This window comes from Balaenoptera borealis, assembly GCF_965194805.1.
Source record: "Balaenoptera borealis genome assembly, chromosome: 10".
Classification (NCBI taxonomy): Eukaryota; Metazoa; Chordata; class Mammalia; order Artiodactyla; family Balaenopteridae; genus Balaenoptera; species Balaenoptera borealis.
The window spans coordinates 18,302,773-18,374,861 of NC_138874.1; positions in this window are offsets into that span (position 1 = coordinate 18,302,773).

The window sequence follows — 72,089 nt, forward strand, 5'->3', positions numbered from 1 at the left end:
CTGTCACCGTGACCACTGTCATCGTGAGCACTATCACCCTGAGCACTGTCACCATGAGCACTGTCACCGTCGGTACTGTCACCATGAGCACTGTCACCATGGGCACAGTCACCATGGGAACTGTCACCATGAGCACTATCACCATCAGCACTATCACCATGGGCAGTGTCACCATGAGCAATATCACCATGGGCACTGTCAACATGAGCACTATTACCACGGGCAATATCACCATGAGCTCTATCACCGTGAGCACTGTCACCATGGGCACTGTCACCGTGTGCACTGTCCCCATGAGCACTGTCACCATGAGCACTATCACCAAGGGCACTGTCACCGTGAGCACTGTCACCATGAGCACTATCACAATGGGCACTGTCACCATAGGCACTGTCACCATGGACACTGTCACCATGAGCACTATCATAATGGGCAGTGCTACCATGAGGAATTTCACCATCGGAACTCCAACCAGGTACACTGCCAGCATGAGCACATTCACCATGGGCAGTGCCACCATAAGCACTGTCACCATGGGCACTTTCAACATGGGCCCTGTCACCATGCGAACTGTCACCATGAGCACTATCACCGTGAGCACTATCACCATGAGCATTGTCACCGTGGGCACTGTCACCAGGAGCACTGTCACCATGGGCACTGTAACCATGGGAACTGTCACCATGAGCACTATCACCGTGAGCACTATCACCATGGGAAGTGTACCGTGAACAATATCACCATGGGTACTGTCAACGTGAGCACTATTACCATGGGCACTATCACCATGGGCATTGTTACTGTGAGCACTGCCACCATGAGCACTGTCACTGTGGGCACTGTCAACATGAGCACTGTCACCATGGGCAATGTCACCATGGGAACTGTCACCATGAGCACTGTCATCATTAGCACTATCATCATGGGCACTGTCACCATGGGAACGGTCACCATGGGCATTGTCAAGATGAGCACTATCACCATGGGAACTCTCACCATGAGCACTGTCACCGTGGGCACTGTCAACATGAGCACTGTCACCATGGAAACGGTCACCTTGGGTGCTGTCACCATGGGCACTCTCACCATAGGCCCTGTCACCATGGGCACTGTCACCATGGACACTGTCACCATGAGCACTATCATCATGGGCAGTGCCACCATAACAGTTGTACCATGGGAACTCCAACCATGTACACCTCCAGCATGAGCACTGTCACCATGGGCAGGGTCAACATGAGCACTGTCACCATGGGCACTTTCAACAGGGGCAGAGTCACCATGCAAACTGCCACCATGAGCACTATCACGATGAGCACTATCACCAAGGGCACTGTCACCGTGAGCACTATCACCGTGAGCATTATCACCATGAGCACTGTCACCATGAGCACTGTCACCGTGGGCATTGTCACCATGGGCACTGTCACGGTGGGCACTGTAACCATGGGAACTGTCACCATGAGTACAATCACCATGAGCACTATCACCATGGGCAGTGTCACCATGAGAAATATCACCATGGGCACTGTCACATTGAGCACTGTTACCATGGGTACTATCACCAAGGGCACTGTCACCGTGAGCACTGTTACCATGAGCACTTTCACCGTGGGCACAGTCAACATGAACACTGTCATCATGGGCACTGTCGGCCTGGGAACTCTCACCATGAGCACTGTCACCATGGGAAATGTCACCATGGGCACTATCACTATGGGCACTGTCACCATGGGCAGTGTCACTACGAGCACTGTCACCATGGGCAGTGTCACCATGGGAACTGTCACGATGAGCATTATCACCCTGAGCACTATCACCATGGGCAGTGTCACCGTGATCATTATCAACATGGGCAGTGTCACCATCAGCACTATTACCATGGGCACTATCACGTCGAGAACTATCACCGTGAACACTGTCACCGTGGGCACAGTCACCATGGGCACTGTCAACATGAGCACAGTCAGCATAGGAACTCTCACCATGAGCACTGTCACCATGGGAAATGTCACCATGGGCACTGTCACCATGAGCACTATCATCATGGGCAGTGCCACCATGAGGAATTTCACCATGGGAACTCCAACCATATGCACCGCCAGCTTTAGCACAGTCACCATGGGCTGTGTCACCATGAGCACTGTCACCATGGGCACTGTCACCATGCGTACTCTCACCATGAGTACTGTCACCGTGGGTAATGTCACCATGAGCACTTTCACTGTGGGCACTGTCACCATGGTAACTGTCACCATGGGCACTGTCACCGTGAGCACTATTACCATGGGCACTATCACCAAGGGCACTGTCACTGTGAGCACTGTCACCATGAGCACTGTCACCATGGGCACTGTCGCCATGGGTACTGTCACCATGGGTAATGTCATCATGGGAATTCTTAGCAAGAGCATAGTCACCATGGGCACGGTCACCATGGACAATGTCAACATGAGCACTCTCACCATGGAAAATGTCACCATGAGCACTATCACCGTGGGCAGTGTCACCGTGATCAATATCACCATGGGCATTGTCACCATGAGCACTATCACCATAGACACTGTCACCATGGGCACTCTCACCATGGGCATTTTCATCATGGACACTCTCACCATGAACACTTTCAACATGGGAAGTGTCACCATGGTCACTGTCACCATGGGCACTTTCAACATGGGCACTGTCACCTTGCGAAATGTCACCATGGGCAGTGTCACCATGAGCACTGTCACCATTGGCACTGTCAACATGGACACTGTCACCATCAACACTATCATCATGAGGAATTTCAACATGGGAACACCAACCCTGTACACCGCCAGCATGAGCAAAGTCACCATGGGCATTATCACCATGAACACTGTCACCATGGGAACTTTCAACATGGGCACTGTCAGCATGCGAACTGTCACCATGGGCAGTGTCACCATGAGAATTGTCACCAAAGGCACTGTCAATGTGAACACTATCACCATGAGCACTATTACCATGGGCAGTGTCACCATGAGCAATATCACCATGGGCAGTGTCACCATGGGCACTATCACCGTGAGCACTATCACCAAGGGAACTGTCACCGTGACCACTGTCATCGTGAGCACTATCACCCTGAGCACTGTCACCATGAGCACTGTCACCGTCGGTACTGTCACCATGAGCACTGTCACCATGGGCACAGTCACCATGGGAACTGTCACCATGAGCACTATCACCGTCAGCACTATCACCATGGGCAGTGTCACCATGAGCAATATCACCATGGGCACTGTCAACATGAGCACTATTACCATGGGCAATATCACCATGAGCTCTATCACCGTGAGCACTGTCACCGTGGGCACTGTCACCGTGTGCACTGTCCCCATGAGCACTGTCACCATGAGCACTATCACCAAGGGCACTGTCACCATGAGCACTGTCACCATGAGCACTATCACAATGGGCACTGTCACCATAGGCACTGTCACCATGGACACTGTCACCATGAGCACTATCATAATGGGCAGTGCTACCATGAGGAATTTCACCATCGGAACTCCAACCAGGTACACTGCCAGCATGAGCACATTCACCATGGGCAGTGCCACCATAAGCACTGTCACCATGGGCACTTTCAACATGGGCCCTGTCACCATGCGAACTGTCACCATGAGCACTATCACCGTGAGCACTATCACCATGAGCATTGTCACCGTGGGCACTGTCACCAGGAGCACTGTCACCATGGGCACTGTAACCATGGGAACTGTCACCATGAGCACTATCACCGTGAGCACTATCACCATGGGAAGTGTACCGTGAACAATATCACCATGGGTACTGTCAACGTGAGCACTATTACCATGGGCACTATCACCATGGGCATTGTTACTGTGAGCACTGCCACCATGAGCACTGTCACTGTGGGCACTGTCAACATGAGCACTGTCACCATGGGCAATGTCACCATGGGAACTGTCACCATGAGCACTGTCATCATTAGCACTATCATCATGGGCACTGTCACCATGGGAACGGTCACCATGGGCATTGTCAAGATGAGCACTATCACCATGGGAACTCTCACCATGAGCACTGTCACCGTGGGCACTGTCAACATGAGCACTGTCACCATGGAAACGGTCACCTTGGGTGCTGTCACCATGGGCACTCTCATCATAGGCCCTGTCACCATGGGCACTGTCACCATGGACACTGTCACCATGAGCACTATCATCATGGGCAGTGCCACCATAACAGTTGTACCATGGGAACTCCAACCATGTACACCTCCAGCATGAGCACTGTCACCATGGGCAGGGTCAACATGAGCACTGTCACCATGGGCACTTTCAACAGGGGCAGAGTCACCATGCAAACTGCCACCATGAGCACTATCACGATGAGCACTATCACCAAGGGCACTGTCACCGTGAGCACTATCACCATGAGCATTATCACCATGAGCACTGTCACCATGAGCACTGTCACCGTGGGCATTGTCACCATGGGCACTGTCACGGTGGGCACTGTAACCATGGGAACTGTCACCATGAGTACAATCACCATGAGCACTATCACCATGGGCAGTGTCACCGTGAGAAATATCACCATGGGCACTGTCACATTGAGCACTGTTACCATGGGTACTATCACCAAGGGCACTGTCACCGTGAGCACTGTTACCATGAGCACTTTCACCGTGGGCACAGTCAACATGAACACTGTCATCATGGGCACTGTCGGCCTGGGAACTCTCACCATGAGCACTGTCACCATGGGAAATGTCACCATGGGCACTATCACTATGGGCACTGTCACCATGGGCAGTGTCACTACGAGCACTGTCACCATGGGCAGTGTCACCATGGGAACTGTCACGATGAGCATTATCACCCTGAGCACTATCACCATGGGCAGTGTCACCGTGATCATTATCAACATGGGCAGTGTCACCATCAGCACTATTACCATGGGCACTATCACGTCGAGAACTATCACCGTGAACACTGTCACCGTGGGCACAGTCACCATGGGCACTGTCAACATGAGCACAGTCAGCATAGGAACTCTCACCATGAGCACTGTCACCATGGGAAATGTCACCATGGGCACTGTCACCATGAGCACTATCATCATGGGCAGTGCCACCATGAGGAATTTCACCATGGGAACTCCAACCATATGCACCGCCAGCTTTAGCACAGTCACCATGGGCTGTGTCACCATGAGCACTGTCACCATGGGCACTGTCACCATGCGTACTCTCACCATGAGTACTGTCACCGTGGGTAATGTCACCATGAGCACTTTCACTGTGGGCACTGTCACCATGGTAACTGTCACCATGGGCACTGTCACCGTGAGCACTATTACCATGGGCACTATCACCAAGGGCACTGTCACTGTGAGCACTGTCACCATGAGCACTGTCACCATGGGCACTGTCGCCATGGGTACTGTCACCATGGGTAATGTCATCATGGGAATTCTTAGCAAGAGCATAGTCACCATGGGCACGGTCACCATGGACAATGTCAACATGAGCACTCTCACCATGGAAAATGTCACCATGAGCACTATCACCGTGGGCAGTGTCACCGTGATCAATATCACCATGGGCATTGTCACCATGAGCACTATCACCATAGACACTGTCACCATGGGCACTCTCACCATGGGCATTTTCATCATGGACACTCTCACCATGAACACTTTCAACATGGGAAGTGTCACCATGGTCACTGTCACCATGGGCACTTTCAACATGGGCACTGTCACCTTGCGAAATGTCACCATGGGCAGTGTCACCATGAGCACTGTCACCATTGGCACTGTCAACATGGACACTGTCACCATCAACACTATCATCATGAGGAATTTCAACATGGGAACACCAACCCTGTACACCGCCAGCATGAGCAAAGTCACCATGGGCATTATCACCATGAACACTGTCACCATGGGAACTTTCAACATGGGCACTGTCAGCATGCGAACTGTCACCATGGGCAGTGTCACCATGAGAATTGTCACCAAAGGCACTGTCAATGTGAACACTATCACCATGAGCACTATTACCATGGGCAGTGTCACCATGAGCAATATCACCATGGGCAGTGTCACCATGGGCACTATCACCGTGAGCACTATCACCAAGGGAACTGTCACCGTGACCACTGTCATCGTGAGCGCTATCACCCTGAGCACTGTCACCATGAGCACTGTCACCGTCGGTACTGTCACCATGAGCACTGTCACCATGGGCACAGTCACCATGGGAACTGTCACCATGAGCACTATCACCGTCAGCACTATCACCATGAGCAGTGTCACCATGAGCAATATCACCATGGGCACTGTCAACATGAGCACTATTACCATGGGCAATATCACCATGAGCTCTATCACCGTGAGCACTGTCACCGTGGGCACTGTCACCGTGTGCACTGTCCCCATGAGCACTGTCACCATGAGCACTATCACCAAGGGCACTGTCACCGTGAGCACTGTCACCATGAGCACTATCACAATGGGCACTGTCACCATAGGCACTGTCACCATGGACACTGTCACCATGAGCACTATCATAATGGGCAGTGCTACCATGAAGAATTTCACCATCGGAACTCCAACCAGGTACACTGCCAGCATGAGCACATTCACCATGGGCAGTGCCACCATAAGCACTGTCACCATGGGCACTTTCAACATGGGCCCTGTCACCATGCGAACTGTCACCATGAGCACTATCACCGTGAGCACTATCACCATGAGCATTGTCACCGTGGGCACTGTCACCAGGAGCACTGTCACCATGGGCACTGTAACCATGGGAACTGTCACCATGAGCACTATCACCGTGAGCACTATCACCATGGGAAGTGTACCGTGAACAATATCACCATGGGTACTGTCAACGTGAGCACTATTACCATGGGCACTATCACCATGGGCATTGTTACTGTGAGCACTGCCACCATGAGCACTGTCACTGTGGGCACTGTCAACATGAGCACTGTCACCATGGGCAATGTCACCATGGGAACTGTCACCATGAGCACTGTCATCATTAGCACTATCATCATGGGCACTGTCACCATGGGAACGGTCACCATGGGCATTGTCAAGATGAGCACTATCACCATGGGAACTCTCACCATGAGCACTGTCACCGTGGGCACTGTCAACATGAGCACTGTCACCATGGAAACGGTCACCTTGGGTGCTGTCACCATGGGCACTCTCATCATAGGCCCTGTCACCATGGGCACTGTCACCATGGACACTGTCACCATGAGCACTATCATCATGGGCAGTGCCACCATAACAGTTGTACCATGGGAACTCCAACCATGTACACCTCCAGCATGAGCACTGTCACCATGGGCAGGGTCAACATGAGCACTGTCACCATGGGCACTTTCAACAGGGGCAGAGTCACCATGCAAACTGCCACCATGAGCACTATCACGATGAGCACTATCACCAAGGGCACTGTCACCGTGAGCACTATCACCATGAGCATTATCACCATGAGCACTGTCACCATGAGCACTGTCACCGTGGGCATTGTCACCATGGGCACTGTCACGGTGGGCACTGTAACCATGGGAACTGTCACCATGAGTACAATCACCATGAGCACTATCACCATGGGCAGTGTCACCGTGAGAAATATCACCATGGGCACTGTCACATTGAGCACTGTTACCATGGGTACTATCACCAAGGGCACTGTCACCGTGAGCACTGTTACCATGAGCACTTTCACCGTGGGCACAGTCAACATGAACACTGTCATCATGGGCACTGTCGGCCTGGGAACTCTCACCATGAGCACTGTCACCATGGGAAATGTCACCATGGGCACTATCACTATGGGCACTGTCACCATGGGCAGTGTCACTACGAGCACTGTCACCATGGGCAGTGTCACCATGGGAACTGTCACGATGAGCATTATCACCCTGAGCACTATCACCATGGGCAGTGTCACCGTGATCATTATCAACATGGGCAGTGTCACCATCAGCACTATTACCATGGGCACTATCACGTCGAGAACTATCACCGTGAACACTGTCACCGTGGGCACAGTCACCATGGGCACTGTCAACATGAGCACAGTCAGCATAGGAACTCTCACCATGAGCACTGTCACCATGGGAAATGTCACCATGGGCACTGTCACCATGAGCACTATCATCATGGGCAGTGCCACCATGAGGAATTTCACCATGGGAACTCCAACCATATGCACCGCCAGCTTTAGCACAGTCACCATGGGCTGTGTCACCATGAGCACTGTCACCATGGGCACTGTCACCATGCGTACTCTCACCATGAGTACTGTCACCGTGGGTAATGTCACCATGAGCACTTTCACTGTGGGCACTGTCACCATGGTAACTGTCACCATGGGCACTGTCACCGTGAGCACTATTACCATGGGCACTATCACCAAGGGCACTGTCACTGTGAGCACTGTCACCATGAGCACTGTCACCATGGGCACTGTCGCCATGGGTACTGTCACCATGGGTAATGTCATCATGGGAATTCTTAGCAAGAGCATAGTCACCATGGGCACGGTCACCATGGACAATGTCAACATGAGCACTCTCACCATGGAAAATGTCACCATGAGCACTATCACCGTGGGCAGTGTCACCGTGATCAATATCACCATGGGCATTGTCACCATGAGCACTATCACCATAGACACTGTCACCATGGGCACTCTCACCATGGGCATTTTCATCATGGACACTCTCACCATGAACACTTTCAACATGGGAAGTGTCACCATGGTCACTGTCACCATGGGCACTTTCAACATGGGCACTGTCACCTTGCGAAATGTCACCATGGGCAGTGTCACCATGAGCACTGTCACCATTGGCACTGTCACCATCAACACTATCATCATGAGGAATTTCAACATGGGAACACCAACCCTGTACACCGCCAGCATGAGCAAAGTCACCATGGGCATTATCACCATGAACACTGTCACCATGGGAACTTTCAACATGGGCACTGTCAGCATGCGAACTGTCACCATGGGCAGTGTCACCATGAGAATTGTCACCAAAGGCACTGTCAATGTGAACACTATCACCATGAGCACTATTACCATGGGCAGTGTCACCATGAGCAATATCACCATGGGCAGTGTCACCATGGGCACTATCACCGTGAGCACTATCACCAAGGGAACTGTCACCGTGACCACTGTCATCGTGAGCGCTATCACCCTGAGCACTGTCACCATGAGCACTGTCACCGTCGGTACTGTCACCATGAGCACTGTCACCATGGGCACAGTCACCATGGGAACTGTCACCATGAGCACTATCACCGTCAGCACTATCACCATGAGCAGTGTCACCATGAGCAATATCACCATGGGCACTGTCAACATGAGCACTATTACCATGGGCAATATCACCATGAGCTCTATCACTGTGAGCACTGTCACCGTGGGCACTGTCACCGTGTGCACTGTCCCCATGAGCACTGTCACCATGAGCACTATCACCAAGGGCACTGTCACCGTGAGCACTGTCACCATGAGCACTATCACAATGGGCACTGTCACCATAGGCACTGTCACCATGGACACTGTCACCATGAGCACTATCATAATGGGCAGTGCTACCATGAGGAATTTCACCATCGGAACTCCAACCAGGTACACTGCCAGCATGAGCACATTCACCATGGGCAGTGCCACCATAAGCACTGTCACCATGGGCACTTTCAACATGGGCCCTGTCACCATGCGAACTGTCACCATGAGCACTATCACCGTGAGCACTATCACCATGAGCATTGTCACCGTGGGCACTGTCACCAGGAGCACTGTCACCATGGGCACTGTAACCATGGGAACTGTCACCATGAGCACTATCACCGTGAGCACTATCACCATGGGAAGTGTACCGTGAACAATATCACCATGGGTACTGTCAACGTGAGCACTATTACCATGGGCACTATCACCATGGGCATTGTTACTGTGAGCACTGCCACCATGAGCACTGTCACTGTGGGCACTGTCAACATGAGCACTGTCACCATGGGCAATGTCACCATGGGAACTGTCACCATGAGCACTGTCATCATTAGCACTATCATCATGGGCACTGTCACCATGGGAACGGTCACCATGGGCATTGTCAAGATGAGCACTATCACCATGGGAACTCTCACCATGAGCACTGTCACCGTGGGCACTGTCAACATGAGCACTGTCACCATGGAAACGGTCACCTTGGGTGCTGTCACCATGGGCACTCTCACCATAGGCCCTGTCACCATGGGCACTGTCACCATGGACACTGTCACCATGAGCACTATCATCATGGGCAGTGCCACCATAACAGTTGTACCATGGGAACTCCAACCATGTACACCTCCAGCATGAGCACTGTCACCATGGGCAGGGTCAACATGAGCACTGTCACCATGGGCACTTTCAACAGGGGCAGAGTCACCATGCAAACTGCCACCATGAGCACTATCACGATGAGCACTATCACCAAGGGCACTGTCACTGTGAGCACTATCACCGTGAGCATTATCACCATGAGCACTGTCACCATGAGCACTTTCACCGTGGGCATTGTCACCATGGGCACTGTCACGGTGGGCACTGTAACCATGGGAACTGTCACCATGAGTACAATCACCATGAGCACTATCACCATGGGCAGTGTCACCGTGAGAAATATCACCATGGGCACTGTCACATTGAGCACTGTTACCATGGGTACTATCACCAAGGGCACTGTCACCGTGAGCACTGTTACCATGAGCACTTTCACCGTGGGCACAGTCAACATGAACACTGTCATCATGGGCACTGTCGGCCTGGGAACTCTCACCATGAGCACTGTCACCATGGGAAATGTCACCATGGGCACTATCACTATGGGCACTGTCACCATGGGCAGTGTCACTACGAGCACTGTCACCATGGGCAGTGTCACCATGGGAACTGTCACGATGAGCATTATCACCCTGAGCACTATCACCATGGGCAGTGTCACCGTGATCAATATCAACATGGGCAGTGTCACCATCAGCACTATTACCATGGGCACTATCACGTCGAGAACTATCACCGTGAACACTGTCACCGTGGGCACAGTCACCATGGGCACTGTCAACATGAGCACAGTCAGCATAGGAACTCTCACCATGAGCACTGTCACCATGGGAAATGTCACCATGGGCACTGTCACCATGAGCACTATCATCATGGGCAGTGCCACCATGAGGAATTTCACCATGGGAACTCCAACCATATGCACCGCCAGCTTTAGCACAGTCACCATGGGCTGTGTCACCATGCGCACTGTCACCATGGGCACTGTCACCATGCGTACTCTCACCATGAGTACTGTCACCGTGGGTAATGTCACCATGAGCACTTTCACTGTGGGCACTGTCACCATGGTAACTGTCACCATGGGCACTGTCACCGTGAGCACTATTACCATGGGCACTATCACCAAGGGCACTGTCACTGTGAGCACTGTCACCATGAGCACTGTCACCATGGGCACTGTCGCCATGGGTACTGTCACCATGGGTAATGTCATCATGGGAATTCTTAGCAAGAGCATAGTCACCATGGGCACGGTCACCATGGACAATGTCAACATGAGCACTGTCACCATGGAAAATGTCACCATGAGCACTATCACCGTGGGCAGTGTCACCGTGATCAATATCACCATGGGCATTGTCACCATGAGCACTATCACCATAGACACTGTCACCATGGGCACTCTCACCATGGGCATTTTCATCATGGACACTCTCACCATGAACACTTTCAACATGGGAAGTGTCACCATGGTCACTGTCACCATGGGCACTTTCAACATGGGCACTGTCACCTTGCGAAATGTCACCTTGGGCAGTGTCACCATGAGCACTGTCACCATTGGCACTGTCAACATGGACACTGTCACCATCAACACTATCATCATGAGGAATTTCAACATGGGAACACCAACCCTGTACACCGCCAGCATGAGCAAAGTCACCATGGGCATTATCACCATGAACACTGTCACCATGGGAACTTTCAACATGGGCACTGTCAGCATGCGAACTGTCACCATGGGCAGTGTCACCATGAGAATTGTCACCAAAGGCACTGTCAATGTGAACACTATCACCATGAGCACTATTACCATGGGCAGTGTCACCATGAGCAATATCACCATGGGCAGTGTCACCATGGGCACTATCACCATGAGCACTATCACCAAGGGAACTGTCACCGTGACCACTGTCATCGTGAGCACTATCACCCTGAGCACTGTCACCATGAGCACTGTCACCGTCGGTACTGTCACCATGAGCACTGTCACCATGGGCACAGTCACCATGGGAACTGTCACCATGAGCACTATCACCATCAGCACTATCACCATGGGCAGTGTCACCATGAGCAATATCACCATGGGCACTGTCAACATGAGCACTATTACCACGGGCAATATCACCATGAGCTCTATCACCGTGAGCACTGTCACCATGGGCACTGTCACCGTGTGCACTGTCCCCATGAGCACTGTCACCATGAGCACTATCACCAAGGGCACTGTCACCGTGAGCACTGTCACCATGAGCACTATCACAATGGGCACTGTCACCATAGGCACTGTCACCATGGACACTGTCACCATGAGCACTATCATAATGGGCAGTGCTACCATGAGGAATTTCACCATCGGAACTCCAACCAGGTACACTGCCAGCATGAGCACATTCACCATGGGCAGTGCCACCATAAGCACTGTCACCATGGGCACTTTCAACATGGGCCCTGTCACCATGCGAACTGTCACCATGAGCACTATCACCGTGAGCACTATCACCATGAGCATTGTCACCGTGGGCACTGTCACCAGGAGCACTGTCACCATGGGCACTGTAACCATGGGAACTGTCACCATGAGCACTATCACCGTGAGCACTATCACCATGGGAAGTGTACCGTGAACAATATCACCATGGGTACTGTCAACGTGAGCACTATTACCATGGGCACTATCACCATGGGCATTGTTACTGTGAGCACTGCCACCATGAGCACTGTCACTGTGGGCACTGTCAACATGAGCACTGTCACCATGGGCAATGTCACCATGGGAACTGTCACCATGAGCACTGTCATCATTAGCACTATCATCATGGGCACTGTCACCATGGGAACGGTCACCATGGGCATTGTCAAGATGAGCACTATCACCATGGGAACTCTCACCATGAGCACTGTCACCGTGGGCACTGTCAACATGAGCACTGTCACCATGGAAACGGTCACCTTGGGTGCTGTCACCATGGGCACTCTCACCATAGGCCCTGTCACCATGGGCACTGTCACCATGGACACTGTCACCATGAGCACTATCATCATGGGCAGTGCCACCATAACAGTTGTACCATGGGAACTCCAACCATGTACACCTCCAGCATGAGCACTGTCACCATGGGCAGGGTCAACATGAGCACTGTCACCATGGGCACTTTCAACAGGGGCAGAGTCACCATGCAAACTGCCACCATGAGCACTATCACGATGAGCACTATCACCAAGGGCACTGTCACCGTGAGCACTATCACCGTGAGCATTATCACCATGAGCACTGTCACCATGAGCACTGTCACCGTGGGCATTGTCACCATGGGCACTGTCACGGTGGGCACTGTAACCATGGGAACTGTCACCATGAGTACAATCACCATGAGCACTATCACCATGGGCAGTGTCACCGTGAGAAATATCACCATGGGCACTGTCACATTGAGCACTGTTACCATGGGTACTATCACCAAGGGCACTGTCACCGTGAGCACTGTTACCATGAGCACTTTCACCGTGGGCACAGTCAACATGAACACTGTCATCATGGGCACTGTCGGCCTGGGAACTCTCACCATGAGCACTGTCACCATGGGAAATGTCACCATGGGCACTATCACTATGGGCACTGTCACCATGGGCAGTGTCACTACGAGCACTGTCACCATGGGCAGTGTCACCATGGGAACTGTCACGATGAGCATTATCACCCTGAGCACTATCACCATGGGCAGTGTCACCGTGATCATTATCAACATGGGCAGTGTCACCATCAGCACTATTACCATGGGCACTATCACGTCGAGAACTATCACCGTGAACACTGTCACCGTGGGCACAGTCACCATGGGCACTGTCAACATGAGCACAGTCAGCATAGGAACTCTCACCATGAGCACTGTCACCATGGGAAATGTCACCATGGGCACTGTCACCATGAGCACTATCATCATGGGCAGTGCCACCATGAGGAATTTCACCATGGGAACTCCAACCATATGCACCGCCAGCTTTAGCACAGTCACCATGGGCTGTGTCACCATGAGCACTGTCACCATGGGCACTGTCACCATGCGTACTCTCACCATGAGTACTGTCACCGTGGGTAATGTCACCATGAGCACTTTCACTGTGGGCACTGTCACCATGGTAACTGTCACCATGGGCACTGTCACCGTGAGCACTATTACCATGGGCACTATCACCAAGGGCACTGTCACTGTGAGCACTGTCACCATGAGCACTGTCACCATGGGCACTGTCGCCATGGGTACTGTCACCATGGGTAATGTCATCATGGGAATTCTTAGCAAGAGCATAGTCACCATGGGCACGGTCACCATGGACAATGTCAACATGAGCACTCTCACCATGGAAAATGTCACCATGAGCACTATCACCGTGGGCAGTGTCACCGTGATCAATATCACCATGGGCATTGTCACCATGAGCACTATCACCATAGACACTGTCACCATGGGCACTCTCACCATGGGCATTTTCATCAGGGACACTCTCACCATGAACACTTTCAACATGGGAAGTGTCACCATGGTCACTGTCACCATGGGCACTTTCAACATGGGCACTGTCACCTTGCGAAATGTCACCATGGGCAGTGTCACCATGAGCACTGTCACCATTGGCACTGTCAACATGGACACTGTCACCATCAACACTATCATCATGAGGAATTTCAACATGGGAACACCAACCCTGTACACCGCCAGCATGAGCAAAGTCACCATGGGCATTATCACCATGAACACTGTCACCATGGGAACTTTCAACATGGGCACTGTCAGCATGCGAACTGTCACCATGGGCAGTGTCACCATGAGAATTGTCACCAAAGGCACTGTCAATGTGAACACTATCACCATGAGCACTATTACCATGGGCAGTGTCACCATGAGCAATATCACCATGGGCAGTGTCACCATGGGCACTATCACCGTGAGCACTATCACCAAGGGAACTGTCACCGTGACCACTGTCATCGTGAGCACTATCACCCTGAGCACTGTCACCATGAGCACTGTCACCGTCGGTACTGTCACCATGAGCACTGTCACCATGGGCACAGTCACCATGGGAACTGTCACCATGAGCACTATCACCATCAGCACTATCACCATGGGCAGTGTCACCATGAGCAATATCACCATGGGCACTGTCAACATGAGCACTATTACCACGGGCAATATCACCATGAGCTCTATCACCGTGAGCACTGTCACCATGGGCACTGTCACCGTGTGCACTGTCCCCATGAGCACTGTCACCATGAGCACTATCACCAAGGGCACTGTCACCGTGAGCACTGTCACCATGAGCACTATCACAATGGGCACTGTCACCATAGGCACTGTCACCATGGACACTGTCACCATGAGCACTATCATAATGGGCAGTGCTACCATGAGGAATTTCACCATCGGAACTCCAACCAGGTACACTGCCAGCATGAGCACATTCACCATGGGCAGTGCCACCATAAGCACTGTCACCATGGGCACTTTCAACATGGGCCCTGTCACCATGCGAACTGTCACCATGAGCACTATCACCGTGAGCACTATCACCATGAGCATTGTCACCGTGGGCACTGTCACCAGGAGCACTGTCACCATGGGCACTGTAACCATGGGAACTGTCACCATGAGCACTATCACCGTGAGCACTATCACCATGGGAAGTGTACCGTGAACAATATCACCATGGGTACTGTCAACGTGAGCACTATTACCATGGGCACTATCACCATGGGCATTGTTACTGTGAGCACTGCCACCATGAGCACTGTCACTGTGGGCACTGTCAACATGAGCACTGTCACCATGGGCAATGTCACCATGGGAACTGTCACCATGAGCACTGTCATCATTAGCACTATCATCATGGGCACTGTCACCATGGGAACGGTCACCATGGGCATTGTCAAGATGAGCACTATCACCATGGGAACTCTCACCATGAGCACTGTCACCGTGGGCACTGTCAACATGAGCACTGTCACCATGGAAACGGTCACCTTGGGTGCTGTCACCATGGGCACTCTCATCATAGGCCCTGTCACCATGGGCACTGTCACCATGGACACTGTCACCATGAGCACTATCATCATGGGCAGTGCCACCATAACAGTTGTACCATGGGAACTCCAACCATGTACACCTCCAGCATGAGCACTGTCACCATGGGCAGGGTCAACATGAGCACTGTCACCATGGGCACTTTCAACAGGGGCAGAGTCACCATGCAAACTGCCACCATGAGCACTATCACGATGAGCACTATCACCAAGGGCACTGTCACCGTGAGCACTATCACCGTGAGCATTATCACCATGAGCACTGTCACCATGAGCACTGTCACCGTGGGCATTGTCACCATGGGCACTGTCACGGTGGGCACTGTAACCATGGGAACTGTCACCATGAGTACAATCACCATGAGCACTATCACCATGGGCAGTGTCACCGTGAGAAATATCACCATGGGCACTGTCACATTGAGCACTGTTACCATGGGTACTATCACCAAGGGCACTGTCACCGTGAGCACTGTTACCATGAGCACTTTCACCGTGGGCACAGTCAACATGAACACTGTCGGCCTGGGAACTCTCACCATGAGCACTGTCACCATGGGAAATGTCACCATGGGCACTATCACTATGGGCACTGTCACCATGGGCAGTGTCACTACGAGCACTGTCACCATGGGCAGTGTCACCATGGGAACTGTCACGATGAGCATTATCACCCTGAGCACTATCACCATGGGCAGTGTCACTGTGATCATTATCAACATGGGCAGTGTCACCATCAGCACTATTACCATGGGCACTATCACGTCGAGAACTATCACCGTGAACACTGTCACCGTGGGCACAGTCACCATGGGCACTGTCAACATGAGCACAGTCAGCATAGGAACTCTCACCATGAGCACTGTCACCATGGGAAATGTCACCATGGGCACTGTCACCATGAGCACTATCATCATGGGCAGTGCCACCATGAGGAATTTCACCATGGGAACTCCAACCATATGCACCGCCAGCTTTAGCACAGTCACCATGGGCTGTGTCACCATGAGCACTGTCACCATGGGCACTGTCACCATGCGTACTCTCACCATGAGTACTGTCACCGTGGGTAATGTCACCATGAGCACTTTCACTGTGGGCACTGTCACCATGGTAACTGTCACCATGGGCACTGTCACCATGAGCACTATTACCATGGGCACTATCACCAAGGGCACTGTCACTGTGAGCACTGTCACCATGAGCACTGTCACCATGGGCACTGTCGCCATGGGTACTGTCACCATGGGTAATGTCATCATGGGAATTCTTAGCAAGAGCATAGTCACCATGGGCACGGTCACCATGGACAATGTCAACATGAGCACTCTCACCATGGAAAATGTCACCATGAGCACTATCACCGTGGGCAGTGTCACCGTGATCAATATCACCATGGGCATTGTCACCATGAGCACTATCACCATAGACACTGTCACCATGGGCACTCTCACCATGGGCATTTTCATCAGGGACACTCTCACCATGAACACTTTCAACATGGGAAGTGTCACCATGGTCACTGTCACCATGGGCACTTTCAACATGGGCACTGTCACCTTGCGAAATGTCACCATGGGCAGTGTCACCATGAGCACTGTCACCATTGGCACTGTCAACATGGACACTGTCACCATCAACACTATCATCATGAGGAATTTCAACATGGGAACACCAACCCTGTACACCGCCAGCATGAGCAAAGTCACCATGGGCATTATCACCATGAACACTGTCACCATGGGAACTTTCAACATGGGCACTGTCAGCATGCGAACTGTCACCATGGGCAGTGTCACCATGAGAATTGTCACCAAAGGCACTGTCAATGTGAACACTATCACCATGAGCACTATTACCATGGGCAGTGTCACCATGAGCAATATCACCATGGGCAGTGTCACCATGGGCACTATCACCGTGAGCACTATCACCAAGGGAACTGTCACCGTGACCACTGTCATCGTGAGCACTATCACCCTGAGCACTGTCACCATGAGCACTGTCACCGTCGGTACTGTCACCATGAGCACTGTCACCATGGGCACAGTCACCATGGGAACTGTCACCATGAGCACTATCACCGTCAGCACTATCACCATGGGCAGTGTCACCATGAGCAATATCACCATGGGCACTGTCAACATGAGCACTATTACCATGGGCAATATCACCATGAGCTCTATCACCGTGAGCACTGTCACCGTGGGCACTGTCACCGTGTGCACTGTCCCCATGAGCACTGTCACCATGAGCACTATCACCAAGGGCACTGTCACCGTGAGCACTGTCACCATGAGCACTATCACAATGGGCACTGTCACCATAGGCACTGTCACCATGGACACTGTCACCATGAGCACTATCATAATGGGCAGTGCTACCATGAGGAATTTCACCATCGGAACTCCAACCAGGTACACTGCCAGCATGAGCACATTCACCATGGGCAGTGCCACCATAAGCACTGTCACCATGGGCACTTTCAACATGGGCCCTGTCACCATGCGAACTGTCACCATGAGCACTATCACCGTGAGCACTATCACCATGAGCATTGTCACCGTGGGCACTGTCACCAGGAGCACTGTCACCATGGGCACTCTCACCAGGAGCACTGTCACCATGGGCACTGTAACCATGGGAACTGTCACCATGAGCACTATCACCGTGAGCACTATCACCATGGGAAGTGTATCGTGAACAATATCACCATGGGTACTGTCAACGTGAGCACTATTACCATGGGCACTATCACCATGGGCATTGTTACTGTGAGCACTGCCACCATGAGCACTGTCACTGTGGGCACTGTCAACATGAGCACTGTCACCATGGGCAATGTCACCATGGGAACTGTCACCATGAGCACTGTCATCATTAGCACTATCATCATGGGCACTGTCACCATGGGAACGGTCACCATGGGCATTGTCAAGATGAGCACTATCACCATGGGAACTCTCACCATGAGCACTGTCACCGTGGGCACTGTCAACATGAGCACTGTCACCATGGAAACGGTCACCTTGGGTGCTGTCACCATGGGCACTCTCATCATAGGCCCTGTCACCATGGGCACTGTCACCATGGACACTGTCACCATGAGCACTATCATCATGGGCAGTGCCACCATAACAGTTGTACCATGGGAACTCCAACCATGTACACCTCCAGCATGAGCACTGTCACCATGGGCAGGGTCAACATGAGCACTGTCACCATGGGCACTTTCAACAGGGGCAGAGTCACCATGCAAACTGCCACCATGAGCACTATCACGATGAGCACTATCACCAAGGGCACTGTCACCGTGAGCACTATCACCGTGAGCATTATCACCATGAGCACTGTCACCATGAGCACTGTCACCGTGGGCATTGTCACCATGGGCACTGTCACGGTGGGCACTGTAACCATGGGAACTGTCACCATGAGTACAATCACCATGAGCACTATCACCATGGGCAGTGTCACCGTGAGAAATATCACCATGGGCACTGTCACATTGAGCACTGTTACCATGGGTACTATCACCAAGGGCACTGTCACCGTGAGCACTGTTACCATGAGCACTTTCACCGTGGGCACAGTCAACATGAACACTGTCATCATGGGCACTGTCGGCCTGGGAACTCTCACCATGAGCACTGTCACCATGGGAAATGTCACCATGGGCACTATCACTATGGGCACTGTCACCATGGGCAGTGTCACTACGAGCACTGTCACCATGGGCAGTGTCACCATGGGAACTGTCACGATGAGCATTATCACCCTGAGCACTATCACCATGGGCAGTGTCACCGTGATCATTATCAACATGGGCAGTGTCACCATCAGCACTATTACCATGGGCACTATCACGTCGAGAACTATCACCGTGAACACTGTCACCGTGGGCACAGTCACCATGGGCACTGTCAACATGAGCACAGTCAGCATAGGAACTCTCACCATGAGCACTGTCACCATGGGAAATGTCACCATGGGCACTGTCACCATGAGCACTATCATCATGGGCAGTGCCACCATGAGGAATTTCACCATGGGAACTCCAACCATATGCACCGCCAGCTTTAGCACAGTCACCATGGGCTGTGTCACCATGAGCACTGTCACCATGGGCACTGTCACCATGCGTACTCTCACCATGAGTACTGTCACCGTGGGTAATGTCACCATGAGCACTTTCACTGTGGGCACTGTCACCATGGTAACTGTCACCATGGGCACTGTCACCGTGAGCACTATTACCATGGGCACTATCACCAAGGGCACTGTCACTGTGAGCACTGTCACCATGAGCACTGTCACCATGGGCACTGTCGCCATGGGTACTGTCACCATGGGTAATGTCATCATGGGAATTCTTAGCAAGAGCATAGTCACCATGGGCACGGTCACCATGGACAATGTCAACATGAGCACTCTCACCATGGAAAATGTCACCATGAGCACTATCACCGTGGGCAGTGTCACCGTAATCAATATCACCATGGGCATTGTCACCATGAGCACTATCACCATAGACACTGTCACCACGGGCACTCTCACCATGGGCATTTTCATCATGGACACTCTCACCATGAACACTTTCAACATGGGAAGTGTCACCATGGTCACTGTCACCATGGGCACTTTCAACATGGGCACTGTCACCTTGCGAAATGTCACCATGGGCAGTGTCACCATGAGCACTGTCACCATTGGCACTGTCAACATCAACACTATCATCATGAGGAATTTCAACATGGGAACACCAACCCTGTACACCGCCAGCATGAGCAAAGTCACCATGGGCATTATCACCATGAACACTGTCACCATGGGAACTTTCAACATGGGCACTGTCAGCATGCGAACTGTCACCATGGGCAGTGTCACCATGAGAATTGTCACCAAAGGCACTGTCAATGTGAACACTATCACCATGAGCACTATTACCATGGGCAGTGTCACCATGAGCAATATCACCATGGGCAGTGTCACCATGGGCACTATCACCGTGAGCACTATCACCAAGGGAACTGTCACCGTGACCACTGTCATCGTGAGCACTATCACCCTGAGCACTGTCACCATGAGCACTGTCACCGTCGGTACTGTCACCATGAGCACTGTCACCATGGGCACAGTCACCATGGGAACTGTCACCATGAGCACTATCACCATCAGCACTATCACCATGGGCAGTGTCACCATGAGCAATATCACCATGGGCACTGTCAACATGAGCACTATTACCATGGGCAATATCACCATGAGCTCTATCACCGTGAGCACTGTCACCATGGGCACTGTCACCGTGTGCACTGTCCCCATGAGCACTGTCACCATGAGCACTATCACCAAGGGCACTGTCACCGTGAGCACTGTCACCATGAGCACTATCACAATGGGCACTGTCACCATAGGCACTGTCACCATGGACACTGTCACCATGAGCACTATCATAATGGGCAGTGCTACCATGAGGAATTTCACCATCGGAACTCCAACCAGGTACACTGCCAGCATGAGCACATTCACCATGGGCAGTGCCACCATAAGCACTGTCACCATGGGCACTTTCAACATGGGCCCTGTCACCATGCGAACTGTCACCATGAGCACTATCACCGTGAGCACTATCACCATGAGCATTGTCACCGTGGGCACTGTCACCAGGAGCACTGTCACCATGGGCACTGTAACCATGGGAACTGTCACCATGAGCACTATCACCGTGAGCACTTTCACCATGGGAAGTGTACCGTGAACAATATCACCATGGGTACTGTCAACGTGAGCACTATTACCATGGGCACTATCACCATGGGCATTGTTACTGTGAGCACTGCCACCATGAGCACTGTCACTGTGGGCACTGTCAACATGAGCACTGTCACCATGGGCAATGTCACCATGGGAACTGTCACCATGAGCACTGTCATCATTAGCACTATCATCATGGGCACTGTCACCATGGGAACGGTCACCATGGGCATTGTCAAGATGAGCACTATCACCATGGGAACTCTCACCATGAGCACTGTCACCGTGGGCACTGTCAACATGAGCACTGTCACCATGGAAACGGTCACCTTGGGTGCTGTCACCATGGGCACTCTCATCATAGGCCCTGTCACCATGGGCACTGTCACCATGGACACTGTCACCATGAGCACTATCATCATGGGCAGTGCCACCATAACAGTTGTACCATGGGAACTCCAACCATGTACACCTCCAGCATGAGCACTGTCACCATGGGCAGGGTCAACATGAGCACTGTCACCATGGGCACTTTCAACAGGGGCAGAGTCACCATGCAAACTGCCACCATGAGCACTATCACGATGAGCACTATCACCAAGGGCACTGTCACCGTGAGCACTATCACCGTGAGCATTATCACCATGAGCACTGTCACCATGAGCACTGTCACCGTGGGCATTGTCACCATGGGCACTGTCACGGTGGGCACTGTAACCATGGGAACTGTCACCATGAGTACAATCACCATGAGCACTATCACCATGGGCAGTGTCACCGTGAGAAATATCACCATGGGCACTGTCACATTGAGCACTGTTACCATGGGTACTATCACCAAGGGCACTGTCACCGTGAGCACTGTTACCATGAGCACTTTCACCGTGGGCACAGTCAACATGAACACTGTCATCATGGGCACTGTCGGCCTGGGAACTCTCACCATGAGCACTGTCACCATGGGAAATGTCACCATGGGCACTATCACTATGGGCACTGTCACCATGGGCAGTGTCACTACGAGCACTGTCACCATGGGCAGTGTCACCATGGGAACTGTCACGATGAGCATTATCACCCTGAGCACTATCACCATGGGCAGTGTCACCGTGATCATTATCAACATGGGCAGTGTCACCATCAGCACTATTACCATGGGCACTATCACGTCGAGAACTATCACCGTGAACACTGTCACCGTGGGCACAGTCACCATGGGCACTGTCAACATGAGCACAGTCAGCATAGGAACTCTCACCATGAGCACTGTCACCATGGGAAATGTCACCATGGGCACTGTCACCATGAGCACTATCATCATGGGCAGTGCCACCATGAGGAATTTCACCATGGGAACTCCAACCATATGCACCGCCAGCTTTAGCACAGTCACCATGGGCTGTGTCACCATGAGCACTGTCACCATGGGCACTGTCACCATGCGTACTCTCACCATGAGTACTGTCACCGTGGGTAATGTCACCATGAGCACTTTCACTGTGGGCACTGTCACCATGGTAACTGTCACCATGGGCACTGTCACCGTGAGCACTATTACCATGGGCACTATCACCAAGGGCACTGTCACTGTGAGCACTGTCACCATGAGCACTGTCACCATGGGCACTGTCGCCATGGGTACTGTCACCATGGGTAATGTCATCATGGGAATTCTTAGCAAGAGCATAGTCACCATGGGCACGGTCACCATGGACAATGTCAACATGAGCACTCTCACCATGGAAAATGTCACCATGAGCACTATCACCGTGGGCAGTGTCACCGTGATCAATATCACCATGGGCATTGTCACCATGAGCACTATCACCATAGACACTGTCACCATGGGCACTCTCACCATGGGCATTTTCATCAGGGACACTCTCACCATGAACACTTTCAACATGGGAAGTGTCACCATGGTCACTGTCACCATGGGCACTTTCAACATGGGCACTGTCACCTTGCGAAATGTCACCATGGGCAGTGTCACCATGAGCACTGTCACCATTGGCACTGTCAACATGGACACTGTCACCATCAACACTATCATCATGAGGAATTTCAACATGGGAACACCAACCCTGTACACCGCCAGCATGAGCAAAGTCACCATGGGCATTATCACCATGAACACTGTCACCATGGGAACTTTCAACATGGGCACTGTCAGCATGCGAACTGTCACCATGGGCAGTGTCACCATGAGAATTGTCACCAAAGGCACTGTCAATGTGAACACTATCACCATGAGCACTATTACCATGGGCAGTGTCACCATGAGCAATATCACCATGGGCAGTGTCACCATGGGCACTATCACCATGAGCACTATCACCAAGGGAACTGTCACCGTGACCACTGTTATCGTGAGCACTATCACCCTGAGCACTGTCACCATGAGCACTGTCACCGTCGGTACTGTCACCATGAGCACTGTCACCATGGGCACAATCACCATGGGAACTGTCACCATGAGCACTATCACCGTCAGCACTATCACCATGGGCAGTGTCACCATGAGCAATATCACCATGGGCACTGTCAACATGAGCACTATTACCATGGGCAATATCACCATGAGCTCTATCACCGTGAGCACTGTCACCATGGGCACTGTCACCGTGTGCACTGTCCCCATGAGCACTGTCACCATGAGCACTATCACCAAGGGCACTGTCACCGTGAGCACTGTCACCATGAGCACTATCACAATGGGCACTGTCACCATAGGCACTGTCACCATGGACACTGTTACCATGAGCACTATCATAATGGGCAGTGCTACCATGAGGAATTTCACCATCGGAACTCCAACCAGGTACACTGCCAGCATGAGCACATTCACCATGGGCAGTGCCACCATAAGCACTGTCACCATGGGCACTTTCAACATGGGCCCTGTCACCATGCGAACTGTCACCATGAGCACTATCACCGTGAGCACTATCACCATGAGCATTGTCACCGTGGGCACTGTCACCAGGAGCACTGTCACCATGGGCACTGTAACCATGGGAACTGTCACCATGAGCACTATCACCGTGAGCACTATCACCATGGGAAGTGTACCGTGAACAATATCACCATGGGTACTGTCAACGTGAGCACTATTACCATGGGCACTATCACCATGGGCATTGTTACTGTGAGCACTGCCACCATGAGCACTGTCACTGTGGGCACTGTCAACATGAGCACTGTCACCATGGGCAATGTCACCATGGGAACTGTCACCATGAGCACTGTCATCATTAGCACTATCATCATGGGCACTGTCACCATGGGAACGGTCACCATGGGCATTGTCAAGATGAGCACTATCACCATGGGAACTCTCACCATGAGCACTGTCACCGTGGGCACTGTCAACATGAGCACTGTCACCATGGAAACGGTCACCTTGGGTGCTGTCACCATGGGCACTCTCACCATAGGCCCTGTCACCATGGGCACTGTCACCATGGACACTGTCACCATGAGCACTATCATCATGGGCAGTGCCACCATAACATTTGTACCATGGGAACTCCAACCATGTACACCTCCAGCATGAGCACTGTCACCATGGGCAGGGTCAACATGAGCACTGTCACCATGGGCACTTTCAACAGGGGCAGAGTCACCATGCAAACTGCCACCATGAGCACTATCACGATGAGCACTATCACCAAGGGCACTGTCACCGTGAGCACTATCACCGTGAGCATTATCACCATGAGCACTGTCACCATGAGCACTGTCACCGTGGGCATTGTCACCATGGGCACTGTCACGGTGGGCACTGTAACCATGGGAACTGTCACCATGAGTACAATCACTGTGAGCACTATCACCATGGGCAGTGTCACCGTGAGAAATATCACCATGGGCACTGTCACATTGAGCACTGTTACCATGGGTACTATCACCAAGGGCACTGTCACCGTGAGCACTGTTACCATGAGCACTTTCACCGTGGGCACAGTCAACATGAACACTGTCATCATGGGCACTGTCGGCCTGGGAACTCTCACCATGAGCACTGTCACCATGGGAAATGTCACCATGGGCACTATCACTATGGGCACTGTCACCATGGGCAGTGTCACTACGAGCACTGTCACCATGGGCAGTGTCACCATGGGAACTGTCACGATGAGCATTATCACCCTGAGCACTATCACCATGGGCAGTGTCACCGTGATCAATATCAACATGGGCAGTGTCACCATCAGCACTATTACCATGGGCACTATCACGTCGAGAACTATCACCGTGAACACTGTCACCGTGGGCACAGTCACCATGGGCACTGTCAACATGAGCACAGTCAGCATAGGAACTCTCACCATGAGCACTGTCACCATGGGAAATGTCACCATGGGCACTGTCACCATGAGCACTATCATCATGGGCAGTGCCACCATGAGGAATTTCACCATGGGAACTCCAACCATATGCACCACCAGCTTTAGCACAGTCACCATGGGCTGTGTCACCATGAGCACTGTCACCATGGGCACTGTCACCATGCGTACTCTCACCATGAGTACTGTCACCGTGGGTAATGTCACCATGAGCACTTTCACTGTGGGCACTGTCACCATGGTAACTGTCACCATGGGCACTGTCACCGTGAGCACTATTACCATGGGCACTATCACCAAGGGCACTGTCACTGTGAGCACTGTCACCATGAGCACTGTCACCATGGGCACTGTCGCCATGGGTACTGTCACCATGGGTAATGTCATCATGGGAATTCTTAGCAAGAGCATAGTCACCATGGGCACGGTCACCATGGACAATGTCAACATGAGCACTCTCACCATGGAAAATGTCACCATGAGCACTATCACCGTGGGCAGTGTCACCGTGATCAATATCACCATGGGCATTGTCACCATGAGCACTATCACCATAGACACTGTCACCATGGGCACTCTCACCATGGGCACTGTCACCTTGCGAAATGTCACCATGGGCAGTGTCACCATGAGCACTGTCACCATTGGCACTGTCAACATGGACACTGTCACCATCAACACTATCATCATGAGGAATTTCAACATGGGAACACCAACCCTGTACACCGCCAGCATGAGCAAAGTCACCATGGGCATTATCACCATGAACACTGTCACCATGGGAACTTTCAACATGGGCACTGTCAGCATGCGAACTGTCACCATGGGCAGTGTCACCATGAGAATTGTCACCAAAGGCACTGTCAATGTGAACACTATCACCATGAGCACTATTACCATGGGCAGTGTCACCATGAGCAATATCACCATGGGCAGTGTCACCATGGGCACTATCACCGTGAGCACTATCACCAAGGGAACTGTCACCGTGACCACTGTCATCGTGAGCACTATCACCCTGAGCACTGTCACCATGAGCACTGTCACCGTCGGTACTGTCACCATGAGCACTGTCACCATGGGCACAGTCACCATGGGAACTGTCACCATGAGCACTATCACCATCAGCACTATCACCATGGGCAGTGTCACCATGAGCAATATCACCATGGGCACTGTCAACATGAGCACTATTACCACGGGCAATATCACCATGAGCTCTATCACCGTGAGCACTGTCACCATGGGCACTGTCACCGTGTGCACTGTCCCCATGAGCACTGTCACCATGAGCACTATCACCAAGGGCACTGTCACCGTGAGCACTGTCACCATGAGCACTATCACAATGGGCACTGTCACCATAGGCACTGTCACCATGGACACTGTCACCATGAGCACTATCATAATGGGCAGTGCTACCATGAGGAATTTCACCATCGGAACTCCAACCAGGTACACTGCCAGCATGAGCACATTCACCATGGGCAGTGCCACCATAAGCACTGTCACCATGGGCACTTTCAACATGGGCCCTGTCACCATGCGAACTGTCACCATGAGCACTATCACCGTGAGCACTATCACCATGAGCATTGTCACCGTGGGCACTGTCACCAGGAGCACTGTCACCATGGGCACTGTAACCATGGGAACTGTCACCATGAGCACTATCACCGTGAGCACTATCACCATGGGAAGTGTACCGTGAACAATATCACCATGGGTACTGTCAACGTGAGCACTATTACCATGGGCACTATCACCATGGGCATTGTTACTGTGAGCACTGCCACCATGAGCACTGTCACTGTGGGCACTGTCAACATGAGCACTGTCACCATGGGCAATGTCACCATGGGAACTGTCACCATGAGCACTGTCATCATTAGCACTATCATCATGGGCACTGTCACCATGGGAACGGTCACCATGGGCATTGTCAAGATGAGCACTATCACCATGGGAACTCTCACCATGAGCACTGTCACCGTGGGCACTGTCAACATGAGCACTGTCACCATGGAAACGGTCACCTTGGGTGCTGTCACCATGGGCACTCTCACCATAGGCCCTGTCACCATGGGCACTGTCACCATGGACACTGTCACCATGAGCACTATCATCATGGGCAGTGCCACCATAACAGTTGTACCATGGGAACTCCAACCATGTACACCTCCAGCATGAGCACTGTCACCATGGGCAGGGTCAACATGAGCACTGTCACCATGGGCACTTTCAACAGGGGCAAAGTCACCATGCAAACTGCCACCATGAGCACTATCACGATGAGCACTATCACCAAGGGCACTGTCACCGTGAGCACTATCACCGTGAGCATTATCACCATGAGCACTGTCACCATGAGCACTGTCACCGTGGGCATTGTCACCATGGGCACTGTCACGGTGGGCACTGTAACCATGGGAACTGTCACCATGAGTACAATCACCGTGAGCACTATCACCATGGGCAGTGTCACCGTGAGAAATATCACCATGGGCACTGTCACATTGAGCACTGTTACCATGGGTACTATCACCAAGGGCACTGTCACCGTGAGCACTGTTACCATGAGCACTTTCACCGTGGGCACAGTCAACATGAACACTGTCATCATGGGCACTGTCGGCCTGGGAACTCTCACCATGAGCACTGTCACCATGGGAAATGTCACCATGGGCACTATCACTATGGGCACTGTCACCATGGGCAGTGTCACTACGAGCACTGTCACCATGGGCAGTGTCACCATGGGAACTGTCACGATGAGCATTATCACCCTGAGCACTATCACCATGGGCAGTGTCACCGTGATCAATATCAACATGGGCAGTGTCACCATCAGCACTATTACCATGGGCACTATCACGTCGAGAACTATCACCGTGAACACTGTCACCATGGGCACAGTCACCATGGGCACTGTCAACATGAGCACAGTCAGCATAGGAACTCTCACCATGAGCACTGTCACCATGGGAAATGTCACCATGGGCACTGTCACCATGAGCACTATCATCATGGGCAGTGCCACCATGAGGAATTTCACCATGGGAACTCCAACCATATGCACCGCCAGCTTTAGCACAGTCACCATGGGCTGTGTCACCATGAGCACTGTCACCATGGGCACTGTCACCATGCGTACTCTCACCATGAGTACTGTCACCGTGGGTAATGTCACCATGAGCACTTTCACTGTGGGCACTGTCACCATGGTAACTGTCACCATGGGCACTGTCACCGTGAGCACTATTACCATGGGCACTATCACCAAGGGCACTGTCACTGTGAGCACTGTCACCATGAGCACTGTCACCATGGGCACTGTCGCCATGGGTACTGTCACCATGGGTAATGTCATCATGGGAATTCTTAGCAAGAGCATAGTCACCATGGGCACGGTCACCATGGACAATGTCAACATGAGCACTCTCACCATGGAAAATGTCACCATGAGCACTATCACCGTGGGCAGTGTCACCGTGATCAATATCACCATGGGCATTGTCACCATGAGCACTATCACCATAGACACTGTCACCATGGGCACTCTCACCATGGGCATTTTCATCAGGGACACTCTCACCATGAACACTTTCAACATGGGAAGTGTCACCATGGTCACTGTCACCATGGGCACTTTCAACATGGGCACTGTCACCTTGCGAAATGTCACCATGGGCAGTGTCACCATGAGCACTGTCACCATTGGCACTGTCAACATGGACACTGTCACCATCAACACTATCATCATGAGGAATTTCAACATGGGAACACCAACCCTGTACACCGCCAGCATGAGCAAAGTCACCATGGGCATTATCACCATGAACACTGTCACCATGGGAACTTTCAACATGGGCACTGTCAGCATGCGAACTGTCACCATGGGCAGTGTCACCATGAGAATTGTCACCAAAGGCACTGTCAATGTGAACACTATCACCATGAGCACTATTACCATGGGCAGTGTCACCATGAGCAATATCACCATGGGCAGTGTCACCATGGGCACTATCACCATGAGCACTATCACCAAGGGAACTGTCACCGTGACCACTGTTATCGTGAGCACTATCACCCTGAGCACTGTCACCATGAGCACTGTCACCGTCGGTACTGTCACCATGAGCACTGTCACCATGGGCACAATCACCATGGGAACTGTCACCATGAGCACTATCACCGTCAGCACTATCACCATGGGCAGTGTCACCATGAGCAATATCACCATGGGCACTGTCAACATGAGCACTATTACCATGGGCAATATCACCATGAGCTCTATCACCGTGAGCACTGTCACCATGGGCACTGTCACCGTGTGCACTGTCCCCATGAGCACTGTCACCATGAGCACTATCACCAAGGGCACTGTCACCGTGAGCACTGTCACCATGAGCACTATCACAATGGGCACTGTCACCATAGGCACTGTCACCATGGACACTGTTACCATGAGCACTATCATAATGGGCAGTGCTACCATGAGGAATTTCACCATCGGAACTCCAACCAGGTACACTGCCAGCATGAGCACATTCACCATGGGCAGTGCCACCATAAGCACTGTCACCATGGGCACTTTCAACATGGGCCCTGTCACCATGCGAACTGTCACCATGAGCACTATCACCGTGAGCACTATCACCATGAGCATTGTCACCGTGGGCACTGTCACCAGGAGCACTGTCACCATGGGCACTGTAACCATGGGAACTGTCACCATGAGCACTATCACCGTGAGCACTATCACCATGGGAAGTGTACCGTGAACAATATCACCATGGGTACTGTCAACGTGAGCACTATTACCATGGGCACTATCACCATGGGCATTGTTACTGTGAGCACTGCCACCATGAGCACTGTCACTGTGGGCACTGTCAACATGAGCACTGTCACCATGGGCAATGTCACCATGGGAACTGTCACCATGAGCACTGTCATCATTAGCACTATCATCATGGGCACTGTCACCATGGGAACGGTCACCATGGGCATTGTCAAGATGAGCACTATCACCATGGGAACTCTCACCATGAGCACTGTCACCGTGGGCACTGTCAACATGAGCACTGTCACCATGGAAACGGTCACCTTGGGTGCTGTCACCATGGGCACTCTCACCATAGGCCCTGTCACCATGGGCACTGTCACCATGGACACTGTCACCATGAGCACTATCATCATGGGCAGTGCCACCATAACATTTGTACCATGGGAACTCCAACCATGTACACCTCCAGCATGAGCACTGTCACCATGGGCAGGGTCAACATGAGCACTGTCACCATGGGCACTTTCAACAGGGGCAGAGTCACCATGCAAACTGCCACCATGAGCACTATCACGATGAGCACTATCACCAAGGGCACTGTCACCGTGAGCACTATCACCGTGAGCATTATCACCATGAGCACTGTCACCATGAGCACTGTCACCGTGGGCATTGTCACCATGGGCACTGTCACGGTGGGCACTGTAACCATGGGAACTGTCACCATGAGTACAATCACTGTGAGCACTATCACCATGGGCAGTGTCACCGTGAGAAATATCACCATGGGCACTGTCACATTGAGCACTGTTACCATGGGTACTATCACCAAGGGCACTGTCACCGTGAGCACTGTTACCATGAGCACTTTCACCGTGGGCACAGTCAACATGAACACTGTCATCATGGGCACTGTCGGCCTGGGAACTCTCACCATGAGCACTGTCACCATGGGAAATGTCACCATGGGCACTATCACTATGGGCACTGTCACCATGGGCAGTGTCACTACGAGCACTGTCACCATGGGCAGTGTCACCATGGGAACTGTCACGATGAGCATTATCACCCTGAGCACTATCACCATGGGCAGTGTCACCGTGATCAATATCAACATGGGCAGTGTCACCATCAGCACTATTACCATGGGCACTATCACGTCGAGAACTATCACCGTGAACACTGTCACCGTGGGCACAGTCACCATGGGCACTGTCAACATGAGCACAGTCAGCATAGGAACTCTCACCATGAGCACTGTCACCATGGGAAATGTCACCATGGGCACTGTCACCATGAGCACTATCATCATGGGCAGTGCCACCATGAGGAATTTCACCATGGGAACTCCAACCATATGCACCACCAGCTTTAGCACAGTCACCATGGGCTGTGTCACCATGAGCACTGTCACCATGGGCACTGTCACCATGCGTACTCTCACCATGAGTACTGTCACCGTGGGTAATGTCACCATGAGCACTTTCACTGTGGGCACTGTCACCATGGTAACTGTCACCATGGGCACTGTCACCGTGAGCACTATTACCATGGGCACTATCACCAAGGGCACTGTCACTGTGAGCACTGTCACCATGAGCACTGTCACCATGGGCACTGTCGCCATGGGTACTGTCACCATGGGTAATGTCATCATGGGAATTCTTAGCAAGAGCATAGTCACCATGGGCACGGTCACCATGGACAATGTCAACATGAGCACTCTCACCATGGAAAATGTCACCATGAGCACTATCACCGTGGGCAGTGTCACCGTGATCAATATCACCATGGGCATTGTCACCATGAGCACTATCACCATAGACACTGTCACCATGGGCACTCTCACCATGGGCACTGTCACCTTGCGAAATGTCACCATGGGCAGTGTCACCATGAGCACTGTCACCATTGGCACTGTCAACATGGACACTGTCACCATCAACACTATCATCATGAGGAATTTCAACATGGGAACACCAACCCTGTACACCGCCAGCATGAGCAAAGTCACCATGGGCATTATCACCATGAACACTGTCACCATGGGAACTTTCAACATGGGCACTGTCAGCATGCGAACTGTCACCATGGGCAGTGTCACCATGAGAATTGTCACCAAAGGCACTGTCAATGTGAACACTATCACCATGAGCACTATTACCATGGGCAGTGTCACCATGAGCAATATCACCATGGGCAGTGTCACCATGGGCACTATCACCATGAGCACTATCACCAAGGGAACTGTCACCGTGACCACTGTCATCGTGAGCACTATCACCCTGAGCACTGTCACCATGAGCACTGTCACCGTCGGTACTGTCACCATGAGCACTGTCACCATGGGCACAGTCACCATGGGAACTGTCACCATGAGCACTATCACCATCAGCACTATCACCATGGGCAGTGTCACCATGAGCAATATCACCATGGGCACTGTCAACATGAGCACTATTACCACGGGCAATATCACCATGAGCTCTATCACCGTGAGCACTGTCACCATGGGCACTGTCACCGTGTGCACTGTCCCCATGAGCACTGTCACCATGAGCACTATCACCAAGGGCACTGTCACCGTGAGCACTGTCACCATGAGCACTATCACAATGGGCACTGTCACCATAGGCACTGTCACCATGGACACTGTCACCATGAGCACTATCATAATGGGCAGTGCTACCATGAGGAATTTCACCATCGGAACTCCAACCAGGTACACTGCCAGCATGAGCACATTCACCATGGGCAGTGCCACCATAAGCACTGTCACCATGGGCACTTTCAACATGGGCCCTGTCACCATGCGAACTGTCACCATGAGCACTATCACCGTGAGCACTATCACCATGAGCATTGTCACCGTGGGCACTGTCACCAGGAGCACTGTCACCATGGGCACTGTAACCATGGGAACTGTCACCATGAGCACTATCACCGTGAGCACTATCACCATGGGAAGTGTACCGTGAACAATATCACCATGGGTACTGTCAACGTGAGCACTATTACCATGGGCACTATCACCATGGGCATTGTTACTGTGAGCACTGCCACCATGAGCACTGTCACTGTGGGCACTGTCAACATGAGCACTGTCACCATGGGCAATGTCACCATGGGAACTGTCACCATGAGCACTGTCATCATTAGCACTATCATCATGGGCACTGTCACCATGGGAACGGTCACCATGGGCATTGTCAAGATGAGCACTATCACCATGGGAACTCTCACCATGAGCACTGTCACCGTGGGCACTGTCAACATGAGCACTGTCACCATGGAAACGGTCACCTTGGGTGCTGTCACCATGGGCACTCTCACCATAGGCCCTGTCACCATGGGCACTGTCACCATGGACACTGTCACCATGAGCACTATCATCATGGGCAGTGCCACCATAACAGTTGTACCATGGGAACTCCAACCATGTACACCTCCAGCATGAGCACTGTCACCATGGGCAGGGTCAACATGAGCACTGTCACCATGGGCACTTTCAACAGGGGCAAAGTCACCATGCAAACTGCCACCATGAGCACTATCACGATGAGCACTATCACCAAGGGCACTGTCACCGTGAGCACTATCACCGTGAGCATTATCACCATGAGCACTGTCACCATGAGCACTGTCACCGTGGGCATTGTCACCATGGGCACTGTCACGGTGGGCACTGTAACCATGGGAACTGTCACCATGAGTACAATCACCGTGAGCACTATCACCATGGGCAGTGTCACCGTGAGAAATATCACCATGGGCACTGTCACATTGAGCACTGTTACCATGGGTACTATCACCAAGGGCACTGTCACCGTGAGCACTGTTACCATGAGCACTTTCACCGTGGGCACAGTCAACATGAACACTGTCATCATGGGCACTGTCGGCCTGGGAACTCTCACCATGAGCACTGTCACCATGGGAAATGTCACCATGGGCACTATCACTATGGGCACTGTCACCATGGGCAGTGTCACTACGAGCACTGTCACCATGGGCAGTGTCACCATGGGAACTGTCACGATGAGCATTATCACCCTGAGCACTATCACCATGGGCAGTGTCACCGTGATCAATATCAACATGGGCAGTGTCACCATCAGCACTATTACCATGGGCACTATCACGTCGAGAACTATCACCGTGAACACTGTCACCATGGGCACAGTCACCATGGGCACTGTCAACATGAGCACAGTCAGCATAGGAACTCTCACCATGAGCACTGTCACCATGGGAAATGTCACCATGGGCACTGTCACCATGAGCACTATCATCATGGGCAGTGCCACCATGAGGAATTTCACCATGGGAACTCCAACCATATGCACCGCCAGCTTTAGCACAGTCACCATGGGCTGTGTCACCATGAGCACTGTCACCATGGGCACTGTCACCATGCGTACTCTCACCATGAGTACTGTCACCGTGGGTAATGTCACCATGAGCACTTTCACTGTGGGCACTGTCACCATGGTAACTGTCACCATGGGCACTGTCACCGTGAGCACTATTACCATGGGCACTATCACCAAGGGCACTGTCACTGTGAGCACTGTCACCATGAGCACTGTCACCATGGGCACTGTCGCCATGGGTACTGTCACCATGGGTAATGTCATCATGGGAATTCTTAGCAAGAGCATAGTCACCATGGGCACGGTCACCATGGACAATGTCAACATGAGCACTCTCACCATGGAAAATGTCACCATGAGCACTATCACCGTGGGCAGTGTCACCGTGATCAATATCACCATGGGCATTGTCACCATGAGCACTATCACCATAGACACTGTCACCATGGGCACTCTCACCATGGGCATTTTCATCAGGGACACTCTCACCATGAACACTTTCAACATGGGAAGTGTCACCATGGTCACTGTCACCATGGGCACTTTCAACATGGGCACTGTCACCTTGCGAAATGTCACCATGGGCAGTGTCACCATGAGCACTGTCACCATTGGCACTGTCAACATGGACACTGTCACCATCAACACTATCATCATGAGGAATTTCAACATGGGAACACCAACCCTGTACACCGCCAGCATGAGCAAAGTCACCATGGGCATTATCACCATGAACACTGTCACCATGGGAACTTTCAACATGGGCACTGTCAGCATGCGAACTGTCACCATGGGCAGTGTCACCATGAGAATTGTCACCAAAGGCACTGTCAATGTGAACACTATCACCATGAGCACTATTACCATGGGCAGTGTCACCATGAGCAATATCACCATGGGCAGTGTCACCATGGGCACTATCACCGTGAGCACTATCACCAAGGGAACTGTCACCGTGACCACTGTCATCGTGAGCACTATCACCCTGAGCACTGTCACCATGAGCACTGTCACCGTCGGTACTGTCACCATGAGCACTGTCACCATGGGCACAGTCACCATGGGAACTGTCACCATGAGCACTATCACCGTCAGCACTATCACCATGGGCAGTGTCACCATGAGCAATATCACCATGGGCACTGTCAACATGAGCACTATTACCATGGGCAATATCACCATGAGCTCTATCACCGTGAGCACTGTCACCATGGGCACTGTCACCGTGTGCACTGTCCCCATGAGCACTGTCACCATGAGCACTATCACCAAGGGCACTGTCACCGTGAGCACTGTCACCATGAGCACTATCACAATGGGCACTGTCACCATAGGCACTGTCACCATGGACACTGTCACCATGAGCACTATCATAATGGGCAGTGCTACCATGAGGAATTTCACCATCGGAACTCCAACCAGGTACACTGCCAGCATGAGCACATTCACCATGGGCAGTGCCACCATAAGCACTGTCACCATGGGCACTTTCAACATGGGCCCTGTCACCATGCGAACTGTCACCATGAGCACTATCACCATGAGCACTATCACCATGAGCATTGTCACCGTGGGCACTGTCACCAGGAGCACTGTCACCATGGGCACTGTAACCATGGGAACTGTCACCATGAGCACTATCACCGTGAGCACTATCACCATGGGAAGTGTACCGTGAACAATATCACCATGGGTACTGTCAACGTGAGCACTATTACCATGGGCACTATCACCATGGGCATTGTTACTGTGAGCACTGCCACCATGAGCACTGTCACTGTGGGCACTGTCAACATGAGCACTGTCACCATGGGCAATGTCACCATGGGAACTGTCACCATGAGCACTGTCATCATTAGCACTATCATCATGGGCACTGTCACCATGGGAACGGTCACCATGGGCATTGTCAAGATGAGCACTATCACCATGGGAACTCTCACCATGAGCACTGTCACCGTGGGCACTGTCAACATGAGCACTGTCACCATGGAAACGGTCACCTTGGGTGCTGTCACCATGGGCACTCTCATCATAGGCCCTGTCACCATGGGCACTGTCACCATGGACACTGTCACCATGAGCACTATCATCATGGGCAGTGCCACCATAACAGTTGTACCATGGGAACTCCAACCATGTACACCTCCAGCATGAGCACTGTCACCATGGGCAGGGTCAACATGAGCACTGTCACCATGGGCACTTTCAACAGGGGCAGAGTCACCATGCAAACTGCCACCATGAGCACTATCACGATGAGCACTATCACCAAGGGCACTGTCACCGTGAGCACTATCACCGTGAGCATTATCACCATGAGCACTGTCACCATGAGCACTGTCACCGTGGGCATTGTCACCATGGGCACTGTCACGGTGGGCACTGTAACCATGGGAACTGTCACCATGAGTACAATCACCGTGAGCACTATCACCATGGGCAGTGTCACCGTGAGAAATATCACCATGGGCACTGTCACATTGAGCACTGTTACCATGGGTACTATCACCAAGGGCACTGTCACCGTGAGCACTGTTACCATGAGCACTTTCACCGTGGGCACAGTCAACATGAACACTGTCATCATGGGCACTGTCGGCCTGGGAACTCTCACCATGAGCACTGTCACCATGGGAAATGTCACCATGGGCACTATCACTATGGGCACTGTCACCATGGGCAGTGTCACTACGAGCACTGTCACCATGGGCAGTGTCACCATGGGAACTGTCACGATGAGCATTATCACCCTGAGCACTATCACCATGGGCAGTGTCACCGTGATCAATATCAACATGGGCAGTGTCACCATCAGCACTATTACCATGGGCACTATCACGTCGAGAACTATCACCGTGAACACTGTCACCGTGGGCACAGTCACCATGGGCACTGTCAACATGAGCACAGTCAGCATAGGAACTCTCACCATGAGCACTGTCACCATGGGAAATGTCACCATGGGCACTGTCACCATGAGCACTATCATCATGGGCAGTGCCACCATGAGGAATTTCACCATGGGAACTCCAACCATATGCACCGCCAGCTTTAGCACAGTCACCATGGGCTGTGTCACCATGAGCACTGTCACCATGGGCACTGTCACCATGCGTACTCTCACCATGAGTACTGTCACCGTGGGTAATGTCACCATGAGCACTTTCACTGTGGGCACTGTCACCATGGTAACTGTCACCATGGGCACTGTCACCGTGAGCACTATTACCATGGGCACTATCACCAAGGGCACTGTCACTGTGAGCACTGTCACCATGAGCACTGTCACCATGGGCACTGTCGCCATGGGTACTGTCACCATGGGTAATGTCATCATGGGAATTCTTAGCAAGAGCATAGTCACCATGGGCACGGTCACCATGGACAATGTCAACATGAGCACTCTCACCATGGAAAATGTCACCATGAGCACTATCACCGTGGGCAGTGTCACCGTGATCAATATCACCATGGGCATTGTCACCATGAGCACTATCACCATAGACACTGTCACCATGGGCACTCTCACCATGGGCATTTTCATCATGGACACTCTCACCATGAACACTTTCAACATGGGAAGTGTCACCATGGTCACTGTCACCATGGGCACTTTCAACATGGGCACTGTCACCTTGCGAAATGTCACCATGGGCAGTGTCACCATGAGCACTGTCACCATTGGCACTGTCAACATGGACACTGTCACCATCAACACTATCATCATGAGGAATTTCAACATGGGAACACCAACCCTGTACACCGCCAGCATGAGCAAAGTCACCATGGGCATTATCACCATGAACACTGTCACCATGGGAACTTTCAACATGGGCACTGTCAGCATGCGAACTGTCACCATGGGCAGTGTCACCATGAGAATTGTCACCAAAGGCACTGTCAATGTGAACACTATCACCATGAGCACTATTACCATGGGCAGTGTCACCATGAGCAATATCACCATGGGCAGTGTCACCATGGGCACTATCACCGTGAGCACTATCACCAAGGGAACTGTCACCGTGACCACTGTCATCGTGAGCACTATCACCCTGAGCACTGTCACCATGAGCACTGTCACCGTCGGTACTGTCACCATGAGCACTGTCACCATGGGCACAGTCACCATGGGAACTGTCACCATGAGCACTATCACCATCAGCACTATCACCATGGGCAGTGTCACCATGAGCAATATCACCATGGGCACTGTCAACATGAGCACTATTACCACGGGCAATATCACCATGAGCTCTATCACCGTGAGCACTGTCACCATGGGCACTGTCACCGTGTGCACTGTCCCCATGAGCACTGTCACCATGAGCACTATCACCAAGGGCACTGTCACCGTGAGCACTGTCACCATGAGCACTATCACAATGGGCACTGTCACCATAGGCACTGTCACCATGGACACTGTCACCATGAGCACTATCATAATGGGCAGTGCTACCATGAGGAATTTCACCATCGGAACTCCAACCAGGTACACTGCCAGCATGAGCACATTCACCATGGGCAGTGCCACCATAAGCACTGTCACCATGGGCACTTTCAACATGGGCCCTGTCACCATGCGAACTGTCACCATGAGCACTATCACCGTGAGCACTATCACCATGAGCATTGTCACCGTGGGCACTGTCACCAGGAGCACTGTCACCATGGGCACTGTAACCATGGGAACTGTCACCATGAGCACTATCACCGTGAGCACTATCACCATGGGAAGTGTACCGTGAACAATATCACCATGGGTACTGTCAACGTGAGCACTATTACCATGGGCACTATCACCATGGGCATTGTTACTGTGAGCACTGCCACCATGAGCACTGTCACTGTGGGCACTGTCAACATGAGCACTGTCACCATGGGCAATGTCACCATGGGAACTGTCACCATGAGCACTGTCATCATTAGCACTATCATCATGGGCACTGTCACCATGGGAACGGTCACCATGGGCATTGTCAAGATGAGCACTATCACCATGGGAACTCTCACCATGAGCACTGTCACCGTGGGCACTGTCAACATGAGCACTGTCACCATGGAAACGGTCACCTTGGGTGCTGTCACCATGGGCACTCTCATCATAGGCCCTGTCACCATGGGCACTGTCACCATGGACACTGTCACCATGAGCACTATCATCATGGGCAGTGCCACCATAACAGTTGTACCATGGGAACTCCAACCATGTACACCTCCAGCATGAGCACTGTCACCATGGGCAGGGTCAACATGAGCACTGTCACCATGGGCACTTTCAACAGGGGCAGAGTCACCATGCAAACTGCCACCATGAGCACTATCACGATGAGCACTATCACCAAGGGCACTGTCACCGTGAGCACTATCACCGTGAGCATTATCACCATGAGCACTGTCACCATGAGCACTGTCACCGTGGGCATTGTCACCATGGGCACTGTCATGGTGGGCACTGTAACCATGGGAACTGTCACCATGAGTACAATCACCATGAGCACTATCACCATGGGCAGTGTCACCGTGAGAAATATCACCATGGGCACTGTCACATTGAGCACTGTTACCATGGGTACTATCACCAAGGGCACTGTCACCGTGAGCACTGTTACCATGAGCACTTTCACCGTGGGCACAGTCAACATGAACACTGTCATCATGGGCACTGTCGGCCTGGGAACTCTCACCATGAGCACTGTCACCATGGGAAATGTCACCATGGGCACTATCACTATGGGCACTGTCACCATGGGCAGTGTCACTACGAGCACTGTCACCATGGGCAGTGTCACCATGGGAACTGTCACGATGAGCATTATCACCCTGAGCACTATCACCATGGGCAGTGTCACCGTGATCATTATCAACATGGGCAGTGTCACCATCAGCACTATTACCATGGGCACTATCACGTCGAGAACTATCACCGTGAACACTGTCACCATGGGCACAGTCACCATGGGCACTGTCAACATGAGCACAGTCAGCATAGGAACTCTCACCATGAGCACTGTCACCATGGGAAATGTCACCATGGGCACTGTCACCATGAGCACTATCATCATGGGCAGTGCCACCATGAGGAATTTCACCATGGGAACTCCAACCATATGCACCGCCAGCTTTAGCACAGTCACCATGGGCTGTGTCACCATGAGCACTGTCACCATGGGCACTGTCACCATGCGTACTCTCACCATGAGTACTGTCACCGTGGGTAATGTCACCATGAGCACTTTCACTGTGGGCACTGTCACCATGGTAACTGTCACCATGGGCACTGTCACCGTGAGCACTATTACCATGGGCACTATCACCAAGGGCACTGTCACTGTGAGCACTGTCACCATGAGCACTGTCACCATGGGCACTGTCGCCATGGGTACTGTCACCATGGGTAATGTCATCATGGGAATTCTTAGCAAGAGCATAGTCACCATGGGCACGGTCACCATGGACAATGTCAACATGAGCACTCTCACCATGGAAAATGTCACCATGAACACTATCACCGTGGGCAGTGTCACCGTGATCAATATCACCATGGGCATTGTCACCATGAGCACTATCACCATAGACACTGTCACCATGGGCACTCTCACCATGGGCATTTTCATCAGGGACACTCTCACCATGAACACTTTCAACATGGGAAGTGTCACCATGGTCACTGTCACCATGGGCACTTTCAACATGGGCACTGTCACCTTGCGAAATGTCACCATGGGCAGTGTCACCATGAGCACTGTCACCATTGGCACTGTCAACATGGACACTGTCACCATCAACACTATCATCATGAGGAATTTCAACATGGGAACACCAACCCTGTACACCGCCAGCATGAGCAAAGTCACCATGGGCATTATCACCATGAACACTGTCACCATGGGAACTTTCAACATGGGCACTGTCAGCATGCGAACTGTCACCATGGGCAGTGTCACCATGAGAATTGTCACCAAAGGCACTGTCAATGTGAACACTATCACCATGAGCACTATTACCATGGGCAGTGTCACCATGAGCAATATCACCATGGGCAGTGTCACCATGGGCACTATCACCGTGAGCACTATCACCAAGGGAACTGTCACCGTGACCACTGTCATCGTGAGCACTATCACCCTGAGCACTGTCACCATGAGCACTGTCACCGTCGGTACTGTCACCATGAGCACTGTCACCATGGGCACAGTCACCATGGGAACTGTCACCATGAGCACTATCACCGTCAGCACTATCACCATGGGCAGTGTCACCATGAGCAATATCACCATGGGCACTGTCAACATGAGCACTATTACCATGGGCAATATCACCATGAGCTCTATCACCGTGAGCACTGTCACCATGGGCACTGTCACCGTGTGCACTGTCCCCATGAGCACTGTCACCATGAGCACTATCACCAAGGGCACTGTCACCGTGAGCACTGTCACCATGAGCACTATCACAATGGGCACTGTCACCATAGGCACTGTCACCATGGACACTGTCACCATGAGCACTATCATAATGGGCAGTGCTACCATGAGGAATTTCACCATCGGAACTCCAACCAGGTACACTGCCAGCATGAGCACATTCACCATGGGCAGTGCCACCATAAGCACTGTCACCATGGGCACTTTCAACATGGGCCCTGTCACCATGCGAACTGTCACCATGAGCACTATCACCATGAGCACTATCACCATGAGCATTGTCACCGTGGGCACTGTCACCAGGAGCACTGTCACCATGGGCACTGTAACCATGGGAACTGTCACCATGAGCACTATCACCGTGAGCACTATCACCATGGGAAGTGTACCGTGAACAATATCACCATGGGTACTGTCAACGTGAGCACTATTACCATGGGCACTATCACCATGGGCATTGTTACTGTGAGCACTGCCACCATGAGCACTGTCACTGTGGGCACTGTCAACATGAGCACTGTCACCATGGGCAATGTCACCATGGGAACTGTCACCATGAGCACTGTCATCATTAGCACTATCATCATGGGCACTGTCACCATGGGAACGGTCACCATGGGCATTGTCAAGATGAGCACTATCACCATGGGAACTCTCACCATGAGCACTGTCACCGTGGGCACTGTCAACATGAGCACTGTCACCATGGAAACGGTCACCTTGGGTGCTGTCACCATGGGCACTCTCATCATAGGCCCTGTCACCATGGGCACTGTCACCATGGACACTGTCACCATGAGCACTATCATCATGGGCAGTGCCACCATAACAGTTGTACCATGGGAACTCCAACCATGTACACCTCCAGCATGAGCACTGTCACCATGGGCAGGGTCAACATGAGCACTGTCACCATGGGCACTTTCAACAGGGGCAGAGTCACCATGCAAACTGCCACCATGAGCACTATCACGATGAGCACTATCACCAAGGGCACTGTCACCGTGAGCACTATCACCGTGAGCATTATCACCATGAGCACTGTCACCATGAGCACTGTCACCGTGGGCATTGTCACCATGGGCACTGTCACGGTGGGCACTGTAACCATGGGAACTGTCACCATGAGTACAATCACCGTGAGCACTATCACCATGGGCAGTGTCACCGTGAGAAATATCACCATGGGCACTGTCACATTGAGCACTGTTACCATGGGTACTATCACCAAGGGCACTGTCACCGTGAGCACTGTTACCATGAGCACTTTCACCGTGGGCACAGTCAACATGAACACTGTCATCATGGGCACTGTCGGCCTGGGAACTCTCACCATGAGCACTGTCACCATGGGAAATGTCACCATGGGCACTATCACTATGGGCACTGTCACCATGGGCAGTGTCACTACGAGCACTGTCACCATGGGCAGTGTCACCATGGGAACTGTCACGATGAGCATTATCACCCTGAGCACTATCACCATGGGCAGTGTCACCGTGATCATTATCAACATGGGCAGTGTCACCATCAGCACTATTACCATGGGCACTATCACGTCGAGAACTATCACCGTGAACACTGTCACCGTGGGCACAGTCACCATGGGCACTGTCAACATGAGCACAGTCAGCATAGGAACTCTCACCATGAGCACTGTCACCATGGGAAATGTCACCATGGGCACTGTCACCATGAGCACTATCATCATGGGCAGTGCCACCATGAGGAATTTCACCATGGGAACTCCAACCATATGCACCGCCAGCTTTAGCACAGTCACCATGGGCTGTGTCACCATGAGCACTGTCACCATGGGCACTGTCACCATGCGTACTCTCACCATGAGTACTGTCACCGTGGGTAATGTCACCATGAGCACTTTCACTGTGGGCACTGTCACCATGGTAACTGTCACCATGGGCACTGTCACCGTGAGCACTATTACCATGGGCACTATCACCAAGGGCACTGTCACTGTGAGCACTGTCACCATGAGCACTGTCACCATGGGCACTGTCGCCATGGGTACTGTCACCATGGGTAATGTCATCATGGGAATTCTTAGCAAGAGCATAGTCACCATGGGCACGGTCACCATGGACAATGTCAACATGAGCACTCTCACCATGGAAAATGTCACCATGAGCACTATCACCGTGGGCAGTGTCACCGTGATCAATATCACCATGGGCATTGTCACCATGAGCACTATCACCATAGACACTGTCACCATGGGCACTCTCACCATGGGCATTTTCATCATGGACACTCTCACCATGAACACTTTCAACATGGGAAGTGTCACCATGGTCACTGTCACCATGGGCACTTTCAACATGGGCACTGTCACCTTGCGAAATGTCACCATGGGCAGTGTCACCATGAGCACTGTCACCATTGGCACTGTCAACATGGACACTGTCACCATCAACACTATCATCATGAGGAATTTCAACATGGGAACACCAACCCTGTACACCGCCAGCATGAGCAAAGTCACCATGGGCATTATCACCATGAACACTGTCACCATGGGAACTTTCAACATGGGCACTGTCAGCATGCGAACTGTCACCATGGGCAGTGTCACCATGAGAATTGTCACCAAAGGCACTGTCAATGTGAACACTATCACCATGAGCACTATTACCATGGGCAGTGTCACCATGAGCAATATCACCATGGGCAGTGTCACCATGGGCACTATCACCGTGAGCACTATCACCAAGGGAACTGTCACCGTGACCACTGTCATCGTGAGCACTATCACCCTGAGCACTGTCACCATGAGCACTGTCACCGTCGGTACTGTCACCATGAGCACTGTCACCATGGGCACAGTCACCATGGGAACTGTCACCATGAGCACTATCACCATCAGCACTATCACCATGGGCAGTGTCACCATGAGCAATATCACCATGGGCACTGTCAACATGAGCACTATTACCACGGGCAATATCACCATGAGCTCTATCACCGTGAGCACTGTCACCATGGGCACTGTCACCGTGTGCACTGTCCCCATGAGCACTGTCCCCATGAGCACTATCACCAAGGGCACTGTCACCGTGAGCACTGTCACCATGAGCACTATCACAATGGGCACTGTCACCATAGGCACTGTCACCATGGACACTGTCACCATGAGCACTATCATAATGGGCAGTGCTACCATGAGGAATTTCACCATCGGAACTCCAACCAGGTACACTGCCAGCATGAGCACATTCACCATGGGCAGTGCCACCATAAGCACTGTCACCATGGGCACTTTCAACATGGGCCCTGTCACCATGCGAACTGTCACCATGAGCACTATCACCGTGAGCACTATCACCATGAGCATTGTCACCGTGGGCACTGTCACCAGGAGCACTGTCACCATGGGCACTGTAACCATGGGAACTGTCACCATGAGCACTATCACCGTGAGCACTATCACCATGGGAAGTGTACCGTGAACAATATCACCATGGGTACTGTCAACGTGAGCACTATTACCATGGGCACTATCACCATGGGCATTGTTACTGTGAGCACTGCCACCATGAGCACTGTCACTGTGGGCACTGTCAACATGAGCACTGTCACCATGGGCAATGTCACCATGGGAACTGTCACCATGAGCACTGTCATCATTAGCACTATCATCATGGGCACTGTCACCATGGGAACGGTCACCATGGGCATTGTCAAGATGAGCACTATCACCATGGGAACTCTCACCATGAGCACTGTCACCGTGGGCACTCTCAACATGAGCACTGTCACCATGGAAACGGTCACCTTGGGTGCTGTCACCATGGGCACTCTCATCATAGGCCCTGTCACCATGGGCACTGTCACCATGGACACTGTCACCATGAGCACTATCATCATGGGCAGTGCCACCATAACAGTTGTACCATGGGAACTCCAACCATGTACACCTCCAGCATGAGCACTGTCACCATGGGCAGGGTCAACATGAGCACTGTCACCATGGGCACTTTCAACAGGGGCAGAGTCACCATGCAAACTGCCACCATGAGCACTATCACGATGAGCACTATCACCAAGGGCACTGTCACCGTGAGCACTATCACCGTGAGCATTATCACCATGAGCACTGTCACCATGAGCACTGTCACCGTGGGCATTGTCACCATGGGCACTGTCATGGTGGGCACTGTAACCATGGGAACTGTCACCATGAGTACAATCACCATGAGCACTATCACCATGGGCAGTGTCACCGTGAGAAATATCACCATGGGCACTGTCACATTGAGCACTGTTACCATGGGTACTATCACCAAGGGCACTGTCACCGTGAGCACTGTTACCATGAGCACTTTCACCGTGGGCACAGTCAACATGAACACTGTCATCATGGGCACTGTCGGCCTGGGAACTCTCACCATGAGCACTGTCACCATGGGAAATGTCACCATGGGCACTATCACTATGGGCACTGTCACCATGGGCAGTGTCACTACGAGCACTGTCACCATGGGCAGTGTCACCATGGGAACTGTCACGATGAGCATTATCACCCTGAGCACTATCACCATGGGCAGTGTCACCGTGATCATTATCAACATGGGCAGTGTCACCATCAGCACTATTACCATGGGCACTATCACGTCGAGAACTATCACCGTGAACACTGTCACCGTGGGCACAGTCACCATGGGCACTGTCAACATGAGCACAGTCAGCATAGGAACTCTCACCATGAGCACTGTCACCATGGGAAATGTCACCATGGGCACTGTCACCATGAGCACTATCATCATGGGCAGTGCCACCATGAGGAATTTCACCATGGGAACTCCAACCATATGCACCGCCAGCTTTAGCACAGTCACCATGGGCTGTGTCACCATGAGCACTGTCACCATGGGCACTGTCACCATGCGTACTCTCACCATGAGTACTGTCACCGTGGGTAATGTCACCATGAGCACTTTCACTGTGGGCACTGTCACCATGGTAACTGTCACCATGGGCACTGTCACCGTGAGCACTATTACCATGGGCACTATCACCAAGGGCACTGTCACTGTGAGCACTGTCACCATGAGCACTGTCACCATGGGCACTGTCGCCATGGGTACTGTCACCATGGGTAATGTCATCATGGGAATTCTTAGCAAGAGCATAGTCACCATGGGCACGGTCACCATGGACAATGTCAACATGAGCACTCTCACCATGGAAAATGTCACCATGAGCACTATCACCGTGGGCAGTGTCACCGTGATCAATATCACCATGGGCATTGTCACCATGAGCACTATCACCATAGACACTGTCACCACGGGCACTCTCACCATGGGCATTTTCATCATGGACACTCTCACCATGAACACTTTCAACATGGGAAGTGTCACCATGGTCACTGTCACCATGGGCACTTTCAACATGGGCACTGTCACCTTGCGAAATGTCACCATGGGCAGTGTCACCATGAGCACTGTCACCATTGGCACTGTCAACATGGACACTGTCACCATCAACACTATCATCATGAGGAATTTCAACATGGGAACACCAACCCTGTACACCGCCAGCATGAGCAAAGTCACCATGGGCATTATCACCATGAACACTGTCACCATGGGAACTTTCAACATGGGCACTGTCAGCATGCGAACTGTCACCATGGGCAGTGTCACCATGAGAATTGTCACCAAAGGCACTGTCAATGTGAACACTATCACCATGAGCACTATTACCATGGGCAGTGTCACCATGAGCAATATCACCATGGGCAGTGTCACCATGGGCACTATCACCGTGAGCACTATCACCAAGGGAACTGTCACCGTGACCACTGTCATCGTGAGCACTATCACCCTGAGCACTGTCACCATGAGCACTGTCACCGTCGGTACTGTCACCATGAGCACTGTCACCATGGGCACAGTCACCATGGGAACTGTCACCATGAGCACTATCACCGTCAGCACTATCACCATGGGCAGTGTCACCATGAGCAATATCACCATGGGCACTGTCAACATGAGCACTATTACCATGGGCAATATCACCATGAGCTCTATCACCGTGAGCACTGTCACCGTGGGCACTGTCACCGTGTGCACTGTCCCCATGAGCACTGTCACCATGAGCACTATCACCAAGGGCACTGTCACCGTGAGCACTGTCACCATGAGCACTATCACAATGGGCACTGTCACCATAGGCACTGTCACCATGGACACTGTCACCATGAGCACTATCATAATGGGCAGTGCTACCATGAGGAATTTCACCATCGGAACTCCAACCAGGTACACTGCCAGCATGAGCACATTCACCATGGGCAGTGCCACCATAAGCACTGTCACCATGGGCACTTTCAACATGGGCCCTGTCACCATGCGAACTGTCACCATGAGCACTATCACCGTGAGCACTATCACCATGAGCATTGTCACCGTGGGCACTGTCACCAGGAGCACTGTCACCATGGGCACTGTCACCAGGAGCACTGTCACCATGGGCACTGTAACCATGGGAACTGTCACCATGAGCACTATCACCGTGAGCACTATCACCATGGGAAGTGTATCGTGAACAATATCACCATGGGTACTGTCAACGTGAGCACTATTACCATGGGCACTATCACCATGGGCATTGTTACTGTGAGCACTGCCACCATGAGCACTGTCACTGTGGGCACTGTCAACATGAGCACTGTCACCATGGGCAATGTCACCATGGGAACTGTCACCATGAGCACTGTCATCATTAGCACTATCATCATGGGCACTGTCACCATGGGAACGGTCACCATGGGCATTGTCAAGATGAGCACTATCACCATGGGAACTCTCACCATGAGCACTGTCACCGTGGGCACTCTCAACATGAGCACTGTCACCATGGAAACGGTCACCTTGGGTGCTGTCACCATGGGCACTCTCATCATAGGCCCTGTCACCATGGGCACTGTCACCATGGACACTGTCACCATGAGCACTATCATCATGGGCAGTGCCACCATAACAGTTGTACCATGGGAACTCCAACCATGTACACCTCCAGCATGAGCACTGTCACCATGGGCAGGGTCAACATGAGCACTGTCACCATGGGCACTTTCAACAGGGGCAGAGTCACCATGCAAACTGCCACCATGAGCACTATCACGATGAGCACTATCACCAAGGGCACTGTCACCGTGAGCACTATCACCGTGAGCATTATCACCATGAGCACTGTCACCATGAGCACTGTCACCGTGGGCATTGTCACCATGGGCACTGTCACGGTGGGCACTGTAACCATGGGAACTGTCACCATGAGTACAATCACCATGAGCACTATCACCATGGGCAGTGTCACCGTGAGAAATATCACCATGGGCACTGTCACATTGAGCACTGTTACCATGGGTACTATCACCAAGGGCACTGTCACCGTGAGCACTGTTACCATGAGCACTTTCACCGTGGGCACAGTCAACATGAACACTGTCATCATGGGCACTGTCGGCCTGGGAACTCTCACCATGAGCACTGTCACCATGGGAAATGTCACCATGGGCACTATCACTATGGGCACTGTCACCATGGGCAGTGTCACTACGAGCACTGTCACCATGGGCAGTGTCACCATGGGAACTGTCACGATGAGCATTATCACCCTGAGCACTATCACCATGGGCAGTGTCACCGTGATCATTATCAACATGGGCAGTGTCACCATCAGCACTATTACCATGGGCACTATCACGTCGAGAACTATCACCGTGAACACTGTCACCGTGGGCACAGTCACCATGGGCACTGTCAACATGAGCACAGTCAGCATAGGAACTCTCACCATGAGCACTGTCACCATGGGAAATGTCACCATGGGCACTGTCACCATGAGCACTATCATCATGGGCAGTGCCACCATGAGGAATTTCACCATGGGAACTCCAACCATATGCACCGCCAGCTTTAGCACAGTCACCATGGGCTGTGTCACCATGAGCACTGTCACCATGGGCACTGTCACCATGCGTACTCTCACCATGAGTACTGTCACCGTGGGTAATGTCACCATGAGCACTTTCACTGTGGGCACTGTCACCATGGTAACTGTCACCATGGGCACTGTCACCGTGAGCACTATTACCATGGGCACTATCACCAAGGGCACTGTCACTGTGAGCACTGTCACCATGAGCACTGTCACCATGGGCACTGTCGCCATGGGTACTGTCACCATGGGTAATGTCATCATGGGAATTCTTAGCAAGAGCATAGTCACCATGGGCACGGTCACCATGGACAATGTCAACATGAGCACTCTCACCATGGAAAATGTCACCATGAGCACTATCACCGTGGGCAGTGTCACCGTGATCAATATCACCATGGGCATTGTCACCATGAGCACTATCACCATAGACACTGTCACCACGGGCACTCTCACCATGGGCATTTTCATCATGGACACTCTCACCATGAACACTTTCAACATGGGAAGTGTCACCATGGTCACTGTCACCATGGGCACTTTCAACATGGGCACTGTCACCTTGCGAAATGTCACCATGGGCAGTGTCACCATGAGCACTGTCACCATTGGCACTGTCAACATCAACACTATCATCATGAGGAATTTCAACATGGGAACACCAACCCTGTACACCGCCAGCATGAGCAAAGTCACCATGGGCATTATCACCATGAACACTGTCACCATGGGAACTTTCAACATGGGCACTGTCAGCATGCGAACTGTCACCATGGGCAGTGTCACCATGAGAATTGTCACCAAAGGCACTGTCAATGTGAACACTATCACCATGAGCACTATTACCATGGGCAGTGTCACCATGAGCAATATCACCATGGGCAGTGTCACCATGGGCACTATCACCGTGAGCACTATCACCAAGGGAACTGTCACCGTGACCACTGTCATCGTGAGCACTATCACCCTGAGCACTGTCACCATGAGCACTGTCACCGTCGGTACTGTCACCATGAGCACTGTCACCATGGGCACAGTCACCATGGGAACTGTCACCATGAGCACTATCACCATCAGCACTATCACCATGGGCAGTGTCACCATGAGCAATATCACCATGGGCACTGTCAACATGAGCACTATTACCATGGGCAATATCACCATGAGCTCTATCACCGTGAGCACTGTCACCATGGGCACTGTCACCGTGTGCACTGTCCCCATGAGCACTGTCACCATGAGCACTATCACCAAGGGCACTGTCACCGTGAGCACTGTCACCATGAGCACTATCACAATGGGCACTGTCACCATAGGCACTGTCACCATGGACACTGTCACCATGAGCACTATCATAATGGGCAGTGCTACCATGAGGAATTTCACCATCGGAACTCCAACCAGGTACACTGCCAGCATGAGCACATTCACCATGGGCAGTGCCACCATAAGCACTGTCACCATGGGCACTTTCAACATGGGCCCTGTCACCATGCGAACTGTCACCATGAGCACTATCACCGTGAGCACTATCACCATGAGCATTGTCACCGTGGGCACTGTCATCAGGAGCACTGTCACCATGGGCACTGTAACCATGGGAACTGTCACCATGAGCACTATCACCGTGAGCACTATCACCATGGGAAGTGTACCGTGAACAATATCACCATGGGTACTGTCAACGTGAGCACTATTACCATGGGCACTATCACCATGGGCATTGTTACTGTGAGCACTGCCACCATGAGCACTGTCACTGTGGGCACTGTCAACATGAGCACTGTCACCATGGGCAATGTCACCATGGGAACTGTCACCATGAGCACTGTCATCATTAGCACTATCATCATGGGCACTGTCACCATGGGAACGGTCACCATGGGCATTGTCAAGATGAGCACTATCACCATGGGAACTCTCACCATGAGCACTGTCACCGTGGGCACTGTCAACATGAGCACTGTCACCATGGAAACGGTCACCTTGGGTGCTGTCACCATGGGCACTCTCATCATAGGCCCTGTCACCATGGGCACTGTCACCATGGACACTGTCACCATGAGCACTATCATCATGGGCAGTGCCACCATAACAGTTGTACCATGGGAACTCCAACCATGTACACCTCCAGCATGAGCACTTTCACCATGGGCAGGGTCAACATGAGCACTGTCACCATGGGCACTTTCAACAGGGGCAGAGTCACCATGCAAACTGCCACCATGAGCACTATCACGATGAGCACTATCACCAAGGGCACTGTCACCGTGAGCACTATCACCGTGAGCATTATCACCATGAGCACTGTCACCATGAGCACTGTCACCGTGGGCATTGTCACCATGGGCACTGTCACGGTGGGCACTGTAACCATGGGAACTGTCACCATGAGTACAATCACCATGAGCACTATCACCATGGGCAGTGTCACCGTGAGAAATATCACCATGGGCACTGTCACATTGAGCACTGTTACCATGGGTACTATCACCAAGGGCACTGTCACCGTGAGCACTGTTACCATGAGCACTTTCACCGTGGGCACAGTCAACATGAACACTGTCATCATGGGCACTGTCGGCCTGGGAACTCTCACCATGAGCACTGTCACCATGGGAAATGTCACCATGGGCACTATCACTATGGGCACTGTCACCATGGGCAGTGTCACCATGGGAACTGTCACGATGAGCATTATCACCCTGAGCACTATCACCATGGGCAGTGTCACCGTGATCAATATCAACATGGGCAGTGTCACCATCAGCACTATTACCATGGGCACTATCACGTCGAGAACTATCACCGTGAACACTGTCACCGTGGGCACAGTCACCATGGGCACTGTCAACATGAGCACAGTCAGCATAGGAACTCTCACCATGAGCACTGTCACCATGGGAAATGTCACCATGGGCACTGTCACCATGAGCACTATCATCATGGGCAGTGCCACCATGAGGAATTTCACCATGGGAACTCCAACCATATGCACCGCCAGCTTTAGCACAGTCACCATGGGCTGTGTCACCATGAGCACTGTCACCATGGGCACTGTCACCATGCGTACTCTCACCATGAGTACTGTCACCGTGGGTAATGTCACCATGAGCACTTTCACTGTGGGCACTGTCACCATGGTAACTGTCACCATGGGCACTGTCACCGTGAGCACTATTACCATGGGCACTATCACCAAGGGCACTGTCACTGTGAGCACTGTCACCATGAGCACTGTCACCATGGGCACTGTCGCCATGGGTACTGTCACCATGGGTAATGTCATCATGGGAATTCTTAGCAAGAGCATAGTCACCATGGGCACGGTCACCATGGACAATGTCAACATGAGCACTCTCACCATGGAAAATGTCACCATGAGCACTATCACCGTGGGCAGTGTCACCGTGATCAATATCACCATGGGCATTGTCACCATGAGCACTATCACCATAGACACTGTCACCATGGGCACTCTCACCATGGGCATTTTCATCATGGACACTCTCACCATGAACACTTTCAACATGGGAAGTGTCACCATGGTCACTGTCACCATGGGCACTTTCAACATGGGCACTGTCACCTTGCGAAATGTCACCATGGGCAGTGTCACCATGAGCACTGTCACCATTGGCACTGTCAACATGGACACTGTCACCATCAACACTATCATCATGAGGAATTTCAACATGGGAACACCAACCCTGTACACCGCCAGCATGAGCAAAGTCACCATGGGCATTATCACCATGAACACTGTCACCATGGGAACTTTCAACATGGGCACTGTCAGCATGCGAACTGTCACCATGGGCAGTGTCACCATGAGAATTGTCACCAAAGGCACTGTCAATGTGAACACTATCACCATGAGCACTATTACCATGGGCAGTGTCACCATGAGCAATATCACCATGGGCAGTGTCACCATGGGCACTATCACCGTGAGCACTATCACCAAGGGAACTGTCACCGTGACCACTGTCATCGTGAGCACTATCACCCTGAGCACTGTCACCATGAGCACTGTCACCGTCGGTACTGTCACCATGAGCACTGTCACCATGGGCACAGTCACCATGGGAACTGTCACCATGAGCACTATCACCATCAGCACTATCACCATGGGCAGTGTCACCATGAGCAATATCACCATGGGCACTGTCAACATGAGCACTATTACCACGGGCAATATCACCATGAGCTCTATCACCGTGAGCACTGTCACCATGGGCACTGTCACCGTGTGCACTGTCCCCATGAGCACTGTCCCCATGAGCACTATCACCAAGGGCACTGTCACCGTGAGCACTGTCACCATGAGCACTATCACAATGGGCACTGTCACCATAGGCACTGTCACCATGGACACTGTCACCATGAGCACTATCATAATGGGCAGTGCTACCATGAGGAATTTCACCATCGGAACTCCAACCAGGTACACTGCCAGCATGAGCACATTCACCATGGGCAGTGCCACCATAAGCACTGTCACCATGGGCACTTTCAACATGGGCCCTGTCACCATGCGAACTGTCACCATGAGCACTATCACCGTGAGCACTATCACCATGAGCATTGTCACCGTGGGCACTGTCACCAGGAGCACTGTCACCATGGGCACTGTAACCATGGGAACTGTCACCATGAGCACTATCACCGTGAGCACTATCACCATGGGAAGTGTACCGTGAACAATATCACCATGGGTACTGTCAACGTGAGCACTATTACCATGGGCACTATCACCATGGGCATTGTTACTGTGAGCACTGCCACCATGAGCACTGTCACTGTGGGCACTGTCAACATGAGCACTGTCACCATGGGCAATGTCACCATGGGAACTGTCACCATGAGCACTGTCATCATTAGCACTATCATCATGGGCACTGTCACCATGGGAACGGTCACCATGGGCATTGTCAAGATGAGCACTATCACCATGGGAACTCTCACCATGAGCACTGTCACCGTGGGCACTCTCAACATGAGCACTGTCACCATGGAAACGGTCACCTTGGGTGCTGTCACCATGGGCACTCTCATCATAGGCCCTGTCACCATGGGCACTGTCACCATGGACACTGTCACCATGAGCACTATCATCATGGGCAGTGCCACCATAACAGTTGTACCATGGGAACTCCAACCATGTACACCTCCAGCATGAGCACTGTCACCATGGGCAGGGTCAACATGAGCACTGTCACCATGGGCACTTTCAACAGGGGCAGAGTCACCATGCAAACTGCCACCATGAGCACTATCACGATGAGCACTATCACCAAGGGCACTGTCACCGTGAGCACTATCACCGTGAGCATTATCACCATGAGCACTGTCACCATGAGCACTGTCACCGTGGGCATTGTCACCATGGGCACTGTCATGGTGGGCACTGTAACCATGGGAACTGTCACCATGAGTACAATCACCATGAGCACTATCACCATGGGCAGTGTCACCGTGAGAAATATCACCATGGGCACTGTCACATTGAGCACTGTTACCATGGGTACTATCACCAAGGGCACTGTCACCGTGAGCACTGTTACCATGAGCACTTTCACCGTGGGCACAGTCAACATGAACACTGTCATCATGGGCACTGTCGGCCTGGGAACTCTCACCATGAGCACTGTCACCATGGGAAATGTCACCATGGGCACTATCACTATGGGCACTGTCACCATGGGCAGTGTCACTACGAGCACTGTCACCATGGGCAGTGTCACCATGGGAACTGTCACGATGAGCATTATCACCCTGAGCACTATCACCATGGGCAGTGTCACCGTGATCATTATCAACATGGGCAGTGTCACCATCAGCACTATTACCATGGGCACTATCACGTCGAGAACTATCACCGTGAACACTGTCACCGTGGGCACAGTCACCATGGGCACTGTCAACATGAGCACAGTCAGCATAGGAACTCTCACCATGAGCACTGTCACCATGGGAAATGTCACCATGGGCACTGTCACCATGAGCACTATCATCATGGGCAGTGCCACCATGAGGAATTTCACCATGGGAACTCCAACCATATGCACCGCCAGCTTTAGCACAGTCACCATGGGCTGTGTCACCATGAGCACTGTCACCATGGGCACTGTCACCATGCGTACTCTCACCATGAGTACTGTCACCGTGGGTAATGTCACCATGAGCACTTTCACTGTGGGCACTGTCACCATGGTAACTGTCACCATGGGCACTGTCACCGTGAGCACTATTACCATGGGCACTATCACCAAGGGCACTGTCACTGTGAGCACTGTCACCATGAGCACTGTCACCATGGGCACTGTCGCCATGGGTACTGTCACCATGGGTAATGTCATCATGGGAATTCTTAGCAAGAGCATAGTCACCATGGGCACGGTCACCATGGACAATGTCAACATGAGCACTCTCACCATGGAAAATGTCACCATGAGCACTATCACCGTGGGCAGTGTCACCGTGATCAATATCACCATGGGCATTGTCACCATGAGCACTATCACCATAGACACTGTCACCACGGGCACTCTCACCATGGGCATTTTCATCATGGACACTCTCACCATGAACACTTTCAACATGGGAAGTGTCACCATGGTCACTGTCACCATGGGCACTTTCAACATGGGCACTGTCACCTTGCGAAATGTCACCATGGGCAGTGTCACCATGAGCACTGTCACCATTGGCACTGTCAACATGGACACTGTCACCATCAACACTATCATCATGAGGAATTTCAACATGGGAACACCAACCCTGTACACCGCCAGCATGAGCAAAGTCACCATGGGCATTATCACCATGAACACTGTCACCATGGGAACTTTCAACATGGGCACTGTCAGCATGCGAACTGTCACCATGGGCAGTGTCACCATGAGAATTGTCACCAAAGGCACTGTCAATGTGAACACTATCACCATGAGCACTATTACCATGGGCAGTGTCACCATGAGCAATATCACCATGGGCAGTGTCACCATGGGCACTATCACCGTGAGCACTATCACCAAGGGAACTGTCACCGTGACCACTGTCATCGTGAGCACTATCACCCTGAGCACTGTCACCATGAGCACTGTCACCGTCGGTACTGTCACCATGAGCACTGTCACCATGGGCACAGTCACCATGGGAACTGTCACCATGAGCACTATCACCGTCAGCACTATCACCATGGGCAGTGTCACCATGAGCAATATCACCATGGGCACTGTCAACATGAGCACTATTACCATGGGCAATATCACCATGAGCTCTATCACCGTGAGCACTGTCACCGTGGGCACTGTCACCGTGTGCACTGTCCCCATGAGCACTGTCACCATGAGCACTATCACCAAGGGCACTGTCACCGTGAGCACTGTCACCATGAGCACTATCACAATGGGCACTGTCACCATAGGCACTGTCACCATGGACACTGTCACCATGAGCACTATCATAATGGGCAGTGCTACCATGAGGAATTTCACCATCGGAACTCCAACCAGGTACACTGCCAGCATGAGCACATTCACCATGGGCAGTGCCACCATAAGCACTGTCACCATGGGCACTTTCAACATGGGCCCTGTCACCATGCGAACTGTCACCATGAGCACTATCACCGTGAGCACTATCACCATGAGCATTGTCACCGTGGGCACTGTCACCAGGAGCACTGTCACCATGGGCACTGTCACCAGGAGCACTGTCACCATGGGCACTGTAACCATGGGAACTGTCACCATGAGCACTATCACCGTGAGCACTATCACCATGGGAAGTGTATCGTGAACAATATCACCATGGGTACTGTCAACGTGAGCACTATTACCATGGGCACTATCACCATGGGCATTGTTACTGTGAGCACTGCCACCATGAGCACTGTCACTGTGGGCACTGTCAACATGAGCACTGTCACCATGGGCAATGTCACCATGGGAACTGTCACCATGAGCACTGTCATCATTAGCACTATCATCATGGGCACTGTCACCATGGGAACGGTCACCATGGGCATTGTCAAGATGAGCACTATCACCATGGGAACTCTCACCATGAGCACTGTCACCGTGGGCACTCTCAACATGAGCACTGTCACCATGGAAACGGTCACCTTGGGTGCTGTCACCATGGGCACTCTCATCATAGGCCCTGTCACCATGGGCACTGTCACCATGGACACTGTCACCATGAGCACTATCATCATGGGCAGTGCCACCATAACAGTTGTACCATGGGAACTCCAACCATGTACACCTCCAGCATGAGCACTGTCACCATGGGCAGGGTCAACATGAGCACTGTCACCATGGGCACTTTCAACAGGGGCAGAGTCACCATGCAAACTGCCACCATGAGCACTATCACGATGAGCACTATCACCAAGGGCACTGTCACCGTGAGCACTATCACCGTGAGCATTATCACCATGAGCACTGTCACCATGAGCACTGTCACCGTGGGCATTGTCACCATGGGCACTGTCACGGTGGGCACTGTAACCATGGGAACTGTCACCATGAGTACAATCACCATGAGCACTATCACCATGGGCAGTGTCACCGTGAGAAATATCACCATGGGCACTGTCACATTGAGCACTGTTACCATGGGTACTATCACCAAGGGCACTGTCACCGTGAGCACTGTTACCATGAGCACTTTCACCGTGGGCACAGTCAACATGAACACTGTCATCATGGGCACTGTCGGCCTGGGAACTCTCACCATGAGCACTGTCACCATGGGAAATGTCACCATGGGCACTATCACTATGGGCACTGTCACCATGGGCAGTGTCACTACGAGCACTGTCACCATGGGCAGTGTCACCATGGGAACTGTCACGATGAGCATTATCACCCTGAGCACTATCACCATGGGCAGTGTCACCGTGATCATTATCAACATGGGCAGTGTCACCATCAGCACTATTACCATGGGCACTATCACGTCGAGAACTATCACCGTGAACACTGTCACCGTGGGCACAGTCACCATGGGCACTGTCAACATGAGCACAGTCAGCATAGGAACTCTCACCATGAGCACTGTCACCATGGGAAATGTCACCATGGGCACTGTCACCATGAGCACTATCATCATGGGCAGTGCCACCATGAGGAATTTCACCATGGGAACTCCAACCATATGCACCGCCAGCTTTAGCACAGTCACCATGGGCTGTGTCACCATGAGCACTGTCACCATGGGCACTGTCACCATGCGTACTCTCACCATGAGTACTGTCACCGTGGGTAATGTCACCATGAGCACTTTCACTGTGGGCACTGTCACCATGGTAACTGTCACCATGGGCACTGTCACCGTGAGCACTATTACCATGGGCACTATCACCAAGGGCACTGTCACTGTGAGCACTGTCACCATGAGCACTGTCACCATGGGCACTGTCGCCATGGGTACTGTCACCATGGGTAATGTCATCATGGGAATTCTTAGCAAGAGCATAGTCACCATGGGCACGGTCACCATGGACAATGTCAACATGAGCACTCTCACCATGGAAAATGTCACCATGAGCACTATCACCGTGGGCAGTGTCACCGTGATCAATATCACCATGGGCATTGTCACCATGAGCACTATCACCATAGACACTGTCACCACGGGCACTCTCACCATGGGCATTTTCATCATGGACACTCTCACCATGAACACTTTCAACATGGGAAGTGTCACCATGGTCACTGTCACCATGGGCACTTTCAACATGGGCACTGTCACCTTGCGAAATGTCACCATGGGCAGTGTCACCATGAGCACTGTCACCATTGGCACTGTCAACATCAACACTATCATCATGAGGAATTTCAACATGGGAACACCAACCCTGTACACCGCCAGCATGAGCAAAGTCACCATGGGCATTATCACCATGAACACTGTCACCATGGGAACTTTCAACATGGGCACTGTCAGCATGCGAACTGTCACCATGGGCAGTGTCACCATGAGAATTGTCACCAAAGGCACTGTCAATGTGAACACTATCACCATGAGCACTATTACCATGGGCAGTGTCACCATGAGCAATATCACCATGGGCAGTGTCACCATGGGCACTATCACCGTGAGCACTATCACCAAGGGAACTGTCACCGTGACCACTGTCATCGTGAGCACTATCACCCTGAGCACTGTCACCATGAGCACTGTCACCGTCGGTACTGTCACCATGAGCACTGTCACCATGGGCACAGTCACCATGGGAACTGTCACCATGAGCACTATCACCATCAGCACTATCACCATGGGCAGTGTCACCATGAGCAATATCACCATGGGCACTGTCAACATGAGCACTATTACCATGGGCAATATCACCATGAGCTCTATCACCGTGAGCACTGTCACCATGGGCACTGTCACCGTGTGCACTGTCCCCATGAGCACTGTCACCATGAGCACTATCACCAAGGGCACTGTCACCGTGAGCACTGTCACCATGAGCACTATCACAATGGGCACTGTCACCATAGGCACTGTCACCATGGACACTGTCACCATGAGCACTATCATAATGGGCAGTGCTACCATGAGGAATTTCACCATCGGAACTCCAACCAGGTACACTGCCAGCATGAGCACATTCACCATGGGCAGTGCCACCATAAGCACTGTCACCATGGGCACTTTCAACATGGGCCCTGTCACCATGCGAACTGTCACCATGAGCACTATCACCGTGAGCACTATCACCATGAGCATTGTCACCGTGGGCACTGTCATCAGGAGCACTGTCACCATGGGCACTGTAACCATGGGAACTGTCACCATGAGCACTATCACCGTGAGCACTATCACCATGGGAAGTGTACCGTGAACAATATCACCATGGGTACTGTCAACGTGAGCACTATTACCATGGGCACTATCACCATGGGCATTGTTACTGTGAGCACTGCCACCATGAGCACTGTCACTGTGGGCACTGTCAACATGAGCACTGTCACCATGGGCAATGTCACCATGGGAACTGTCACCATGAGCACTGTCATCATTAGCACTATCATCATGGGCACTGTCACCATGGGAACGGTCACCATGGGCATTGTCAAGATGAGCACTATCACCATGGGAACTCTCACCATGAGCACTGTCACCGTGGGCACTGTCAACATGAGCACTGTCACCATGGAAACGGTCACCTTGGGTGCTGTCACCATGGGCACTCTCATCATAGGCCCTGTCACCATGGGCACTGTCACCATGGACACTGTCACCATGAGCACTATCATCATGGGCAGTGCCACCATAACAGTTGTACCATGGGAACTCCAACCATGTACACCTCCAGCATGAGCACTTTCACCATGGGCAGGGTCAACATGAGCACTGTCACCATGGGCACTTTCAACAGGGGCAGAGTCACCATGCAAACTGCCACCATGAGCACTATCACGATGAGCACTATCACCAAGGGCACTGTCACCGTGAGCACTATCACCGTGAGCATTATCACCATGAGCACTGTCACCATGAGCACTGTCACCGTGGGCATTGTCACCATGGGCACTGTCACGGTGGGCACTGTAACCATGGGAACTGTCACCATGAGTACAATCACCATGAGCACTATCACCATGGGCAGTGTCACCGTGAGAAATATCACCATGGGCACTGTCACATTGAGCACTGTTACCATGGGTACTATCACCAAGGGCACTGTCACCGTGAGCACTGTTACCATGAGCACTTTCACCGTGGGCACAGTCAACATGAACACTGTCATCATGGGCACTGTCGGCCTGGGAACTCTCACCATGAGCACTGTCACCATGGGAAATGTCACCATGGGCACTATCACTATGGGCACTGTCACCATGGGCAGTGTCACTACGAGCACTGTCACCATGGGCAGTGTCACCATGGGAACTGTCACGATGAGCATTATCACCCTGAGCACTATCACCATGGGCAGTGTCACCGTGATCAATATCAACATGGGCAGTGTCACCATCAGCACTATTACCATGGGCACTATCACGTCGAGAACTATCACCGTGAACACTGTCACCGTGGGCACAGTCACCATGGGCACTGTCAACATGAGCACAGTCAGCATAGGAACTCTCACCATGAGCACTGTCACCATGGGAAATGTCACCATGGGCACTGTCACCATGAGCACTATCATCATGGGCAGTGCCACCATGAGGAATTTCACCATGGGAACTCCAACCATATGCACCGCCAGCTTTAGCACAGTCACCATGGGCTGTGTCACCATGAGCACTGTCACCATGGGCACTGTCACCATGCGTACTCTCACCATGAGTACTGTCACCGTGGGTAATGTCACCATGAGCACTTTCACTGTGGGCACTGTCACCATGGTAACTGTCACCATGGGCACTGTCACCGTGAGCACTATTACCATGGGCACTATCACCAAGGGCACTGTCACTGTGAGCACTGTCACCATGAGCACTGTCACCATGGGCACTGTCGCCATGGGTACTGTCACCATGGGTAATGTCATCATGGGAATTCTTAGCAAGAGCATAGTCACCATGGGCACGGTCACCATGGACAATGTCAACATGAGCACTCTCACCATGGAAAATGTCACCATGAGCACTATCACCGTGGGCAGTGTCACCGTGATCAATATCACCATGGGCATTGTCACCATGAGCACTATCACCATAGACACTGTCACCATGGGCACTCTCACCATGGGCATTTTCATCATGGACACTCTCACCATGAACACTTTCAACATGGGAAGTGTCACCATGGTCACTGTCACCATGGGCACTTTCAACATGGGCACTGTCACCTTGCGAAATGTCACCATGGGCAGTGTCACCATGAGCACTGTCACCATTGGCACTGTCAACATGGACACTGTCACCATCAACACTATCATCATGAGGAATTTCAACATGGGAACACCAACCCTGTACACCGCCAGCATGAGCAAAGTCACCATGGGCATTATCACCATGAACACTGTCACCATGGGAACTTTCAACATGGGCACTGTCAGCATGCGAACTGTCACCATGGGCAGTGTCACCATGAGAATTGTCACCAAAGGCACTGTCAATGTGAACACTATCACCATGAGCACTATTACCATGGGCAGTGTCACCATGAGCAATATCACCATGGGCAGTGTCACCATGGGCACTATCACCGTGAGCACTATCACCAAGGGAACTGTCACCGTGACCACTGTCATCGTGAGCACTATCACCCTGAGCACTGTCACCGTCGGTACTGTCACCATGAGCACTGTCACCATGGGCACAGTCACCATGGGAACTGTCACCATGAGCACTATCACCGTCAGCACTATCACCATGGGCAGTGTCACCATGAGCAATATCACCATGGGCACTGTCAACATGAGCACTATTACCATGGGCAATATCACCATGAGCTCTATCACCGTGAGCACTGTCACCGTGGGCACTGTCACCGTGTGCACTGTCCCCATGAGCACTGTCACCATGAGCACTATCACCAAGGGCACTGTCACCGTGAGCACTGTCACCATGAGCACTATCACAATGGGCACTGTCACCATAGGCACTGTCACCATGGACACTGTCACCATGAGCACTATCATAATGGGCAGTGCTACCATGAGGAATTTCACCATCGGAACTCCAACCAGGTACACTGCCAGCATGAGCACATTCACCATGGGCAGTGCCACCATAAGCACTGTCACCATGGGCACTTTCAACATGGGCCCTGTCACCATGCGAACTGTCACCATGAGCACTATCACCGTGAGCACTATCACCATGAGCATTGTCACCGTGGGCACTGTCACCAGGAGCACTGTCACCATGGGCACTGTCACCAGGAGCACTGTCACCATGGGCACTGTAACCATGGGAACTGTCACCATGAGCACTATCACCGTGAGCACTATCACCATGGGAAGTGTATCGTGAACAATATCACCATGGGTACTGTCAACGTGAGCACTATTACCATGGGCACTATCACCATGGGCATTGTTACTGTGAGCACTGCCACCATGAGCACTGTCACTGTGGGCACTGTCAACATGAGCACTGTCACCATGGGCAATGTCACCATGGGAACTGTCACCATGAGCACTGTCATCATTAGCACTATCATCATGGGCACTGTCACCATGGGAACGGTCACCATGGGCATTGTCAAGATGAGCACTATCACCATGGGAACTCTCACCATGAGCACTGTCACCGTGGGCACTCTCAACATGAGCACTGTCACCATGGAAACGGTCACCTTGGGTGCTGTCACCATGGGCACTCTCACCATAGGCCCTGTCACCATGGGCACTGTCACCATGGACACTGTCACCATGAGCACTATCATCATGGGCAGTGCCACCATAACAGTTGTACCATGGGAACTCCAACCATGTACACCTCCAGCATGAGCACTGTCACCATGGGCAGGGTCAACATGAGCACTGTCACCATGGGCACTTTCAACAGGGGCAGAGTCACCATGCAAACTGCCACCATGAGCACTATCACGATGAGCACTATCACCAAGGGCACTGTCACCGTGAGCACTATCACCGTGAGCATTATCACCATGAGCACTGTCACCATGAGCACTGTCACCGTGGGCATTGTCACCATGGGCACTGTCACGGTGGGCACTGTAACCATGGGAACTGTCACCATGAGTACAATCACCATGAGCACTATCACCATGGGCAGTGTCACCGTGAGAAATATCACCATGGGCACTGTCACATTGAGCACTGTTACCATGGGTACTATCACCAAGGGCACTGTCACCGTGAGCACTGTTACCATGAGCACTTTCACCGTGGGCACAGTCAACATGAACACTGTCATCATGGGCACTGTCGGCCTGGGAACTCTCACCATGAGCACTGTCACCATGGGAAATGTCACCATGGGCACTATCACTATGGGCACTGTCACCATGGGCAGTGTCACTACGAGCACTGTCACCATGGGCAGTGTCACCATGGGAACTGTCACGATGAGCATTATCACCCTGAGCACTATCACCATGGGCAGTGTCACCGTGATCATTATCAACATGGGCAGTGTCACCATCAGCACTATTACCATGGGCACTATCACGTCGAGAACTATCACCGTGAACACTGTCACCGTGGGCACAGTCACCATGGGCACTGTCAACATGAGCACAGTCAGCATAGGAACTCTCACCATGAGCACTGTCACCATGGGAAATGTCACCATGGGCACTGTCACCATGAGCACTATCATCATGGGCAGTGCCACCATGAGGAATTTCACCATGGGAACTCCAACCATATGCACCGCCAGCTTTAGCACAGTCACCATGGGCTGTGTCACCATGAGCACTGTCACCATGGGCACTGTCACCATGCGTACTCTCACCATGAGTACTGTCACCGTGGGTAATGTCACCATGAGCACTTTCACTGTGGGCACTGTCACCATGGTAACTGTCACCATGGGCACTGTCACCGTGAGCACTATTACCATGGGCACTATCACCAAGGGCACTGTCACTGTGAGCACTGTCACCATGAGCACTGTCACCATGGGCACTGTCGCCATGGGTACTGTCACCATGGGTAATGTCATCATGGGAATTCTTAGCAAGAGCATAGTCACCATGGGCACGGTCACCATGGACAATGTCAACATGAGCACTCTCACCATGGAAAATGTCACCATGAGCACTATCACCGTGGGCAGTGTCACCGTGATCAATATCACCATGGGCATTGTCACCATGAGCACTATCACCATAGACACTGTCACCATGGGCACTCTCACCATGGGCATTTTCATCATGGACACTCTCACCATGAACACTTTCAACATGGGAAGTGTCACCATGGTCACTGTCACCATGGGCACTTTCAACATGGGCACTGTCACCTTGCGAAATGTCACCATGGGCAGTGTCACCATGAGCACTGTCACCATTGGCACTGTCAACATGGACACTGTCACCATCAACACTATCATCATGAGGAATTTCAACATGGGAACACCAACCCTGTACACCGCCAGCATGAGCAAAGTCACCATGGGCATTATCACCATGAACACTGTCACCATGGGAACTTTCAACATGGGCACTGTCAGCATGCGAACTGTCACCATGGGCAGTGTCACCATGAGAATTGTCACCAAAGGCACTGTCAATGTGAACACTATCACCATGAGCACTATTACCATGGGCAGTGTCACCATGAGCAATATCACCATGGGCAGTGTCACCATGGGCACTATCACCGTGAGCACTATCACCAAGGGAACTGTCACCGTGACCACTGTCATCGTGAGCACTATCACCCTGAGCACTGTCACCATGAGCACTGTCACCGTCGGTACTGTCACCATGAGCACTGTCACCATGGGCACAGTCACCATGGGAACTGTCACCATGAGCACTATCACCGTCAGCACTATCACCATGGGCAGTGTCACCATGAGCAATATCACCATGGGCACTGTCAACATGAGCACTATTACCATGGGCAATATCACCATGAGCTCTATCACCGTGAGCACTGTCACCGTGGGCACTGTCACCGTGTGCACTGTCCCCATGAGCACTGTCACCATGAGCACTATCACCAAGGGCACTGTCACCGTGAGCACTGTCACCATGAGCACTATCACAATGGGCACTGTCACCATAGGCACTGTCACCATGGACACTGTCACCATGAGCACTATCATAATGGGCAGTGCTACCATGAGGAATTTCACCATCGGAACTCCAACCAGGTACACTGCCAGCATGAGCACATTCACCATGGGCAGTGCCACCATAAGCACTGTCACCATGGGCACTTTCAACATGGGCCCTGTCACCATGCGAACTGTCACCATGAGCACTATCACCGTGAGCACTATCACCATGAGCATTGTCACCGTGGGCACTGTCACCAGGAGCACTGTCACCATGGGCACTGTAACCATGGGAACTGTCACCATGAGCACTATCACCATGAGCACTATCACCATGGGAAGTGTACCGTGAACAATATCACCATGGGTACTGTCAACGTGAGCACTATTACCATGGGCACTATCACCATGGGCATTGTTACTGTGAGCACTGCCACCATGAGCACTGTCACTGTGGGCACTGTCAACATGAGCACTGTCACCATGGGCAATGTCACCATGGGAACTGTCACCATGAGCACTGTCATCATTAGCACTATCATCATGGGCACTGTCACAGTGAGCACTATTACCATGGGTACTATCACCAAGGGCACTGTCACTGTGAGCACTGTCACCATGAGCACTGTCACCGTGGGCAGTGTCACCATGAGCACTGTCACCATGGGCACTGTCACCATGGGAACTGTCACTATGAGCACTGTCACCATGGGAAATGTCACCATGTGCACTGTCTCCATACGCACTGTCACCATGGACACTGTCACCATGAACACTATCATCATGGGCAGTGCCACCATAAGGAATTTCACCATGGGAACTCCAACCATGTACACCGCCAGCATGAGCACAGTCACCATGGGCAGTTTCACCATGAGCACTGTCACTATGGGCACTGTCACCATGGGCATAGTCAACATGAGCATTGTCACCATGGGAACTCTCACCATGAGCACTGTCAGATGGGAAATGTCACCATGGGCACTGTCACCATAGGCACTGTCACCATGGACACTCTCACCATGAGCACTATCATCATGGGCATGGCCAGCATAAGGAATTTCACCATGGGAACTCCAACCATGTACACCGCCAGCATGAGCACAGTCACCATGGGCAGTGTTACCATGAGCACTATCACCATGAGAACTATCACCATGAGCACTATCACCAAGGGCACTGTCACTGTGAGCATTATCACCATGAGCACTATCACCGTGAGCACTGTCACCGTGGGCACTGTCACCATGAGCACTGTCACCATGGGCACTGTAACCATGGGAACTGTCACCATGAGCACTATCACCGTGAGCACTATCACCATGGGCAGTGTCACCGTGAGCAATATCACCATGGGCAGTGTCACCATGAGCACTATTACCATGGGCAGTATCACCATGAGCACTATCACCGTGAGCACTGTCACCATGGGCACTGTCACCGTGTGCACTGTCACCATGAGCCCTATCACCATGGGAAGTGTCACCATGGGAACGGTAACCATGGGCACTGTCAAAATGAGCACTGTCACCATGGGAACTCTCACCATGAGCACTGTCACCATGAGAAATGTCACCATGGGCACTGTCACCATGAGCACTATCATCATGGGCAGTGCCACCATGAGGAATTTCACCATGAGAACTACAACCATGTACACCACCAGCTTTAGCACAGTCACCATGGGCTGTGTCACCTTGAGCACTGTCACCATGGCCACTGTCACCATGCGAACTTTCACCATGAGCACTGTCACCGTGGGCAATGTCACCGTGTGCACTGTCACCATGGGAACTGTCACCATGATCACTATCATCATGGGCAGTGCCACCATGAGGAATTTCACCATGGGAACTCCAACCATGTACACCGCCAGAATGAGCACAGTCACCATGGGCAGTGTCACCATGAGCACTGTCACCATGGACACTTTCAACATGGCCACTGTCACCATGGACACTGTCATCATGAGCTCTGTTACCATGGGAAATGTCACCATGAGCACTGTCATCTTGGGAACTGCCACCATGGAAACTGCCACCATAAGCAATGTAATCATTGGAACTGTCACAGTGAGCACTGTCACCATGGGAACTGACACCATGTGCACTATCACCATGGGAATTCTCAACATTAGCACTGTCACCATGGGAAATGTCACTTTGGGCCGTGTCACCATGGGCACTGTCAACTTGGGCAGTTTCACCATGAGCACTATTACCATGAGCAGTATCACCATGAGCACTATCACCATGGGCACTGTCACCGTGAGCATTATTACCATGTGTAATATCACCAAGGGCACTGTCACCATGAGCACTGTCACCATGCGAATTGCCACCATGAGCTCTATCACCGTGGGCACTGTCACAATGAGCACTGTCACCATGGGCACTGAATCCATGGGAACTGTCACCATGGGCACTATTACGGTGAGCACTATCAACATTGGAACTGTCACCATGAGAACGGTCACCATGGGCACTCTCAAGATGAGCACTGTCACCATGGGAACTCTCACCATGAGCACTGTCACCGTGGGCTCTGTCAACATGAGCACTGACACCATGGAAACTGTCACCATGTGCACTGTCACCATGCGTACTGTCACCATGGACACTGTCACCATGGGAACTGTCAACATGAGTACTGTCACCATGGGAACTCTCACCATGAGCACTGTCAGCATGGCATCTGTCACCATGAGCACTATCACCGTGAGCACTAACAGCATTGGCAGTGTCACCATGAGCAATATCACCATGGGAACTCTCAGGGTGAGCACTATTACCATGGGCACTATCACCATTAGCACTGTCACCGTGAGCACTGTCACCGTGGGAACTGTCATTGTGTGCACTGTAACCATGGGCAGTGTCAACATGAGCACTGTAACCGTTGGCACTCTCATCATGGACACTGTCACCATGAGCACTATCATCATGAGCAGTGCCACCATGAGTAATTTCACCATGGGAACTCCAACCATGTACACCGCCAGCATGAGCACAGTCACCAGGGCCTGTGTCACCATGGGCACTATCACAAAGGACACTGTCATCATGAGCTGTATTAACAGGGGAACTGTCACCATGAGCAATGTCATCTTAGGAACTGCCGGCACGGACACTTCCACCATGAGCACTGTAACCATTGGCACTGCCACTGTGGGCACTGTCATCATGAGCACTGTCACCATGAGAACGGTCACCATGGACACTGTCACCATGGGCACAATCACCCAGGGCACTGTCACCATGCGCACTGTCACCATGGGCACTGTCATGATGGGAACTGTCACAACGAGCACTATCACCGTGAGCACTATCATTAAGGGCACTGTCACCGTGAGCACTATCACCGTGAACACTTTCACCATGACTACTGTCACCGTGGGCACTATAAGCATGACCATTATCACCATGAGCACTGTCACTGCAGGCAGTGTCACCGTGTACACTGTCACCATGAGCACTGTAACCATGAGCCCTATCACCATGGGAACTGTCACCATCGGAACGGTCACCATGGGCAATGTCAACCTGAGCACTCTCAACATGAGAACTCTCACCATGAGCACTGTCACCATGGGAAATGTCACCATGGGTACTGTCACCATGGGCCCTTTCAGCATGGGCACTGTCACTATGCGATCTGACACCATGAGCACTATCACCATGAGCACTATCACCAAGAGCACTGTCACCATGAGCACTGTCATCATAGGCACTGTCGCCATAGGAACTGTCACCATGAGCACTGTCACTGTGGGCATTATCACCATGAGCGCTATCACAATGGGCACTGTCACCATAGGCACTGTCACCGTGGACACTGTCACCATGAGCACTATTACCATGAGCACTATCACCATGATCACTATCACCATGGGCACTATCACCGTGAGCACTATTACCATAGGTACTATCACCAAGGGCACTGTCACCGTGAGCACTGTCACCATGAGCACTGTCACCGTGGACACTCTCACCATGAACACTATCATAATGGGCAGTGCCACCATAAGAAATTTCAGCATGGGAACTCCAACCATGTATACCACCAGCATGATCATAATCACCATGGGCAGTGTCACCATGAGCACTGCCACCATGGGCACATTCAACATGGGCACAGTCACCATGCGAACTATCACCATGAGCACTATCACCATGAGCAATATTACCATGAACACTATCACCAAGGGCACTGTCAACGTGAGTACTATCACCGTGAACACTATCCCCATGAGCACTGTCACCGTGAGCACTGTCACCGTGGGCA